Source organism: Rhinichthys klamathensis, unplaced genomic scaffold, assembly GCF_029890125.1.
Source record: "Rhinichthys klamathensis goyatoka isolate OS25496 unplaced genomic scaffold, OSU_Roscu_1.1 h1tg000298l_1, whole genome shotgun sequence".
Taxonomy (NCBI): Eukaryota; Metazoa; Chordata; class Actinopteri; order Cypriniformes; family Leuciscidae; genus Rhinichthys; species Rhinichthys klamathensis.
Genome location: NW_026606817.1, coordinates 1,049,811 through 1,114,741, shown reverse-complemented (window position 1 = coordinate 1,114,741; position 64,931 = coordinate 1,049,811). Strand labels below are relative to the sequence as shown.

The following is a 64,931-nucleotide window of genomic DNA, read 5'->3' as shown; positions in this document are numbered from 1 at the left end:
GGCGACGAGGAACTAAACGTCCATCATCGTCACTGTGACTCATTCAGCGCTGAAGGCTTCTTTCACAGGACGCCATTACTGACACCAATTAAAGTCCAAACACGAGGTCAGGGAGGGACACGTGTACGAACAGATGTTGTTGTACAGATATTGTTCATAATGTAGAGTGTGTGTCCGCTATACACACCCAGGGAAAACTTCCTCATCATGAGAACTGAACTCTGTGACTGAACCGAGATGTGATGTTGAATAGTCATTGGTTATTGGGGTTTCTATTGAAGTGACCTTTTCAGTCTGAGTCTCTGAATAGACTCTCGGGTGTGAACATCAGTGTGTGTTCGGCTGAAGCACTGTGGCCTCGTGCTGGAACGACAATTGTCTAGCAGGTTAGAAATTCATTCAGGTCTGTGTCTAGGTAGTTGACCTCATTTTACTGTCTTCAAATGGGAAAAAAAGCCATTGTTTTTCATTTCTTCTTTAAATTTTCATTATTTGTCTGGACAGCCAAAAAATACAGGTTAAAAGTACCTGTTCAAATGTGTTTTATCTATTAAGCAATGTGAAATAAAATGTGGAAATTATCCTAAAAATTATGTAGGTGTCACAATATCACCCTGTTTGGTGTTAAGCACTATTTCCCACTATTGGTTTTGTTGTCATTGTTCTAATTTGATTCATCATCACTGTCAGCAATTTTATCGTTAATCACTTCGTTTGTCTATGTGTCTGGATTACTTGTGGATTATGATTAAACACTGCTGTGAACTTTCATCTTGTCGTGTGTATGATATATTATTACCGAGTTGTGACAGAAAGCAACGTATCAAAATGGTCATGATTTAGCATTTTACCTTAAAATGTAAAAACAATTCTTGGCAATTAGTGACATAATAGGGCATTTTTCTCACCAATTACTGAGTTTGATGGAGTGACTCACAAACCTCTTTCTAAAGGGACTCTCTTGGGATCCATGAAACTGTTGCTAATCAGGAACCCAACAGAAATTAAATAAGACATTCTCAATCATTAGGAATGGGGAGAGTTTTACCTCCTGCTATTGATTCAATTTGCAATACTTATTTGGAGGTTTTCATGGACGCAGATTTATTGAAACACTATGGATTTTTTTTAAAGTGACAAAAAGTGGGGTAGAAACATCAAATTGCACTCTTCCTTTTACAAATATATCAGTTTTATCTAGGGAAGCACCGATATTAACATTTTGACCGATACCGATAACCGAAATATTGGTCCACCACCATCACCATCCACCATCTTCTTCCGCTGTCTAAGCAGAGACGCCCAAACTTCCCTCTCCCTAGACACTTCCGGGGGGATACCGAGGCGTTCCCAGGCCAGCCGGGAGACATAATCCCTCCAGCGTGTCCTAGGTCTTCCCCGGGGTCTCCTCCCCGTAAAGGCGTCCAGGAGGCATCCGGAACAGATGCCCGAGCTACCTCAGCTGGCCCCTCTCGATGTGGAGGAGCAGCGGATCTACTCTGAGCACCTCCCGAGTGACCGAGCTTCTCACCCTATCTCTAAGGGAGTGCCCAGCCACCCTGCAGAGGAAGCTCATTTCAGCCGCCTGTATCCGGGATCTTGTCCTTTCGGTCATGACCCACAGCTCATGACCATAGGCAGCGGCGGCGCCAGGGGGGGTCTTGGGGGGTCTCAAGACCCTCCCAAAAAATGCTTTGACCCCCCATTTGACCCCCCACCCCCTTCCTGATTAAAATATATATATATATCCGGGATAAATATTTAAAAATGTTTATCTTCAAACTACGCAGAACAATAATAATTAATAATTTATTCGACATACAAAATATATAAACATAAGAATCACGTTCCCTCTAAGCTGCGCGCGTGCGCGGTCGTGCACTTCTGATGCCGCGGCCGCGCAGAAAAGAATAATATGCCATGCAGAGGACTGACGCGAAATGTGTGGGGAAATCCATTTGATTGTATGTGAGAAATAATTGCAGTGCTCAAACTGGTGAGTGCAGTTAACAGGTTTCAAAGAAAGAGAATGATGTGAGCGCGTGTGATTGGCAGTGAGTCGTGTTTGCGGACGAAATAGCCTATCTCAATACGAGAGGCGACGAGAAACGCAAAGACATGTGAAATAAAATCACAATATCATGTTTTAAAGAAGAGGGGTTTGATTAAAGTGGTGGAAATAACGGTTGATGGACACAGAACGGTAACAATACAGACACCCACCCGCGTGCAAACTCAAAATACATCATTAGTTTACATAGATTTAAATAGTTTCAGGCATGGTTAGATTAGGCTACTATAAAAGAGTTCACATATTCACTTTTCTTGAAAATATTTAGCTATAAGATCTAGCTATTTACAGTAAATGTAACAGTAAATTCAGTTTGTTTTCATATTATAATAATATAATATGAAAACAAATTGAAGCATTTAAACTGATTTATTATATCACTTCAAATACTTCAATTAATTTTTTTATATTATATTAGGCCTATATTTTATTATATTATAAGCCTAAATAAAGAATCTCACAAGGGTATTGTTTAGGGCTCATTGCCATTAAAAAGTTTGAAACCCCCTGCTAAAGAAAATATAGGCTAGGAAATTCATAAGCAATAAACAATCATTTAACTTTGATGGTTTAATGCTGCCTGTACAATTAATTGACTGTACAAAAACACTTTATGGTTTTCCTAAACCACCTCAGTGTAACAGCTTAATTTTCTTTCATTATATATTATATTATTGTAAAGAATTTAACTGTCCTGCAGAAAATTTTGTAAATAATTTTTCATAGGATTTCTTAGTAAAGACTGGAAACAGAGGACACCGAGGAATTGGAGGATGAGGAGGATACTATTTTGTAAATATGTTTTCTGTCATGGGTGTGGCTATGGCAATTAAAGTTCGAGCATATTGTTTGCAAACTGCAATTGATTAATTAATTAAAAACAAAGTAGTTGATATGCTGTGTTGTTTTTGTTGTTAAGTAGCAGCAATATGTAGTTATTAGCCGTGTTCACTGTATTTTTTGTTGGTTTTCATGAGACCCCCCTTGAAATGACCAGGACCCCCCATTGCCCCCCCAATCAAAATTGTCTGGAGCCGCCACTGACCATAGGTGAGAGTAGGAATGTAGATTGACCGGAAAATCGAGAGCTTCGCCTTGCAGCTCCTTCTTCACCACAACAGACCGGTACATCGACCGCGTTACTGCAGAAGCTGCACCGATCCGTCTGTCAATCTCCCGTTCCATCCTCCCCTCACTCGTGAACAAGACCCCAAGATACTTGAACTCCTCCACTCAAGATACCAGGGACTCTCCACCAATCTGAAGCGGGCAAGCCACCCTTTTCCAACTGAGAACCATGGCCTCGGACGTGCTGATTCTCATCCCAGCCACTTCACACTCGGCTGCAAACCTTGCCAGTGCATGCTGAAGGTGCTGGTCTGATGGGGCCAACATGACAACATCATCCGCAAAAAGCAGAGACGAAATCGTGTGGTCCCCAAACCGGACACCCTCCGGCCCCTGGCTGAGCCTAGAAATTCTGTCCATAAAAATTATGAACAGAACCGGTGACAAAGGGCAGTCCAAAATGCACCGGGAACAAGTCTGACTTACTGCCGGCAATGTGAACCAAGCTCCTGCTTTGGTCGTACAGGGACCGGACAGCCCTTAGCAAAGGGCCCCGGACCCCATACTCCTAGTGCACCCTCCACAGGACCCTGCGAGGAACACAGTCGAATGCCTTCCCCAAATCCACAAAGCAGTTGATTAGTTGGGCAAACTCCCATGAACCCTCCAGCACCCTGGAAAGGGTATAAAGCTGGTCCAGTATTCCACGACCGGGACGAAAACCGCACTGTTCCTCCTGAATCCGAGGTTCTACTATCGGCCGAATTCTCCTCTCCAGTACCCTGGCATAGACTTTCCCGGGGAGGCTAAGAAGTGTGATCCCCCTGTAGTTGGAACACACCCTCTGGTCCCCTTCTTAAAAAGAGGGACCACCACCCCGGTGTGCAAGTCCAGAGGTACTGTCCCCGAACACCAGACGATGTTGCAAAGGCGTGTCAGCCAAGACAGCCCCACAACATTCAGAGACTTGAGGTACTCAGGGCCCCCGGTGCCTTGCCACCGAGGAGCTTCTTGACTACCTCTTTGACTTCAGCTTGAGGAGATCTTCGAAGTATTCCTTTCACAGTCCGTTGAGGTTGAGGTCAACAGCTGCCCACCCCCACTGTAAACAGTGTTGGTAGGGCACTGCTTCCCCCTCCTGAGGCGCCGGACAGTTTGCCAGAATGTCTTTGAGGCCAACCGATAGTGCTTCTCCATGGCCTCACCGAACTCCTCCCAGGCCCGATTTTTTGCCTCCACAACCACCAGGGCTGCAGTCCGCTTGGCCTACCGGTACCTGTCAGCTGCCTCAGGAGTCCCACAACCCAGATAGGCCTGATGGGACTCCTTCTTTAGCTTGACGGCGTCCCTTACTTCCGGTGTCCACCACCGTGTTGGGGGATTGCCGCCTCGACAGGCACCGGAAACCTTACGGCCACAGCTCCGAGCGGCCGCGTTGACAATGGAGGTGGAGAGCATGGTCCACTCGGACTCAATATCTCCAGACTCCCTCGGGGTCCAGTCGAAGCTCCGCCGGAGGTGGGAATTGAAGATCTCTCTGACAGGGGACTCGGCCAAACATTCTCAACAGACCCTCACAGTACATTTGGGTCTGCCGAGTCTGTCCAGCTTCCTCCCCCGCCATCGGATCCAACTCACCACAAGGTGGTGATCAGTTGACAGCTCCGCTCCTCTTTTCAACCGAGTGTCCAAGACATACGGCCGTAGGTCAGATGAAACGACCACAAAGTCGATCATCGACCTACGGCCTAGGTGCCACGTGCACTGATGGACACCCTTATGCTTGAACATGGTGTTCGTTATGGACAAACTGTAACTAGCACAGAAGTCCAATAACTGAACACGGCTCGGGTTCAGGTCAGGGGTGCCGTAACTCCCAATCACGCCCCTCCAGGTGTCACTGTCATTGCCCACGTGGGCGTTGAAGTCCCTCAGTAGAACGGTGGAGTCCCCAGTCGGAGCACTTTCCAGCACCCCTCCCAGACACCACAAGAAGGCCGGGTACTCTGCACTGCCGTTTGGCCCGTAGGCACACACGACAGTGAGAGACCTATCACCGACCTGTAGGCGCAGGGAAATGACCCTCTCGTTCACCGGGGTAAACTCCAACACATGGCGGCTGAGCTGGGGGGTTATAACCAAACCCACACCAGCCCGCCGCCTCTCACCATGGGCAACTCCAGAGTGGTGAAGAGTCCATCCTCTCTCAAGGAGTGTGGTTCCGGAGCCCAAGCCGTGCGTAGAGGTGATCCCGACTATCTCTAGTCGGAACCTCTCAACCTCACACACAATCTCAGGCTCCTTCCCCGCCAACGAGGTGACGTTCCACGTCCCTAGAGCTAGTTTCCGTGTCCAGGGATCGGGTTGTCGAGGCCCCCGCCTTCGACTGCCGCCCGATCCTCTCAGCACTGGCCCCTTACGGTTCCTCCTGTAGGTGGTGAGCCAACGGGAAGGCGTCCCCATGCCGCTCCTTCGGGCTGAGCCCCAACCCCGGCCTGGTTCAGGGTGGGGCCCCGGCTCCGCCATACCGGGCGACGTCACGGTCCTCGATTTAATTTTACTCATAAAGGGTTTTTTGAACAGCTCTTAGTCTGACCCGTCGCCTAGGACCTGTTTGCCTTGGGAGACCCTACCAGGGGCATATAGCCCCGGACAACATGGCTCCTAGGGTCATTCAGGTACTCAAACCCCTCCACCACGTTAGGTGGCAGTTCAAGGAGAGGCTATGGTGACTGATATATCACGCATCCCTAGTTTTAACCAAAAGGTTGGATGTTGTCCGTGTCAATCTATTTATGTCACGATTTGGTCCAAGAAGACGATGCAGAGTTTAGAAAGTAAAGTAACTTTATTAAACAAAACAATATAATCCAACAATCCAAATAAGCATAAACAACGTAACAAAGACAAATAATTGAGGAAACTGAAGGGCTTAAAAACACATGCTAATGAACTGAAACGCCAACAGGTGTGATCTAATTACTAGCAAAAACAAAAGATGAGCGGGAACACAGGACAAAAAGAAGCAGGAAAACAAAGAGAAGCAAACAAAGAGTCCTTGAAAACGAAACCAAAAATCAAGATAATGAAAACATGACAATTGACTGTTTTTGGCAACACAGAACTTAGACAAATCATATAAGATAAATATTTTTCTAAATGTCTAAACCTTTGGATTTAAAAGCCTTAATTGAGTTGTTTAGTCTATTCCTGTCATAATATAATGATATAGTAAATGGAAGCTGGTATGTGTTCTCTTTTTATGTGAAATAATGATCAAGTTTGGTTCAGAATTATTGATGTGCACAAAATTACCAAATGTGACCAAACGTCCACTTCTGTCATGTTCATTTTGCGATCTAGCTAGTTTATAGTCAGCTATAGTCCCATGCTGGTGAATAGTTAGTAGAATGTTATATAAGGTAGAATGACTAAAGTGGAATATTGAAATAAAGTGTAGCTATCCCTAGCTATCCCTAAAACAGCATGATGCTCGGACAAGGTTTCATTTTTCACAGAAGAATATTTTTGGTTTGCAATGTCAAATTATATCCAAGTACTTAAATGCCATGAAGACTGAAAATTGTTTTCAAGCAGTGCAGTATTTGAAAGAGTTACATCCGAAATCAGATGTCTGAAAATCCTCATATGTGATGCCACTTTTACAGTAATGCCTGTTTTTTTTTTCTACACGTTCACTGCATCAGGAGGCTTTCTGCTAATGACCCGTTTCATACACAGCCTCGCTCCATATGCACCTCCAGTTCATTACCTCACACTGCTGCTCCAGATATTACGCTGGTAAATCATGCATGTGTCCTCGCATTACAGTAACAGTAGGAACAACCAGGCAATTGTAAATCAATCTGAAAGGTGGGGTTGTAATCTTGATGAGAGTGTTTGCATGCACTTGAACAAACACTCACACACCTGCAATTAAACAGCGGAGAGATAATCATCTGTGCGGTTTGGGTTCTTCTGTCCTTGCTCATCGAGAGAGTAAATGCGCCTATTTGAAGGAATTTAGTTTAACAATCCATCAGCGTGAGAGCCCAAAAATGCCAGGAGTTAATAGCAACAATTGAATCATTATTATTTTATTAATATAGGTTATAATTGTTACTGTAAATACAACAAATGTCCATTAACAGTTTTGCATCTAGACAAATGGTCATATTATTGAGAATGTTTTTTTATTGTTTACTTCTATCTTTATTACTGAGCAAGACACATTAAAAGAGATTTGTCCTTCCAATATTTGAAATAGTTCTCTATGATTATGGGTTCTCCACCTTGATGTCCATTTTATTACCAATTTATTTAAAGGTCCCGTTCTTCGCGATTCCATTTTTCAAACTTTAGTTAGTGTGTAATGTTGCTGTTAAAGCATAAATAATACCTGTAAAATTATAAAGCTCAAAGTTCAATGCCTAGCGAGATATTTTATTTAACAGAAGTCCCCTTTCAAATCATACAGCGAACGGCCGGTTTGGACTACATCCCTCTACTTCCTTTTTTAATGACGTAACTAGAACAGTTTTTTGACTAATCTCCGCCCACAGGAATACACAAAAAAAGGGGGCGTGGTCTTGTTGTGCTCCCATGGATAAGAAGCACTTCAGCTGCGCATGCATCTCCAATTTATGGTAAGAGGCGTGACCTTTCCGGGCAACGTGCGATAAGTTGCTGTCGAATCACAACACAGGAACCGCTGGCACAATCAGAACTTGTTACGTATTTCTGAAGGAGGGACTTCATAGAACAAGGAAGTCTTCGGGCCGTTTTTCGGACAGTGAAAACAGAGGTATACAGATAAGTAAATGCTAAAAAATACTGTGTTTTTCTACACGTGAAACATGAACACATGTTATATTGCACACTGTAAACACAATCAAAGCTTAAAAAAAATGAAGAACGGGACCTTTAAGAAATATTTAAAACTTATTTAACTCTTTGGTCGTTTTTGACTGAAAAATTTTACGTTTAGTTTTGATTTAGAATTTTTTTACTTCATTAGAATGGTCCTACTTAAAGGAGAACTCCGGCGCAAAATGAACCTTTGGTCTAATTACACATTGTTACCTAGTCAACCGTTATCTGAGATTTGTTTTCATGATTATCGAATGTAAATAGTTTTATCTCTAAAAACAGTTTAGCCTATAAAGCTAGTATAACGCTAGTATATTGGGCATAGAGTAATGACAAATAAAAATCGCTAGTTAATACCACTAACAAGGCTCAAAATAGCCCCACACTAACACGGTAGCATAATGAGGGTCCCTACCTTCAAACCGAAGCATTGAGAACTTTGTCAGTGTCCAGACAGTTTAATAAGAAGATATTTTAAACATACAGTCAACTTCGCGTATACAGGCAGAAGCCATCTTTGAAATACAGCCTTTACCAGTCGATCTACGAACGCCGATCCAAGCCTGCTGTTCGCGCTCACCTTATCACAACTTATAGCTCGTTCACATCTCACCAGCGCACTTGGATCGGCGTTCGTAGATCGACTGGTAGAGACTGCTTTTCAAAGATGGCTTCTGCCTGAATACGCGAAGTTGACTGTATGTATAAAATATCTTCTTATTAAACTGTCTGGACACTTACAAAGTTCTCAATGCTTCGGTTTGAAGGTAGGGACCCTCATTATGCTACCGTGTTAGTGTGGGGCTATTTTGAGCCTTGTTATTAACAAGCGATTTTTATTTGTCATTACTCTATGCCCAATATACTAGCGTAATACTAGCTTTATAGGCTAAACTGTTTTTAGAGATAAAACTATTTACATTCGATAATCATGAAAACAAATCTCAGATAACGGTTGACTAGGTAACAATGTGTAATTAGACCAAAGGTTCATTTTGCGCCGGAGTTCTCCTTTAATGGTCCTGAATAAAATAGTCACACTTGTGCTCTTGCGGTCAAAAATGAGCACATTGGAAATTAATGGGAGAATTTCATCTAGTGAAAACTTTTGGTACTGCGGCCAAAAAAAATCTGTCTCAAAGCTCATTTTTTGAGATATCAAGCTCAAATTTGGAACACAACTTGTTTAGGTTCATGGTTTATAGGTTTATATTAAAAAAATTTAAAGTATTTTTGTGCATTTTTCATAACAATAATGTAAAATTCTGCAACTTTTAAAGTTCACTTTATAAAACCTTTTTAAGAGTTAAAGGAGACCAGACCTAAGTCTGTGCTCTAAAGCATTCAAGATTTACCAAGTTTAAGTTGGAAATTAAATTTTCAGGTATGCTCAAAAAGTGAATTAGATATAAATACAGCGTAAATATAATTTAGTACCATAAAATACCCTGCAAATGCAAAATATAAAATACAATACATTATCAAACTAAAACACAGTACATTCATTTCAAATGCCGCTTACACAGGCAAAGGGGCAATCCAGAAAACAGGCAGAGCATTAAAAAAACAAGGAACCAGGAAAATGCTCGGAAATGGAGTGTAATATATACAAGACTTTGCAAAGAATGACTGAAATCCCATGGATTCAATAGGCAAGAGTAAATGGGACAACAACACACAGGTGGAAGTAATCAGAACATGATAAGTAGGCAATGGGTTATGAAAAAAGTGTTGCATGATGGGAAAGCAGTAGGAGATGGATATATATATACTGGGTACTACAGCCTGCCGGTGTAACAGCTGGACACAAAAGAAGACATTAAAAGACAAAATCAATGAATACACATTAACAATCAGTGCTGTACGGTGTAAAGCCCACACTGAAGATATCAATGAACTGTAAACGCCTGATTAAATAGGTGAGTTTTAGGCATAGCCTGAAAAATCTAATCTATTTCAAGGATTGCCGATGATTAAAAAAAATGTCATTATATTGCAACATTATTAAACTACCAGCACGATGAAACAACAGACGTGTTGCCAAACACAATGGCACCATCTCCCAACTATAAATAAATGATATTTTAAATGATATATTCACATGGAACTCACAGTGGAAAAGCTTTGGGCAGTTCAAGCCTTGCAAGTGAAGCGGAAAAGCTATGTCATCACTGACCTTTCACTGTATCAGATCCACTCACCTGCTCACTGCGACCTTTACACACAACAACATATCGATCTGAATGTGTTCTTACTAATCTTTCCTAGACGAGGCAAAGGAATCACTGAGAACAAGCAACATTGCCAAATACAAACTTGTGAAATATAATCAACACTTTATGTTGCCTGGGAAACAAGCAAGATGTGTTTAACGTCTGGAAAGTCAGAAGCTTTTGCCGTTCTTTGGAGACGTCTGATTGTTTCTTTGTCCCTGACTGGTCATTGCCTTCACTGCTGCTTAGAGACTTAGCATCTTTCTTTGGGTCTACAGTCTCTCTCACTTTCTCCTTCCAGTGGAGATCCTATGGGTTTTTAACATTCTTAATGCATTTAAAAACACCTTTTGCATTCCTGGGTCAGCTTTGACCAGTTGGAACATGAGCTTATAAAACATGCCTAAATTCATATTGTATCTAATAAATGCATTTGTGAATTTTAAAAAATCTAAGTTTTAGATATTACAGTGTTATTACTATGTTGTTACAACATTTATCTTTTTAATAATTAAAAAAAAATCAGAAATCTTTCAAATCTCAACTTTTAAATTCCAGCAAAACCACTCTGATGCAAGATTTTTTTTCAATATTCATGTAAAAGTTTATTTTACCTTATTATTATATGGAAATTTACAAGAACATATGAGAATTATTCAATGGATTTCATTAAATTGCACTTATAACTGCTTACAAACAGTCTATTTATGAAACACACACATTGTTTTTCTAACAAAACAACATAAATATATATATTTTTAAATGTAAATGTATGTAATTTTACTTTATTATATTATTGTATGTGCATAAACTTTCTCTTTTATGGTGATGATACATTTTTCATGGGCTGTAGTTCATTAGATATATAGTTTATTTCTTGTGTCAGTCAAATATTTTGTATGTTTGTAGTGTGTTTGTTTGTTTTCTACTGTAAAAAATATTTTCATGATTTGTTATCTCAACTTTTTTTTCTTTTGTCAAATCAACTTACTTAATGTGGTTCAGATAACATAATATTTTGAGTTTCTGCTGATCTAAGCCAAGCCGATCTTTAAGCCAATCAGGTAACTTAATTTTTTAAGCCAAAGTTAAACCAAAAATATTTTTTTTACAGTGATAAAAGAACTGGTCATTCATTTACATGACAACAACGTTTTGGGTGCCTGAAAATGCAATCTTTTGAAAATGGTTTTCAAAGTGCAAGTTTTTGAAACCGATACATCATTGTCTCCATGCATGTAAACTACAAAAACGTGAATTTGTGAAAACAGTGATGTTTTTTTTATAAAAAGTAACATCGCCAACTACTGGAATGCAGTGTCAATGCGTTTTGATATACCCTATCAAATATACCCTTAATATATATTTACAAAAGTATTTTGAGACAAATCTAACCAACAGATTTAAAAAATCTACATAAAACCATCAAAATTGACCCGGAACACAATTGGTGTTACAATGTACCATTTTATTTATTTTTTAATGGATAAGCTTTAAAAAGAATTGTAAAAAAAGATGTATATTTTGACAGTTTTGACAGAGGTTTTGTTCCAGTACTAATAATTAGTATTAAAACAATATGGGAGGGTTAATGGTGGAGCTAAGGAAGGTCCAAGTAATATTAAATCCCATTATGAATTTATGTTCTTAAAAATCAATAAAATACCCAGCACAATATAACCATGCACTTGTTTTGTGATGCCCAATAGTGTATTATCCAGTGACTCCTTATGTCTTTTCTATTGCATCGCTCGTCTGCGGTCTGTTTCTAGAGCCACATCACAAGATTGCATGACCATTCAGACTGAAGAAAACACCTGTGAAACTGAGTTTGTAGAGGCTGACCGTGAGTGAAGATTCGTCATGTGACTCAACACTGGCTGAGGTAGATTAAATTAAATCCATCCGTCTCGCAGGAAACTAAATTGTCCTGCCACAGTGTCAGAGCTATTTATATGATCAGGAATGACAGATGAGTCCTGCTAACTCAGTGATTTGCTGTGTGTGTTTAGCTCCACTGAGGTATACACTTCCATCACAGGCCTCGTCGTTTTAATGTGAGGACACTGACACATTTCTCAGAATATATCTTATACTGAAATAACAGCAGTTAAAGGCACATGTGGGTAAATAACAGAACACACTTATGATCATTAGGGGATGTAGCTCAGTGGTAGAGCGCACGCTTTCCATGTATGAGGTCCTGGGTTCAATCCCCAGCATCTCCAAGCAATGTTGGTCTTTTAAGTCAAAAGCATATCTCACATATACATCGTGCATAAAGAAAATAATATTTAAAAAAGAAAAAAACAGTAGCTAAATCAGGGGATGTAGCTCAGTGGAAGACTGTATGCTTTGTATGAGCTCCTGGGTTCAATCCACAACATCTCCAAACAATGTTGGTCTATTAAGTCAAAAGCAGACCAGAACACACTTATCACCATGAGGGGATGTGTCTCAGTGGTAGAGCGCATACTTTGCATGTATGAGGTCCTGGGTTCAATCCCCAGCATCTCCAAGCAATATGGAATTTTCCATTTCTTTCTTTGCTTGTTACCTCGGAACACATATGTATGCATTCCAGTGTTGACCTTCATCACCTAAAATGTTTTACTTAAAGGCACAGGGAAATTACAAAAATTACAAACCTGCGCACATTTATTCAAACGAATATAACTATAGAATCAATTTTTAATGCGCATGTGAACGCCATCAGGTCACAGGTTCGCGTTAAAAGTTTGTTTAGAGAGAACGCCGTCGTCTTAGCGGCCCCTAATGTAATAACAAATGATCATTTTGCTGGAAGTGAATCAATCAAAACTAACTTCAGCTGGAAGTGACATTATTCAAAAATCGCTATAAAGCCAAAACAATCTCTGTTACCGTAAATTGTATGTTTATCTCTGTAAAGCTGCTTTGAAACAATCTCCATTGTTAAAAGCGGTATATAAATGAAGATGACTTGACATAGGTAAATAGCAGAACACACTTATCACCATAAGTGGATGTACACTCTAAAAAATACTGGGTTGTTTCAAACCAATTTTGGACAAACCCAGCTGTTGGGTTAAATTTATAAATTGCCTTTTTTCATCCAACAATTGGGTTTGTTCATATTTGACCCAAATTTGGGTTAAAAAACCCCAGCATTTTTTAGAGTGTAGCTTAGTTCATGTAAAAGACACTAAATTACATCACCCACTGTACTTCATGGGATAAGGTTTTCCCTGCAGAGCTCTTTTGGAATTATTTTTTTTTGCCAGATTAAGAACACCATCCTTCAGATAAGACATTAAACCGAAGTCCTGACTCAGTGGTTAAAAATCCCATGGCATTTCTCGTAAAGGTTAGGGGTGTAACCCCGGTGTCCCGGACAAATTCCCTCCATTGGCCCTTGCCAATCATGGCCTCCTTATAATCCCCATCCACTGAATTGGCTCCATCACTCTCTTCTCACCACCTATAGCTGGTGTGGTGAGTGCACTGGCGCCGCTGTACTGTGGCTGCCATTGCATCCAACTGGATGCTGCACACGTGGTGGTTGAGGAGAGATCCCCTGATATTGTGAAGTGCTTTGGGTGTATAGTACAAATGAAAAGCCAATTAATTTCCTCAGTGTTAATGAGTTTCACCCGGAAGTCTTCTGTTAAACAAATTGTAACGAACTAATGCTTCAAAAGCTTAAACACAAGCTTTCACTAGCAGTCTTTTTTTTTTTTTTTTTTTTTTTTAAGTGTTCATTTTAAATTCCCTATGGAGAAAGTTAAGTTATTCACTTCTGGAACCCAGAGCCGGCCCGAGCCTTTTGGGGGCCCTAAGCAGAATTTGATTTGGGGGCCCCCTTCCACTACACGGAGTCACATGTGCTTGACGATTATTGACACAAATATCACGCAATAATGATACATTATAAATGAATACAATGAGGTTATGTATAAATACAAAATAAATACTTAATAAAAAATAGAGAGCCTACTTAAATATTTATTTACTTTACTCTTTTACTAACTCTTTGAAACTCCTTAAAACAAACTGTCTCAAAACATATCAAATAAATTATTTGCTAAAAAAATGACAACTGAGAAATTAAAAACATAAGAGCAAGGGTTCAACAATGACAATTGTTGAAAACTGTAAAAAAAAAATATTATTTCTCAACTGTCTGAATACAGTGTAACTGTCCACAAAATCTTTTTATTATTATTATTGTAACAGACTTTGTTGGATTGTACATGACAGAATCCAACAAAGTCTGTTACTATAATACCGGTAATGATTTACTGGCGCTCATTGTATATGTGTATGCAATGTATTTTTCCCCTCTGGGCTTGCCGTAGATCGGAATGGTTCAATGCTGCTCAACATACCGTAAATAATCATGCAAACATACTTTTATCTTGCTCGTTTTTTCTCCTCTGTCAATTTCTTCGTTCTATTTTTGGCACCAGAGGGAAACTTTGTGACATGGCTTTACCGTGAGTCCGCAACTATGCGCAGTTGCGCACGAATTGTCTATGCACGAGCGAGGGGTCTAGATTATGCGCATGACTTAAACGCTGGCAGACACAGCAGCAGTTGTAGGGAGGTATATTGATCATGAAATCTGAATTCTCTTGTCTTGTGTCTTATGTCACTTGTTTAAGTCATCTAAAAAAAATATTTTTCGACTCGATTGGGGGGCCCCCTGGTGGCCAAGGGGCCCCAAGCAGCCGCTTAGTTCGCTTATGCCTCGGGCCGGCCCTGCTGGAACCCTTTGGTTGCATGTTTAATGGAATATCAGTTTCACAACATTGGCAGAATGAGGCACTTTTTCAAAGTCACAAGCAGTTGAATCAGACATGCAGCAAAATGACAAGTCAGGTACAACCAAGGATTGATTTGTCAGTTTTATTGAGAACCTCTCTTTTGCCCTTGAACCATTACAGGACCAAGTGAGGCCTTGCCTTCCCATTGAATGCCTAGAGAGAAGAAAAGCAAAGTTAGAGCACTTGAATCAAAAGCAACCTTAGAAAGAGCAAACGCTACCAACCTCCATAAGGAGAAGCAGCAGCAAATTCACCATCAGGACCACATGTTGAGTCACAACAACCACAAACTTGGTCGTTTCCATCTGCAGCAAACCACCTGCAACAAAACAAAGACATGGAGCCTTCAACATGAGAAAAGTCATCTTAAACACCCCCCAAAAAAGACAACTCTTACCCATTGGCAAAGGAACAGGATTTGCGCTGAGCATCACTGGGTGCAGAAGCAATAGTAGCCTTCAGAATACATGTTATGTAGATCTGCAAGGGATGACAGACAAGTCACAAAACCAAAGCAGATGGGAGGAGAAGTCAAATTAACTCATGATATTAATAGTACATACAGAAGGACTGTTGCCCTCCTGGAACATGAACGCCTCCAGCTGGAACTGGATCTTGTCAACCTGGGACCGAGGCATGAAGCGGGAGCTGGAAGCTGTAGTCTTGGCATCCACAAAACACCTGACGACAAAACCATCACAAAGAGCAACTCATGAAGGTCAAATGAAGAGCATCAAGCAACTAGACCTTACCCATGATTGTGACGGTTACAAAAAGCAACTTAAACACTCCTACCACGTCAAGGGCCATGACCTTACCCGTGATTCTCAATGAAGGAATATCTCGGAAGAGAGTTCACATCAGGTGCTTGAGTGGCCACACAGCGGTCCACAAACACACGCAGAGGCACATGATTGTACTGCTTTACAGATGCCTCGATGTTAATAACACCACCCAGGAAATAGGAGTATGAAGGCCTCTGATAGGACCAATCATCTACATAAAAAAAAATTAAAAAATTTAGGCACAGCCACAATAGCAAGGGTAAAGGTTACATTTTATTGAAAGAAAACCTGTACCAACCCATCATGATCTTTAGGGAGAACAGCAAGACTTCTCCACCAGCCTCTGTTGAGGCATAAGGGACCCATGTTGGCCTCAAGGCATCACTGCTTACATTTTGGAGCCTGCGGTTCATGAAAGTACTCATTAATTGTCTCCCAGTTGCACGAGAAAGTGCAGAAAGTCACAGAGATCCCCTACCTTTGATAGTGGCATTGAACACCAACAATTGCACCATCTGCTCGGGTAATCGGAGTACCTGCAAGCGCCTCAGGGGTGTAGGTAAGAGAGAAGGTGTAGACAAGCTCATCCTCATTCATCTGTAAAAAGATTGTTACCAAGAGGGTCATCCCAAAGACTTTACAAACACCAAGACCATGCACTCATATGTCTATGAATAAGAGGGTGCACTGTGCAATATGGTGGAATTTCAAAAGAGAGGAAAAAAAACAATTATTAAATTCACATCACCACAGCTGCCTTCAGAAGCTCCTGTGTTGCCAGAGATAGTCAATGGTTTGGAGACATGCACTTAGGATTGAACATGCATTCTTTGCTAGTTCCTGGGTAAAAACTAGCTTTAACACCATTAAGTGTACAAGATTTATCGTTCTGGTTTCTTAAGCTCCTTTCATACCATTTATGGGATAGTTTACATCAGATGTTGGTTTGAAGGGTTATTTAAAGGCAAGTAGATTGAAAATTCAGGATTTACCCATTCAAAGACATAGAACTTGGTCTTAGCTGGCATTGTAGAACCAAGTGAACTGACTTTCCTTGAAAGGTCCTCTGCCACATATAACCCATTAAGATTTCAGTTCTTACCATCAGCACGCTGTTGCAGTCCTGTAATTCATACTCAAAGATGAGCACTCTTGACCCAGGATCCTGACCAACAACAGGACATCCACCTAAAGACAGACCAGTTGGCTGGATCAACAGACCATTGCTGAAAAAGTCATGCTGGACCTCTACGAGAACCCGGTTCTCGCCACATTGAACCGCTACGCTGCTGGGAGTCACGGGTTGCCTCAACTGAAAGTCCACCGCCAACTCACTCTGCACCTCGGGAACGATGGGATACCTCCAATCCAAAGGCTTCACTGGACCCTGCAACAGCTGCTTCTCCTGAAGGCCAAAAGGCTCCTGTGCAAGGCTTTTGGAACCGGGACCCAAAGGACTCTGAAACTGAGAAGCCACTTGCAAAGGGTTCCAGAGCCCTAGAGGAGAAAGGGCAGGACTTCTGGAAGCAGACTCTGATTTTGGTCCCATGCTTCTTGGACTATGACTGTACCTCAAACTTCCCAAGACAACAGGCAGATCAAATGCAACAATCGCAACCACCACTAAGACAACTTTCAGGGACCCCATCCTAACAAACTTTGACACAAACACCTCAACACACACCAGCGCTTGGCTTTGCCATTTTGTACAGCTTTGAGTTAAGGTGGCCCCACCCCTTTTACCTTAATTGATCATTCTTGATTCTCCTCTGGACCTGTAGAGTGTATGCATCTTGGGGAAGCACCACTCTGCACATTTTTTATGCGCCTGTCCAAATAGCCACACTTGCCGTATTTGTACTTGACCACTTGTCCACTTACATGACCTACAGTATTTACGGTCTTTGATCCCCAGCATCTCCAAGCAATGTTGGACTTTTTTATCTTGCATAAAGAAAATAATATTTAAACAAGAAAAAAACAACAGCTAAATCAGGGGATGTAGCTCAGTGGTAGAGCGCATGCTTTGCATGTATGAGTTCCTGGGTTCAATCCCCAACATCTCCAAGCAATGTGGAACTTTTCATTACTTTCTTTGCTTGTTTCATGAACCTAGGAAACTGCATATATATGCCTTCCAGTGTTGACCTTTATCACCTATAAATTATTATTTAAAGGCAAATGTAGGTAACAGAACACGCTTATCACCATGAGGGGATGTAGCTCAGTGGTAGAGCGCATGCTTTGCATGTATAATAATAATACTAATAAGTTTAATTTATATAGCGCCTTTCCCAAGCTCAAGGACGCTTCACATTGAGAGTAGATAACAAGCAGTTTACAAATAGATAGACAGACAATGGGCATTTGCCCAGTCCAAGTAATGAGCGATTGCAGTTGCAAATCACATTACATTTACAATACAAAAATAAAACAGGGCAACGAACATTAATTACAGACAACATAGTGGGCAGTTGGAGTGAAGATGCAATAGAATTATTGGAACCTAGGTTAACATTGTGACTGTGTTATGTCAGATTAACATTTCATGACTGATAATACTGGTTAAACAAATGTGTTTTGAGTTTATACTTAAATACATGCAATGTGGTTGTTGTCCTGAGAGCCAACGGAAGAGAGTTCCAAAGCTTGGGGGCTATAACAGAGAAATACCTGCCACCCATAGATGATAGACGGGATCTCCGCTCACATAGGAGTTCACAGCCAGAGGATCGCAGAGTTCGAGGGGGAATAAGAGGAGAAAGTAAGTCAGAGAGATAGGCTGGAGCAAGACCATTGAGTGACTTAAAGGTGAGCAAAAGAATTTTGTAAGTGATACGTGATGACACGGGTAGCCAGTGCAGTTTAAACAGAATTGGTGTGATATGGGCAGTTTTTTTGGTGTAAGTTAATAGTCTTGCGGCAGAGTTTTGAATATATTGCAAGCGTGAGATAGAGTGTGCTGGTAGACCAGAAAAAATAACATTACAATAGTCGAGGCGAGAAGTGATGAACGCGTGTACTAGTGCTTCAGCGTCTTTTGGGCTGACATAGGCACTGAGTTTGGCAATACGACGTAGATGAAAAAAGGATGCTTTACAAAGTTGATTAATGTAAGTGTCGAACGTCAGTGCAGGGTCAAAAATGATACCCAAGTTTTTGACAGTGGCAGATGGAATTATTGATGTAGCTTCAAGGTCAAGTCTGGGAATATTACTTAATTTTTTTGTTAGAGATGCAGGGCCAGTGATTAATATTTCTGTTTTAGTCAAGTTCAGACTGAGAAAATTGGAGTTGAGCCAGGTCTTTAATTCGTTAATGCATGATGATAGTGATGTGGTCTGGAGAATAGGATCCGGTCGACATGAAGTATATATTTTGGATATCGTCGGCGTAGCAGGGGTATTGAAAACCGTGGCGACATAATTTGTCCGAGAGGCAAAATGTAAATAATAAATAGTAACGGGCCGAGAACTGATCCCTGTGGAACACCTTGTTTGAGAGTGACAGTTGGAGATTTGTAATTGTGCATAGCGATGTAGTATTTCCTATCTGTCAGATAGGAGGAAAACCAGGATAACGCGGCTCCTGAGATACCAATCTCTGAGAGGCGCATGAGTAGGATTTTATGGCAGACAGTATCAAAAGCTGAGCTGAGGTCGAGTAGTAAAAGTAAGGAAAGGTTTCCAGAGTCACCAATGAGTAAGAGGTCATTGATAACCCTTGCTAATGCAGTTTCAGTACTGTGGTTTTGGCGAAAACCAGACTGAAATAAATCGAAGCTATTGTTGAGAGACAGATATGACTGCAATTGAATGGCGACAACCTTTTCCATGATTTTTGAGACATACGGTAGATTGGAGATTGGGCGATAGTTAGCGTAGTCAGTTGGGTCCAGATTCGTTTTTTTAAGAATAGGAGTGACCGCAGTGAGACTGGAACAGAGGCAGAGAGAAGAGACATGTTTACAAGATGTGAGATAGGTGCAGAAATGACAGAGGTACAGAGTTTCAGAAGGGTTGTGGGTGCAGGATCAAGCCGGGAAGAAGAATTGGATTTCTGTATCATTTCACTAATCAAGATGGGGTTGGTCAACATAAAGTTATTTAGTGTTTGTATCTGAGCTTGCTCACAACTAGAGGTGGTCGGTTCAACACTGAAAGTCCCACGTAAAGCCTCCAGCTTTCCCTGAAAGTGTTGTAGAAAAGAACAGCACAGGTCGTCGGATTCTTGTAGACAGGCATTGTGCGCAGGTGTTTGAACAAGCTTGTTTACAATGCTAAATAGTGTTTTAGGACTGTTGTTTGCGTTATTGATGATTTTAGCGATATAGGAAGAGTGAGCTGAGTTTAAGGCGGTTTTGTAAAGCTTAATATGGTCCGAAAATGCTTGATAGTGTACAATTAGATTGGTTTTCCGAAAGAGATGTTCCAGCTGTCTGCCTCTAGCTTTCATAGCACGTAGCTCAGCATTATACCACGGCGAAGAGTGGGACAAGGGAACAGACCTAGTCCTAGTTGGAGCATGCTCCTCTAGAACGTCAGCAATGGCAGAATGGTACAAATCAGATATTTTGGACGGGCAGGTAAAATCAAAAACATCAGAGATAGCAGAAGAAGTGATAGATGCAGCAAACATACTAGGATTAATAGCATTGATCTTACGATAAGAGATGTTAATATTGTCAGCACATTTAGTTAGACAAGTTAATGTAAGATCAAGGGTAATAAGCTTGTGATCTGAGATAGGAGTAACCAGACCGTTGATGGAGATGTCATTCAAGCCAGATGTGCAAACTAAGTCAAGTGTGTGGCCATGAGTATGAGTTGGGAAGTTAACAATCTGATTAAGATCGAAGCAGTCCAGGACAGTCATTAATTGAGTCCTATTTGAGCAGGGAGTATCAACGTGAATGTTAAAGTCACCGAGCAAGATGACCTTGGATAATGAATCGCAGGCTAGCATTAGTAGTTCACTTAGTTCAGAGAAAAAATCGTTTTGCTGTTTGGGTGGCCTATAAATCAGGATGATTGTTAGGGGACTGTTCGAGGACATTTTCAAAACCATGTATTCAAAAGTCGTAGTAGTGTGGAAGTCCAGTTGAGTAAGTGTTATGGAGTTGCGAGAGATGACCACAAGGCCACCCCCCTTAGTGAATAAACGCGGCTTAGACAGGTGCTGGTATCCGTATGGTGCTAGAAGATTAAGATGCATGAAATCATTCGGTGTTTGCCAGGTCTCAGTAAGGAATATCATATCCAGGTTTTTGTCAGTAATAAGTTCATTTAGATAGGGGCCTTTGTCCGAGATAGAGCGACAGTTCAGCAGAGCAAGGTGGGTTTGCAGCACATCTGAGTTATCAGCTAAATTGACATTGAAATCTGACACTTTTATACAGACAAGCGATCGCGGTGGACAACAGTCTCTTAGTAGGCGTTTCGGTTTGACCAGAGTTCTGTTATTTGACCAGATGCACGGGATCACAGTTGGTTTTGATTGCTGATAGTTGATGATCCTTCGGACTGAACGGTGCACGTAGCGCGGGCGCCGGGTGATCCCGAGCGAGCGGCAGTGCTCGTACGTTTCAAAGTCAAGGCGTGGGTGCCGATTAAGCGCCCTGAATTCGCGTGACAGGTATCCGAAATCCATGTTGGAAGATAACCCAGAAAAAATAAGGGAGACCAGAGGCAGCACGAGTGCTAAAGCCTTTGCTGTGTTTGTAATTGCCATGAGAAAGTCAGCTATCAGCAAAGCCACGTTAGCCAGGACCACAACCGTCACAACATCTATAAAAGCTTACGGAGAGGAAAGCTACCCAACCTGACGGCAAGCTAATCGAACTACTGGTAAGAAGAGTGTTAACTCACCTCACAGTCAGTCCAACAGATGGAGGAGAGAGGGTGAGAGGGCTCGTAGCAGGCTGACAGCAGAGAGTTCCCGACGGTAACAGCAACAAAAGTTAAGTCCAGTTTGTAGAAGGATGCAGAGAGGGAAACACCAACTGTAAAGAGTTCCCAACGGTAACAGCAACAAAAGTTAAGTCCAGTTTGTAGAAGGATGCAGAAAGGGAAACGGCAACTGTCCAAGAGCGGGCACAGCAAACATAACGTTAAACAATAGACGACGAAGCGTGGAGCGGCAGCCAGATGCGCACAGCGTTCCCACACAGCGTTCAAGCTAGTCATGTGACAAGCCGTTATAAGCGGTCAATGATAAATGCGCCTTGAGCAAGTTTCTGAATACTGATAAGGGTTTAGCAGATCTGATAGATGGAGGCGTACATTCCGTAATCTCCGTTCCCGACATTCTCATGTATGAGGTTCTGGGTTCAATCCCCAGCATCTCCAAGCAATGTTGGTCTTTTAAGTCAAAAGCATATCTCACATATGCATCGTGTATAAAGAAAATAATATTTAAACAAGAAAAAAACAATAGCTAAATCAGGGGATGTAGCTCAGTGGAAGACTGTATGCTTTGCATGTATGAGCTCCTGGGTTCAATCCCCAACATCTCCAAACAATGTTGGTCTTTTAAGTCAAAGGCAGACCAGAACACACTTATCACCATGAGGGGATGTGTCTTAGTGAGTGGTAGAGCGCATGCTTTGCATGTATGACATCCTGGGTTGCATCTCCAAGCAATGTTGGTCAAAGTCAAAGGTATATATCACATATACATCTTGCATGAAGAAAATACTGAAACAAAAGAAAAAAATCAGCTGATGTAGCTCAGTGGTAGAGCGCATGCTTTGCATGTATGAGGTCCTGGGTTCAATCCCCAGCATTGCCAAGCAATATGTAACTTTCCATTTCTTTCTTTGCTTGTTACCTCGGAACCGCATATGTATGCAGTCCAGTGTTAACCTTTATCACCTAAATTGTTTTTATTTAAAGGCACATGTAGGTAAATAGCAGAACACACTTATCACCATAAGTGGATGTAGCTTAGTTCATGTAAAAGTCACTCAATTACATCACCCACTGTGCTTCAAGGGATAAAGTTTTCCCTGCAGAGCTCTTTTAGAATGATTTTTTCACCAGATTAAGAACACCGTCCTTCGGATGAGACATTAAACAGAGGTCCTGACTCTGTGGTTAAAAATCCCAAGTCATTACTTGTAAAGATTAGGGGTGTAATCCCTGTGTCCCAGGCAAATTCCCTCCATTGGCCCTTGTCAATCATGGCCTCCTAATAATCCCCAGCCATTGAATTGGATCCATCGCTCTTCTCACCACCTATAGCTAGTGTGGCGAGTGCACTGGCACTGCACACTAGTGGTGGTTGAGGATATCTCCCCTGATATTATTGTGAAGTGCTTTGGGTGTATAGTAGTACAAATGAAAGGCCAATTAATTTCCTCAGTGTTAATGATTTTCACACAGAAGTCTCCTGTTAAACAAATTGTAGCCAACTAATGCTTCAAAAGCTTACATTGGCAGAATGAGGCACTTTTTCAAAGTCACAAGCAGTTGAATCAGACATGCAGCAAAAATGACAAGTCAGGTACAAACAAGGATTGATTTGTCAGTTTTATTGAGAACCTCTCTTTTGCCCTTGAACCATTACAGGACCAAGTGAGGCCTTGCCTTCCCATTGAATGCCTAGAGAGAAGAAAAGCAAAGTTAGAGCACTTGAATCAAAAGCAACCTTAGAAAGAGCAAAACGCTACCAACCTCCATAAGGAGAAGCAGCAAATTCACCATCAGGACCACATGTTGAGTCACAACAACCACAAACTTGGTCGTTTCCATCTGCAGCAAGCCACCTGCAACAAAACAAAGACATGGAGCCTTCAACATGAGAAAAGTCATCTTAAACACCCCCCAAAAAAGACAACTCTTACCCATTGGCAAAGGAACAGGATTTGCGCTGAGCGTCACTGGGTGCAGAAGCAATAGTTGCCTTCAGAATACATGTTATGTAGATCTGCAAGGGATTACAGACAAGTCACAAAACCAAAGCAGATGGGAGGAGACGTCAAATTAACTCATGATATTAATAGTACATACAGAAGGACTGTTGCCCTCCTGGAACATGAACGCCTCCAGCTGGAACTGGATCTTGTCAACCTGGGACCGAGGCATGAAGCGGGAACTGGAAGCTGTAGTTTTGGCATCCACAAAGCACCTGACAACAAAACAATCACAAAGAGCAAATCATGAATGTCAACTGTAGAGCATCAAGCAACTACACCTTACCCATGACTGTGACAAAAAGCAACTTAAACAGTCCTACCACGTCAAGGGCCATGACCTTACCCGTGATTCTCAATGAAGGAATATTTCGGAAGGGAGTTCACATCAGGTTCTTGAGTGGCCACACAGCGGTCCACAAACACACGCAGAGGCACATGATTGTACTGCTTCACAGATGCCTCGATGTTAATAACACCACCCAGGAAATAGGAGTATGAAGGCCTCTGATAGGACCAATCATCTACATAAAAAAAAATAATAAAAAATAAAAATAAAAAAAATTTAGGCACAGCCACAATAGCAAGAGTAAAGGTTAAATTTTATTGAAAGATCCTGTACCAACCCATCATGATCTTCAGGGAGAACAGCAAGACTTCTCCACCAGCCTCTGTTGAGGCATAAGGGACCCATGTTGGCCTCAAGGCATCACTGCTTACATTTTGGAGCCTGCGGTTCATGAAAGTACTCATTAATTTTCTCCCAGTTGCACGAGAAAGTGCAGAAAGTAACAGATCCCCTACCTTTGATAATGGCATTGAACACCAACAACTGCACCATCGGCCCGGGTAATCGGAGTGCCTGCAAGCACCTCAGGGGTGTAGGTAAGAGAGAAGGTGTAGACAAGCTCATCCTCATTCATCTGTAAAAAGATTGTGGTTACCAAGAGGGTCATCCCACAGACTTTACATACACCAAGACCGTGCACTCATATGTCTATGAATAAGAGGGTGCACTGTGCAATATGGTGGAATTTCTAAAGAGAAAAATCACCAATTAGTAAATTCACATCACCACAGCTGCCTTCAGAAGCTCCTGTGTTGCCAGATATAGTCAATGGTTTGGTGACATACACTTAGGATTGAACATGCATTCTTTGCTGTTCCTGGGTAAAAACTGCTTTAACACCATTAAGTGTACAAGATTTCTCGTTCGGTTTCTTAACCCATTAAGATCTCAGTTCTTACCATCAGCACGCTGTTGCAGTCCTGTAATTCATACTCAAAGATGAGCACTCCTGACCCAGGATCCTGACCAACAACAGGACATCCACCTAAAGACAGACCAGTTGGCTGGATCAACTGACCATTGCTAAAAAAGTCCTGCTGGACCTCAACGAGAACCCGGTTCTCGCCACATTGAACTGCTACGCTGCTGGGAGTCACAGGTTGCCTCAACTGAAAGTCCACCGCCAACTCGCTCTGCACCTCAGGAACGATGGGATACCTCCAATCCAAAGGCTTCACTGGACCCTGCAACAGCTGCTTCTCCTGAAGGTCAAAAGGCTCCTGTGCAAGGCTTTTGGAACCGGGACTCAAAGGACTCTGAAACTGAGAAGCCACTTGCAAAGGGTTCCAGAGCCCTAGAGGAGAAAGGGCAGGACTTCTGGAAGCTGGATCTGATTTTGGCCCCATGCTTCTTGGACTATGACTGTACCTCAAACTTCCCAAGACATCAGGCAGATCAAATACAACAATCGCAACCACCACTAAAACAACTTTCAGGAACCCCATCCTAACAAACTTTGACACAAACACCTCAACACACACCAGTGCTTGGCTTTGCCATTTTGTACAGCTTTGAGTTAAGGTGGCCCCACCCCTTTTACCTTAATTGATCATTCTTGATTCTCCTCTGGACCTGTAGAGTGTATGCATCTTGGGGAAGCACCACTCTGCACATTTTTTATGCGCCTGTCCAAATAGCCACACTTGCCGTATTTGTATTTGACCACTTGTCCACTTACATGACCTACAGTATTTCCGGTCTTTAAACCCCAGCATCTCCAAGCAATGTTGGACTTTTTTTATCTTGCATAAAGAAAATAATATTTAAACAAGAAAAAAAACAACAGCTAAATCAGGGGATGTAGCTCAGTGGTAGAGCGCATGCTTTGCATGTATGAGTTCCTGGGTTCAATCCCCAGCATCTCCAAGCAATGTGGAACTTTCCATTACTTTCTTTGCTTCTTTCATAAACCTAGGAAACCGCATATATATGCCTTCCAGTGTTGACCTTTATCCCCTATAAATTATTTAAAGGCAAATGTAAGTAACAGAACACACTTATCACCATGAGGGGATGTAGCTCAGTGGTAGAGCGCATGCTTTGCATGTATGAGGTCCTGGGTTCAATCCCCAGCATCTCCAAGCAATGTTGGTCTTTTAAGTCAAAAGCATATATCACATATACATCGTGCATAAAGAAAATAATATTTAAACAAGAAAAAAACAATAGCTAAATCAGGGGATGTAGCTCAGTGGAAGACTGTATGCTTTGCATATATGAACTCCTGGGTTTAATCCCCAACATCTCCAAACAATGTTGGTCTTTTAAGTCAAAAGCAGACCAGAACACACTTATCACCATGAGGGGATGTAGCTTAGTTCATGTAAAAGACACTCAATTACACCACCCACTGTGCTTCATGGGATAAGGTTTTCCCTGCAGAGCTCTTTTGGAATGATTTTTTCACCAGATTAAGAACACCGTCCTTCGGATGAGACATTAAACCGAGGTCCTGACTCTGTGGTTAAAAGTCCCAAGGCATTTCTCGTAAAGATTAGGGGTGTAACCCCGGTGTCCCAGACAAATTCCCTTCATTGGCCCTTGCCAATCATGGCCTCCTAATAATCCCCATCCACTGAATTGGATCCATCACTCTCTTCTCACCACCTATAGCTGGTGTGGTGAGTGCACTGGCACCATTGTACTGTGGCTGTGCCATCCAAGTGGATGCTGCACACGTGGTGGTTGAGGAGATCTCCCCTGTTATTATTTTGAAGTGCTTTGGGTGTATAGTAGTACAAATGAAAGGCCAATTAATTTCCTCAGTGTTAATGATTTTCACCCGGAAGTCTTCTGTTAAACAAATTGTAATGAACTAATGCTTCAAAAGCATAAACACGGGCTTTCACTAGCAGTCTTTTTTTTTTTTTTTTTTTTAAAGTTCATTTTAAATTCCCTATGGAGAAATTTAAGTTATTCACTTCTGGAACCCTTTGGTTGCATGCTAAATGGGATATCAGTTTCATCACATTGGCAGAATGAGGCACTTTTTCAAAGTCAAAAGCAGTTGTATCAGACATGCAGCAAAATGACAAGTCAGGTACAACCAAGGATTGATTTGTCAGTTTTATTGAGAACCTCTCTTTTGGCCTTGAACCATTACAGGACCAAGTGAGGCCTTGCCTTCCCATTGAATGCCTAGAGAGAAGAAAAGCAAAGTTAGAGCACTTGAATCAAAAGCAACCTTAGAAAGAGCAAAACGCTACCAACCTCCATAAGGAGAAGCAGCAAATTCACCATCAGGACCACATGTTGAGTCACAGCAACCACAAACTTGGTCGTTTCCATCAGCAGCAAACCACCTGCAACAAAATAAAGCCATGGAGCCTTCAACATGAGAAGTCATCTTAAACACCACCCAAAAAAAAGATAACTCTTACCCATTGGCAAAGGAACAGGATTTGCGCTGAGCATCACTGGGTGCAGAAGCAATAGTTGCCTTTAGAATACATGTTATGTAGATCTGCAAGGGATGACAGACAAGTCACAAAACCAAAGCAGATGGAGGAGAAGTCAAATGAACTCATGATATTCGTAGTACATACAGAAGGACTGTTGCCCTCCTGGAACATGAACGCCTCCAGCTGGAACTGGATCTTGTCAACCTGGGACCGAGGCATGAAGCGGGAGCTGGAAGCTGTAGTTTTGGCATCCACAAAGCACCTGACAACAAAACAATCACAAAGAGCAAATCATGAATGTCAACTGTAGCGCATCAAGCAACTAGACTGTGAAGGAACCCATGACTGTGACGGTTACAAAAAGCAACTTAAACAGTCCTACCACGTCAAGGGCCATGACCTTACCCGTGATTCTCAATGAAGGAATATTTCGGAAGGGAGTTCACATCAGGTGCTTGAGTGGCCACACAGCGGTCCACAAACACACGTAGAGGCACATGATTGTACTGCTTCACAGATGCCTCTGTTAATAACACCACCCAGGAAATAGGAGTATGAAGGCCTCTGATAGGACCAATCATCTACACAAAAAAAAATCATTTTAGGCACAGCCACAATAGCAAGAGTAAAGGTTAAATTTTATTGAAAGAACCTGTACCAACCCATCATGATCTTCAGGGAGAACAGCAAGACTTCTCCACCAGCCTCTGTTGAGGCATAAGGGACCCATGTTGGCCTCAAGGCATCACTGCTTACATTTTGGAGCCTGCGGTTCATGAAAGTACTCATTAAAAATTGTCTCCCAGTTGCACGAGAAAGTGCAGAAAGTAACAGATCCCCTACCTTTGATAATGGCATTGAACACCAACAATTGCACCATCGGCCCGGGTAATCGGAGTACCTGCAAGCACCTCAGGGGTGTAGGTAAGAGAGAAGGTGTAGACAAGCTCATCCTCATTCATCTGTAAAAAGATTGTGGTTACCAAGAGGGTCATCCCACAGACTATACATACACCAAGACCGAGCACTCATATTGCTATGAATAAGAGGGTGCACTGTGCAATATGGTGGAATTTAAGAAAAAAAAAACAAAAAAAACACCAATTAGTAAATTCACATCACCACAGCTGCCTTCAGAAGCTCCTGTGTTGCCAGAGATAGTCAATGGTTTGGAGACATGCACTTAGGATTGAACATGCATTCTTTGCTAGTTCCTGGGTAAAAACTAGCTTTAACACCATTAAGTGTACAAGATTTATTGTTCTTGTTTCTTTAGCTCCTTTCATACCCTTTTATTGGAGAGTTAACATCAGATGTTGGTTTGAAGGGTTATTTAAAAGGCAAATAGCTAGAAAATTCAGGATTTACCCATTCAAATAGATAGAACTTGGTCTTAGCTGGCATTGTAAAACCAAGTGAACTGACTTTCTTTGAAAGGTCCTCTGCCACAACAAATAACCAGTTAAGATTTATTAATTCTTACCATCAGAACACTGTTGCAGTCCTGTAATTCATACTCAAAGATGAGCACTCTTGCCCCAGGATCCTGACCAACAACAGGACATCCACCTAAAGACAGACCAGTTGGCTGGATCAACTGACCATTGCTGAAAAAGTCCTGCTGGACCTCTACGAGAACTCGGTTCTCGCCACATTGAACCGCTACGCTACTGGGAGTCACGGGTTGCCTCAACTTGAAGTCCACCGCCAACTCGCTCTGCACCTCGGGAATGATGGGATACCTCCAATCCAAAGGCTTCACTGGACCCTGCAACAGCTGCTTCTCCTGAAGGCCAAAAGGCTCCTGTGCAAAGCTTTTGGAGTCAGAACCCAAAGGACTCTGAAACTGAGAATCCACTTGCAAAGGGTTCCAGAGCCCTAGAGGAGAAAGGGCAGGACTTCTAGAAGCTGAATCTGATTTTGGCCCCATGCTTCTTAGACTATGACTGTACCTCAAACTTCCTAAGACATCAGGCAGATCAAATGCAACAACCACCACTAAGACCACTTTCAGGAACCCCATCCTAACAAACTTTGACACAAACACCACAACACACACCAGCGCTTGGCTTTGCCATTTTGTACACCTTTGAGTTAATGTGGCCCCACCCCTTTTACCTTAATTGATCATTCTTGATTCTCCTCTGGACCTGTAGAGTGTATGCATCTTAGGGAAGCACCACTCTGCACATTTTTTATGCGCCTGTCCAAATAGCCACACTTGCCGTATTTGTACTTGACCACTTGTCCACTTACATGACCTACAGTATTTCCGGTCTTTGATCCCCAGCTTCTCCAAGCAATTTTGGACTTTTAAGTCAAAGGCATATCTCACATATACATCTTGCATAAAGAAAATAATATTTAAACAAGAAAAAAAACAGCAGCTAAATCAGGGGATGTAGCTCAGTGGTAGAGCTGTGTAGAGCATGCTGTGCTTTATGAGTTCCTGGGTTCAAGCCCCAGAATCTCCAAGCAATGTGGAACTTTCCATTACTTTCTTTGCTTGTTTCTTAAACCTCGGAACCGCATATGTATGCATTCCAGTGTTGACCTTTATCACCTATAAATTTTGATTTAAAGGCACATGTAGGTAAATAACAGAACACATTTATCACCATGAGTGGATGTAGCTGAGTGGTAGAGCGCATGCTTCACATGTATGAGGTCCTAGGTTCAATCCCCAGCCAAGCAATGTTTGTCTTTTAAGTCAAAGGCTTATATCCCATATGCATCGTGCATAAAGAAAATAATATTTAAACAAGAGAAAAACATCAGCTGAATCAGGGCCGGTGTGTTTTGCTGGATTTTCTTCACATAGTAGCACAATAGACTTAAATTACTCCATCATTTATGGTCATATAGAAAAAAGAAATATGAACAAAAGAATGTGAGATGTCTACTTTTGTATTGTGTCCTCTTAGAATCAAAACAAAACATTGTGCTTATGTAAAATAAAGAAAATAAACAGGGGTGTGCTTTCTGCCTCTCCGTCTCGGTGAACCTTTTTTTTCTTGAGCACGTCTATAAACTGAAACAAAAACCCAGCGAATACTTGTCACACATTTATGAGCAATATATCTTTATAAACATTTAAGTGTGTACTTTTAAATGATATGATTCCAAACGAAAACAAATATTCTCTGTTTAAGTAATTTGTATAAAACCAACAAGATGTCAAGCCCCTCCAGAAAAGGCCTGGGGTTCGAGACAGCACACTCAGCTGATGTCTTCCAAGCTGAAGGCAGTTTTGATGACTGTTATTCAGATGAGTAAGGCTTCGGCGAAGAGGTACTGACGCGATCGTTCAGCACCATCCAAGGTGCCTGGGGCTGAGACTCAATGTCAAGTGCGGGACTCAGTTACAATCTGGGCACAGTTGTCTCCTGTCTGATGTAGCGGTCATAGAAGGCCGCTACATCAGGGGTTTTTGAAATGACCATCATCTTTCATGGCACATCAATTGCCTGAAGATGTTAATATTACCACCAATGTGAATATGTAAATACATTTAATTATTCTCAGTAAAGCTTTACTTCTTACCCTTCAAGCTTTGTTGGTGGTCTGTTTGAGTCTCCTTCTGTCTAGTAAGACAGTGTTGTTCTAGTTGGTTCGGTTCTATTTTATGTTTATGTCCCTTCAATACTCCTAGACCAATAGGGACATAACAGACGGCCACAGATGCCTTTCACACGCCTTTACTATGGGGAGGCACCAATTAATTTTCTCCATTTTCTTCATGGAGCTAGGAGGATGAGGCCTGTCGTCCAAGCCTGGGTCCCCACGTGAGAGCTGGCAGTGGTTCTTGAAGGGTTTTCCTCGGCACCCTTCGAACCCATTGACGAGGTGTCAGAAAAAATTGTATCCCTGAAAGTAGACTTCCTGCTAGCCATTACGTCCCTCAAAAGAGTTGGGGACCTGCAGGCGCCATCTGTCACTCCCTCTTGCCTCGAGTCCCCTCCTGGCAGAGTGAGAGCCATTGTCAACCCTAGACTTGGCTATGTGCCCAAGGTGCCATCGAGTGTGGCGCAGTCTGTCATCTTGCAGGCTTTTCATCCTCCATCACATGTGTCAGCTGATCAAGAGAAGGTACATTTACTATGCCCTGTTCGAGCCTTGGAGGCCTATGTGCAGCCCTAGGTCCTCGGGCTAGATGAAGTCGGACCAGTTGCTTGTGTATTTTGGGTCACTAAAGAAGGGTTCCCCTGCCTCTAAACAGACTATTAGCAGGTGGATTGTAGAGGCTATTTCTTCAGCGTATGAGGCGCGCGGTTTACCTCTGCCTCTCCTGATAAGAGCCCACTCGATTAGAAGAGTGGCATCAGGGGTCTCCCTTCAAGAGGTCTGTGATGCTGCCGGCTGGGCCTGCCCACACACCTTCATAAGATATATAGCCTGGATCTGCCCTCTACACCGGGTTCACAAGTTGAGTTGTGCCAGATTTGCTTCACACAAGGACAGACACTAGTCAGTGTGGTGCAGTGGGCATTTCGTTCCCCAAAGTGTCGTCTTTCGACACAGCGCGAGTTCCCTCGAAAGGGAACGTCTTGGGTTACGACTGTATCTGGGAACGAGACGCTTCATCCCTTTGCCACACTTCCTGCATGCCTGAGAACGACCTACTTCGACCTATCAGAAGATGATGCTGTCACATCTCTTTATAGCTTCCGCTACGCCCTCACGTGCGACGTCACAGGTTGCGTCATGATGCAACACCAATCGAGATTGGACTAGTTCCATAGAGGCTTCAGACGCAATCACGCTGAAGGCGTTCCCCAAAGTGTCGTCTTTCGACGCAGCGTCTCGTTCCCTTCTCGGCTTGTGAGTCGTAACCCGAGACATTTATCCAGTCATTCTCTGAGTGTTCGATACAAAGTCTTGTATGGGACACAACTGAGCTCTCCTTTGAGTCGCTGTTTTATGATCTTCTTGACCCTGTTTTCTGGATTTGCCCTGTTTACCTGAGTTTCTGGGGTCTGTTTGGATTGTTTGCCTGTGTTTTGACCTCTTTCCTGTTTTTGTAATACAATTTTGGATTACCGTTAATAAACTGCAGCGTTTGGATCCTCAGCCTTTGCTTCTCTGAGCAGTTTGTAAAAGAAACAGAGAGCGAATTCCCAGAAAATGATGCCCCATTGTTGTTCTCTGTATGCTCTGCATGCAAATTTAAGATAATTGATGAAAAGAAAACAGGAATGCATAATCAGACTAATTTGCAGCACTCACTTCATTTCTTATTTAGCACTGAGCACTTGTGGCTCTAAAGAATGAACCGCTGATGGATGGAGAAGGAAGTGTGTGATTCAGAGTCAGCTGGAGTTTCTCAAGACACAATTCATATTTAAGACAAATCTAAGCTAATCAAAGAAAAAATAAGGCAATCAGAGTGAAGACTTTTAAGACCACCAAGATTATAACAATTGTCCTAATAAAACTAAAACAATTTTACTGCATGTACTGAATGGAATTGTGGATTATCTGTAAGATAAAACAGGAACACAGCCAATGTTTCATCTATAAAAACTAAAAAAGACAAAAAAGAAAGTAAACATCTCAAATAGTCCAGGAACGAAGCATGATAAAGTTAGGATTTGTTTAATCTCTAACCATGTATAAATGTAAGTATAAATAAAAATAATAAAAGTGATGCTTGCTTAAGTAATAAACTTCAATAATTGTAAATATTAAAACCACTGCCCAGATTTATGCATCCTTAACTATTTAAATAGTTTAACCAATGTAAAAGTTTTTTTTTTATTATTCTGTAAAGAAAATGACAGATTTTCACTGTATTCTCAGACCTTTGAACCCACTATACATCAGTTGATCACGCTGTAAATGCTTCATCACAAGCTCTCTTGCTATAATAAAATATGTTTAATGATCATCTGCTGTATTTGTAATGCAGAAAGCGAGATGAATTTAGAGCCTTTCACATATGCTGTGAATGCATTATTGTGTGCTCTCTCCTTCAGCACAGTCACTGAAGGGCGACGCTGGCCATCATAACTGAGACAGCATGACTGAGCGACTCAAAGGCGATGTGTCCTTCCAGCTCCATCTGTGTTGTACACGGATGAAAGAATACCACACATTAGGGCTGCTCTTTTAAAACACTCCTTTAAAAGTAGGTGAAATGTGAGGCTCAATCCATCAGGATCAAAATGGCATCTGAGAATATGCTCCGATAAAATAATCTCATTTTGCAACAGACAGATGAAAAAAAAAAAACTAAACCGCAATATCCTGTTAGGTGGGTGATACGATGCTTGCTAAAAATGATAGCGCCTTAAAATAAAAGGCTGCATCCACGATTCACATGTTGCAAAACCACTTCACAAGAAGTAAATCATGTTCACACTAATGCATTCACGAAGGAAGTGTCACGTTCTTGTTTTCTTTTGGTTTTAATTTTTGCTCTCTGTCTGTTACTCGTTGCTGTGCGTCTGTGATTGAGTTATTGTGAACACCTGGTCTGGACGGGCTGTGGGGTATAAGTGCCTGTTCACTAACCAGTGGGGGGTTGTTCTCTTCTCTCTTCTTGAGTCTCGCAGGAATGGGCTCGTGCCGGTGCCCTTGGATTCGAACCCCTCGACCATCACCAGTTCCTCGTTATGCTTCGGATACTTTGTGGCCATGGTTGGACTAGTCGGCGTTTGAATGTCTTCCGTTATTCTTCATTTCATTATGTTTTACCCCAGAACCTTGTAATAAATATATACAGGTGAAGAATATCGTGCAAAAGTTCATTTATTTCAGTAATTCAGACTATAGACTCATTACATGCAAAGTGAGATATTTCAAGCCTTTATTTGTTATAATTGTGATGATTATGACTTACAGCTTATGAAAACCTTTTCACAATATTCTAATTTTGAATTTGGGGTTTATCAGTGTAGACAGCGTCAGTCATTATAATGGCTTCGGTCTTCTTTTGACACTCACATCCAGTGTAGGGAAACGCCATCCGTTAAGCGACTGAACGCCAGTGGGCGGAGCCTATGATGTGATGATGTAAAATGATTCGCTGATGTCTTGCTCTGGAGGCGGGCATATGCAAATGAATTTGCCCGTGTGACGTCACAGTTCCTGAAATATCAAAACAAGCCGTTTTTAATTATGATTTAAGCTATGAAACTTGCAGGATGTTTTAATGGTACAAAGACCTCTTATATGTCAAAAGATCAAGAACAATTTGATTTCTCATGTCATGAGCCTTTTTGACACTGAATAATAAACAGCACATGCTGACTGATTTGATCATTTGCTATTACAGTTTTTTACAATCATTTTGTTACTATTTTCAGAACCTTGATGCCATTTTTCACAACTCTAGACACAAAACTCACAACCAATGATCAAAATGCACATTTTTCAAAACTCTAACCCTTTTCTCAATTGCTTGGATACAATACACATAAAACTTAGATCATTTGTTCATTCAACAAAGATCACCTGTTCAATATGACACAACTTAACATCACAGTACTACTATTTCAAAAGGCAATTCACACATTACATTTCAAATGAGTGTCTATTCATTTCCTTACAATGATCTAACTATCAATTGATACAACTGCTCAAAATGACAAGTAACTGTTGCATTACTCTTAATGCATAGTTGTATGGAAACAGACACACAATCTTCCATGTTTACAGTAAATCATGACAGTTTCAAGATAACGAGATTCATTGTCACCAATTAGCGTGGAGCATGAACCAATTAGACAATATCCATGGATAGCCTACAGTAATATTTATAATATTTTTGCTTTGATTCCAATAAACCTGTGTTGTGATTGCACTGTAGTGTTTTGCATCAATATTACACACTTTGTTCAGTGATTCCACTATGTGTGTATTCTCTCTACTACTGCAGTGCTTTTACAGAGATGTATTTACTGTACATGTAGACCATAATGAAACCTGGATCACCTATTTTGTTCTACAATATTTAATGATTGTACGAACAATGACACAGTGAAACTATCGGTTGCTTGTGTGTGGGTGATCTATAGTTATGTTTCAATGGTATTTCACAGTAAATTTGTTTTTTGAACCAATGATTGTGCAAGTGCAAGATTTCTTTAAAGATGTGAATGCACAATGCAATGTTTTGAACATTAGACAGCCTGTGTTACAAGTGATAACCGTTTTGAGTTTTGTGTCTAGAGTTTTGAAAAATGACATCAAGGTTCTGAAAATAGTAGCAAAGTGATTGTAAAAAACTGTAGTGGTGTAACGAGACCCTCACGTCACGATTCGACACACATCACGATACTGAACTCACGATACGATATTATTGCGATACTCCAAGATATATGATAAAAGGTTAACAAAAACATTACTGTTGATTAAAATGCTCAATTATATTACGTTGTGTGTGTAAACGAATATCTTGGACTTGGTGCTGAAACCCAAAGCACAGGACAATAGAGACACCAGAATAACAATATTCATGATTCTGAAGCTGAAAATACTGAATTATTTTAGACGAATATGCTTTCACTGTCACTGACTAGATATATTTATAATAATGTCGGCCACTTTTACTGGTAACATCAGACATCTGGCATTATCAGGACACACAGATATTCCCCCATTGCATTATTATACATTATATTCAACATCATATATAGTAGTTTAATGTAGTACTGACACTAAAACTTGATTTTTTTCTCACACAGTAATTTTCAGTTGGGTGAACTATACACAATACATATTGTTACATTTTTGTATTGCGATATATTGTGACACCCCTATTTGCTAGCATTACCCTTGTGCATTGTTCAAATTCACTACCCTTTCGTTATGTTAGTGGCTGAAAAAAGCCACTACTTTAAACTGCTGTAAAAATGTATCAGATAAATATTTTTTTCAAATTTTTTTGCATACATCTATTAATCCACCTCAGTCCTAATCAAAACTACTAATTTAAAAAAAAAAAATCTGGATTTTAACTCTTTAATTGCCAAATTCATAAATGATGTCACTGATTTGGGGGTGAAAAAAACACAAAACGATTGATTTTCAATATAAAATATGATTGTGGACTGGATTTTTTTTTACTTCTTATCACAGTCTTGCACATGTCAAAGATTAGAAACAACATTGGTTTTGAGGCATTGTTAGTTTTTGTGCAGCAACAGATTTTAACTTTTTCTCCCTCATTTACTGTTCGTGGCTGTTTTTGCCCCATTGACTTCCATTATAACCACATTTTTTGATTGCAAAGCCATGACAACATATAATCATGCATTTTTGATTGTTGGTGGTTTTCCCTGTTGGGAAGAGGTCAAATTTGTAATTTTTACTGTTAATAACCAGGTGGCACCATTAACCCTTTATAGGCCTGTGCAAAAATAAAGCTTAGTTTCTGGCTTTTACATGGAGTGTAAAGCATGGCTTTTGCATGATTATGAAGTATAATAGCATATTAAAGTGTGCGTGTGTGTGTGAGTGTCAGTGAGTGTCAGTGTGAGAGAGAGTGTGAGAACTCACCTTGATGCGTCTGAGAAAATCAAAACATGCACCTCAACTCTCAGAACTACATAGAGTAAACAAAAACAAAGTAAGTCTAAGTGGCATTTGCTGCCTTTTGATGGTGAGAAATGCAGACTAAACAAAAACAAAGCAAGTGGATTTAAACACTTGCATTCAAGCCTGCTGGTCATTTGTCAGTTGATGGTGAGAGGAGCAGCATCATGAGTAAGCGCTTGACTTGTAGTGAAGTTTTAGACATTATTATGCAGCCTGACCCCTCCAGCGAGCTGCAGGATGAGATATTGTCTTCTGCCTCTGACACCACAGACTCAGGAGAGTCAGATCCTGATTTGGATGTGGCGCCCTCATCATCCTCTCTAGATTCCACTGAAGGTGAGGAGGATTCTGTGGATCCTGGATCTGGGTGGATTGGGAAAAACGGCGAGGTGTGGTATTCCACCAACATGGAGACAACACCCTTTCTACAGCCTGCCAGAGGCGTGACTCCAGGGCCGACGCGCTATGCCATCGCAAGGGTCCAGAGTGTGGATTCTGTGTTCAATCTGTTTTTTACGGAGGAAATGATTGACCTCATTGTCAGCATGACCAACCTCCATGGACGCCGCACTATGAGAAACTGGACCGTTGTGGACTCCACAGATCTCCATGCCTATATGGGGCTACTGATTTTGGCCGGCGTGTACAAGTCCAGAGGGAAGTCCACACGTTGCCTGTGGGATGATCGCAGTGGTCGTGCGATTTTTAGAGCCACCATGTCCCTCTCAAGATTCCATGAAATAAGCAGAGCTCTCCGTTTTGACGACAAGCTGCAGAGACCAGCTCGCCGTAGAGACGACAAGCTTGCCCCGATCAGATCCCTGTGGGAAATGTGGACGCATCGCCTTCCCCTCCTATTCAACCCTGGCAAAGATGTCACAGTGGATGAGCAGCTTGTGCCATTCAAAGGGAGATGCAGCTTTCGGCAGTACATGCCAAAAAAAACAGCCAAATATGGACTCAAAATTTGGGTGACTGCTGATGTTGCCACATCCTATGCCTGGAGGTGTGACATTTACCTGGGTAAGATAGGTAATGCTGCAGAGGTGGGTCAGGGAAAGCGTGTTGCCATGGAGATGACAGAGGGACTCCAGGGCGTCACTGTCACTTGTGACAACTTTTTTACCACCTACTCACTTGCTCAGGAGCTTCTGCGGAAAAAAATAGCCTTGGTCGGGACGATCAGGAAGAATAAACCTGAGCTGCCACCCAACCTGGTGCAGGCTAAAGGACGGCCTGCCCTCTCCAGCGTTTTCGCCTTCACAAAGAACACCACGGCTGTGAGCTATGTTCCGAAACGGGGGAGGAATGTGCTCCTCATCAGCACAAGGCACCGCGAAGCAGTGGTGATGGAGGGACCAAAGAAGAAACCTGAGATTATTGCAGATTACAACCGCTGCAAGGGAGGTGTCGACAATCTAGACAAGGTATGTGCCATTACACATTTGTTACTACATGCATCCTATTCCTATTAACTTTTACTTGAATACATTTGCTTGTTAGAGATAATTTTAGGAGATACTGTTTGTGTTTTGACAATGTCTGCATGATTATTCTCATTGTCATGTGCAGCTTCAAAAATACTTATTATGAAATCTGTACTTATTATTTTCTTGTTTTATATTTTTTATTTTTGTAGGTTGTCGGCACCTACAGCTGCAGAAGGTGGACCAATCGGTGGCCACAGGCGTTATTTTTCAATATGGTGGACGTCTCGGCATATAATGCTTTTGTCATCTTCACTGCTGTGGATCCCACCTGGAACCAGGCAAAGCTCTTTCGGAGGAGGCTTTTCCTTGAAGAGCTGGGAAATTCTCTGGTCTCTGCCGCCATATTGAGGAGAGAGCGCCTCCCTCGCGCACCAGTTGCTGCTGCACTGGTGAGAGAAATTCAGTCTCCTGCAGCTGTCCCGCAAGACGTAAATCCACAGACCCCAGCAGACACCAGCAGCTCAGAAGTGAAGAGGGGGACATGCAAGTGCTGCACAGTACAAAAAAAAAGAACATTCAGCACTTGCATCCGTTGTGGTGGACACATATGCAAAGAGCACCAAGTGGTATGCTGCAAGTCCTGTTGGAATGACTGAAAATACACACACACAGAGTTTGTGGTTTGTTCAATTGTTTATTTCTTCATCCATCCTCAACTGTTGAACCATTGTTAAGTTTATTTGAAGTTGTTGTTGCATTTTGGTTCATAATAAAGTGTTCATAAATTTGATCAGATGCTGAGTGTTTTTTGTTTTTTTTTGCACAGGCCTATAAAGGGTTAATGGTGCCACCTGGTTATCAACAGTAAAAATTACAAATTTGACCTCTTCCCAACAGGGAAAACCACCAACAATCAAAAATGCATGATTATATGTTGTCATGGCTTTGCAATCAAAAAATGTGGTTATAATGGAAGTCAATGGGGCAAAAACAGCCACGAACAGTAAATGAGGGAGAAAAAGTTAAAATCTGTTGCTGCACAAAAACTAACAATGCCTCAAAACCAATGTTGTTTCTAATCTTTGACATGTCCAAGACTGTGATAAAAGGTAAAAAAAAATCCAGTCTACAATTACATTTTATATTGAAAATAAGTCATTTTGTGTTGTTTTTTTCCCAAATCAGTGACATCATTTCTGAATTTGGCAATTAAAGAGTTAAAATCCTGTTTTAAAAAAAAAAAAATAGTAGTTTTGAAAAGGACTGAGGTTGATTAATAGATTTATGCAAAAAAAAGAAGAAAAAAAAATGATCTGATACATTTTTACAGCAGTTTAAAGTAGTGGCTTTTTTCAGCCACTAACATAACGAAAGGGTAGTGAATTTGCCCACAGTGTACTGTTGAGTTTTTGAAAAATTTCAAAGCATTTTCCCAAAATATGTGTTAAAATAAGATTTGTCACCAAAAATCATTCCATTTGCTGAAACACAGAAAAAGTTATGGACAAATTAAGACTCAAAAATACCCCATAGTGGCTGAAAAAAGCCACAACAGCACATAAGGGTTAAGATGCTTGGGTTAATAATGAGAGAAATCATTTGCACAGTCAGACATCTGACCTGTGGTTTGGGTCAAAGCGAACGAAGTGCTGAAGCTCACCAGAGCCGTGTGTGTGTGTGTGTGTGTGTGTGTGTGTGTGTGTGTGCGTGTGTGTTTGTGTGGGTGATGTTCTTTTCCACCTTCAAATTACATTAGCAGAAACGGTAATGATCCCTCCCTGTACTCATCCTATCACAGAGGACACACACCTGACCCAGCACGAGAACACACTCCATTAGAAAAGCAAACAGGGGTTTTTACACACAACCTTAAGTAGGTTTCCACTTTTCCCCAGCGCGGTACACAGACACCGGTGTTTGCTCAGCCGGCACTGATAAGCCTGTGCAGGAAACAATGGACAAGAAGAACCGAGCAATGGAAAGTGTGTTAAATTCGCACATTTGCAACATGGATGATTCTCACGTCACTGTGAATAACATGATCAAACCTGCAGTGGAGCTCTGCTGGGGTTAAAGGTCAGAGGTCACGCCTGCAGGTGTGTGTGAAGCAGCAACAGTGACACTGAGGCCTTCTGACAGCAGAGCTCTTAGCAGAGAGGTGTGAGGCGTAAACCGAGCTCGTCGGATTAAAACCTCTCCGTCTGTCCCTGTACGACCTCTTTCATGTGCTAGTGCAGATTTGGCAACTGTAGCTGGACATCCGGAAGTACAGTTGCAAGGTATGCATACTATATATTGAAGAAACACGTACTGTATAGTGGGAAATATGGTTTCCAAGAATGCAGTGTGCTCTTATTAACCTAACATTTACAGTGTATGAATGAACGGGAGGTTCGTACAGTTCAAAGTGAAGTTGCTCTAGTCTTTCTTCTCTATTGTGTCGTATATCGAGTGAAACGCTTCTGGAACAAGAACAGATGTGGGCGGGGCTTGATTGTGTCTGCGGGGAGTTGATTGGATGGTTGTGGTTTGCTATTGGCTGATCTCATGTGAGTGACAGGTTATAGCCCCGCCCACATCATCAGAGAAGAGAAGAGATGCTGCAAGAGGAACTTATTCGGATTCAAGATTACCAGGAACATTAATTTAAACAAATGACTCATTATTATTTGGTCTGACTATACCACAAGTTAAGACATCACTACACAAAATTGGATTAAAACTGCAATAGAAATATTTTGATTTCTAAGGCTACGTCTACATTAATCTGGATAGATTCTCTGTCCACATATAGAGGGGTTTCATGACGCGTCATCAATCCGGAAGTCGGCCATTTTGGAGGAACAGAACATAAATAATGCAACTGAATGGACTCGCAAATTTGGCTGATTATTGCTGCTGAAAAATGGTCGAGTTTTTGTCTGTACCAATCGGTCACATCGGGAAAAAACATGTCGAGTGCTATAGACTGTCAAAAGTTAAAGAGAAGAGTGCAAAAAACTGATGAAAGAAGGCGTTTGTGGTTGAGAGAGGTACAGCATCAGACATGTGTCAATGAAGCGTTGACTATGGCTAAAATGTCGACGTAGTTAACTATGGCTCATTCACACTGTCAGTCCAAATCCGATTATCTTTGTATCAAATTGGAATCTGATCTAAAATGATGTCCACACTGTGTATCGCAACTGTTCAGATCCGACGTGTGTGTCCATGCATGTTAGTTGGTAATTTGGCAATAAGGGTTGCATTTGCAATATAATGTTAGATGTTGTCTTATTTAAATGTTACAACATGGAAATGTGTAGCCGCCGCGCTGGACTACTGCGGCAGAACTGTAGGAGGCTGGTATGTACTGCTTTTTTCCCACGCTCGTCTGCGCCGGTTTCAGAAATAATACTTTTCTGCTCGTCCGGCACTTTGCAACAACACAGCATTGTTTCGGCAGTGACTTTCAGCATGTTTCTTATAAATGACGTTTGCATTTTAAGACATACCACGCGAAATCCGAGCGTTCAGACTGAGGCTGATGTCCTGATATGTGATTTGAATAGGATTTCAAACCACATATGGATGTAATTTGAAACGGATTTCATGTGCTTTTTTGGACTGACAATCTGAACGTATCCTATGTCGGGATAATAAATAGATGGAAGAATTGCAGTAATGTTACGTGCTAGAGAAGCTAACTCGGTCGGATCTTTACCACATATTAACTTTAGTTTGTCAAAATGTTGCGCTCTCTCCTGGTTCCCAAGTCCTCCTCTATATGATTTCGCACCTACCACGTGTTTTTTCCGTGGTTTATTAGTGTAACAATGTGTTCAGTAGTACATAAACAGTGCAATCCATGCTATTGTTTACATCCGAGTGCCTCCATAATGGCCGCGCATCCGGGTTACCGCCCAGAACGTGACGTTGGTGAAACCCCTCTTTAGCGTTTTCAAGCGTTTTTCCAAAAGTTTCTCATCCACACTGAAACGTCGGCAAACTAAACCCTCACAGAAGCTCACTGAGACGATACACACAGGACAAGACAATACAGTTCTCATGCAATTCTTCTGGCAGGATAATTTTATTTAGCAAAATATCTCATGATTCACTGATCGTCCAGGTCGCACACACACACACACACACATTCGCCATTATATGTTTGGTCTGAAACTGCTCGTGTTTCGCCGCAGGACAGCAGATGTGAGTGAATCTTCTGTCATCTTTGCAGGACTGTGATATGAAGAGTGTGTGAAGTTACATATTTTAGCAACCGTGTGAAAGTGAACAGCACATAACTGGCACAATACCAGTATAAACATGAATATCTATCATTTCAATACGCGTCACATGACTAAACTTACATCATCGTTTCGAAATACCTCAGTTTTGACAGTCCATATATAACGCGAAACCGGTTTTATAATAAAAATGTGAAAAAGATGTGTATTAGTGTGGACAAGGCGAAGACAACTGCATGCCACTACCTGAAAAAATGTGCAAGGTAATAATTTTTGACATTATAATATGCAGTATATAGTTTTCCATACGGAGTTGTCATACACACTCAAAACGTTATTCATAAAACATGAGCAGAACAAACAATGGCTATATAGGCTTATTATATTGATATTTTCAACCTACAGGGGAAGAAAAACAACAACAGCATAAATAAGTATAAATTACATTTTTAATACTGCATAGCCATCAATAATTCATACAAACACACACACACTTCTCTGGTTGTGTAAGAGCCTGACTCATATGCCAGCATGTGCCCTGTCGCTGCTCGCTGTAGGTCAGCAGATCCTCATTAGCCAGTGTGAAGTGTTAAGGAAATACAAATGTGTGGGATGTTACTAATACTAATACGACACGCCGAGCACAAGGAACGACGGTGTGATTATTGAGCTGAATGTTGGCACGCTCCGCGACTCTGATGAAACACTCGCTGTCCAATACCCTCTTCAGGATCCACGCTTAATCAGACATCTGCCGAATGAATGACGCGCTCATAAAGGACATTTGGCAGCACTCAAAACAAACCGTGCATTAAACACAACCCGGCTGTAAAACCACCGAGCAAAAGGTGCCTAGATGTCCTCATTTAAAGGAATATCGCTCGCTCTCGTCCAGGAACACAAGCAGCTCGATCAATGAAAAGCCCATTAAACTTAACAAACCTGCAGGATCTATAAACTCTATTGACTCTTGAAAATAAATAAAAGCTCAACGGGTAACGGATCGAGGCGTTTGCTCATGCATGTGTGTGTGTGAGCGTCTGAGGTACGTGTTCATGTGTGTATATTGAAGATAACCCAGGAGTGTGTCAGGGTTGTGTACATCGACGTAACGCACTATCGTTGTAGAAACTAACCAACGAGTCACGACTGTTTCCCGTAATGTAAGTTTTTTTATCTTTTAGTATGAATATGTTAGCCTCAAGGTTATGAATAAGCTTCCAAAACAATGACAAAATTCGCATTTAGGAGATATAAGCATTCATAACTTAGGCCTTGTCCACACGGACACGGGTATTTTTATAACCGGAGTTTTTCCTCCAGCGTTTAAAAAAAAATCCTAGTCTTCGTCTACATGAAAACGCAAAAACACGCTATGAAGCGTGGTCAAGAGCATGCCACGCCAGCAGGCGGCGATATAACCCTTAACCGTAAAGCCACGTTGGCCAATCAGAAGCCTAACAGAAAGTTATTACCGGTTCCGGTAGGCGCAAATCTGACGTCAAACACAGCGGATAACGGCGCACACTCTGACGTCGCAAGGCAAAACCCCCGGTTTCACTGTCTAAAATCCTCACCCAGGCAGGGGTTTTCCAAAATGTTGGGTTTCAGTGCGTTTCCGTGTGGACGAACGGCCGAACCGCGTAAAAAAAATCACGGTTATAAAAATACCCGTGTCCGTGTGGACAGGTCTTTAGTCTCTCACTTCTGCTAAAATGGATCAGGGATTTTTATGACATCATCGCGGACTTCAGCTTCTCATCACATCTTCTGTCCAATCAAATGCTCTCTAGGATCTAAAGCTCCGCCCCCTCTGCTATAAACACCACCTGGCCAAAGCCACCGTTGAGCAACATGTGTTGGAGTGTGTGTTCGGTTGCTCAAACACTCGTGTTTTATTCTGTTTTCCAACTGTACATTGGTTTTAAGAATGAAATGGCTAGAATTTATTCACATTTCTACTATTGAATCCAGCGTATCATCAGCGCTCTGATTGGCTTCCATGCTGCTGTCAGTCTGTGAGGAAAACTAAACGCTATTGGCTGTTTGAAAAGGGGGAGGGGCCATTCAATAAGTCCCGCCTTCGCTTCCTGTTTCAGTGGAAATAACGTCAACGCATCAAACAAAGCTGCGCGATCCAAGGCACTTCAGTGAGACTTTAAAGAAAACACTTCTCAGTTTTAAACCTATCGTTGTCGTGTAAACGTACCCTTAATCCACAGCTTTCTCCATATAACGTCATCTTTCTGACATGCCACTGTAATGAACAGAGCACACCTTCACTGCTTTTGTTTTCCGTTATCTGATGTTTGATTCCCCTTCTACACACACTCCGGGATCCCTTACGCACTTATGCACATCATCACTCTTCAAAAGCGGCGCTGCTACAATATAGGCTAAAATGCATATATATTTAAATGGGATGAAAGATACAGAAAGCTGGTTTGCTTATTGTGCCCACGAGCACTATATGTATTTGAGTCCACGTGTCATTTGAACAAGAAACTGTTTCTAAACGCCGCCTAAAAGAGCTGTAGTTTCACTAATCATTCCACTGTCGAAGATATAATGCCTTTGGGAAACACTCGTCTGGATGGTTTATTGAGATGTAGATGTAATACTTCATAAACCACCTGTAATGCTTCTATGTTTGACTAAATAAGAAAATAGAAGCCTTTAAACATAAATGATGGCATGCTTTTAAAAAACTATTCGTTTTTTGTGAACAAGATTTAATTTAGGCGATTGCATGGAATTTAATATGGCAATGCAATTTGAGGAGGAGGATATTTGCTTTATTTCCTCCATAAATCTCTCCTGTGAAAGTAAACATCTGTATACTAAATGCAAATGGGCTTCTGCATCTGTTGATTTCATCTTTTGCGTGGATTATTTGGTTTTATGTGAAAAACAGCAGAATGCTGAATGCACTCCAGTGTCAATATCCGGTTTCAACATCTCTGTGCTCTCATACGCAATGCATCTAACTTTATTTTAAAGATGCTGTCCGTAGCTTTTTTGGGGTTAAAAATGATCCAAAATACATATTTGAGAAAATACACAACCAGCCAGTGTTCAAAACTCTCTGCTTGCCGTAGCTCGATTCAAAGCGCTTTTAATTCCAGTGGTACTGGTGGATTTCCGCGGGAGATTCGAGCATGTCTTTGCGTCATTACATCTGTACACACACATCTGCACACACACATCTGCACAAACACATCTGTACACACACATCTGCACACACACATCTGTACACATACATCTGCACACACACATCTCTACACACACATCTGTACACACACATCTGTACACATAACGAAGGAGTCTCGGCTAGTCGGCTGTGCGTGTGAGGATGTTGGAGGTGGAGATTTATAGCCTTTTCTCACAGCACTTGATATAATTAAACTTATCAATTTGATGGCGGATCCAGAAAGGTTCAAACGACGATCATCAGTGACAACTAGAGACTCACCCGCTGTAAAATGCATGCGAAAACAAGGATACGTATCGGAAGGACATTACATGTAGTCACGCTATGCTGACGTTGAACATTAACAAATTTGAGAATAAAGTATAATTTGCACGGTTTTGCGTGATATGATAACTTATAAGCGATTGTTAGATTTAATCAGCGCGATTAACTGCAATGTCAGAACCAGAACAAAAGTGGATGTTTCTTACTAGTTCAGATGACATTTCCCGGTGAAAATTATTATGTTGGTCATACTTCCAAAAAGAATAATCTGTGATTCTGAATGCCAGTATCCACACTGGAGCGGTGACTGACAGACACACACTCTCCTCAAACACTGTGTTCATCCGCGCTGTGCGGTGTCGAGGGTGTTGAACTACAACTCACGTAAAGTTGATAATTCCGGGAATAACTGCAATTGCAGATTTCGAACAGAGATGGCGACAAAGAGGAAAAGCTGCGGACTGCAGCTTTAAGAGAAAACATAAAAAAACATTATTTACCCCGTTTGCATCTGCAAACTGTCCGTTACACATTTTTTCTGTGTTAATGTCAATGTTTATGACATGTTGATACTTTTCTCATGTAATTTTACCATTATATTTAGTGTTACAATAACTTGTACTTTCTGATTTTTGCATGATGATAAACTGCATTTTAGGTAATTTGTCATTTTGACATTTCGACATAAAAAGCAGTGGGCGTAGTTAAAGTCGGCATGAACGTGACGACTTTTCTCCTCTATTGTGTCGTATATCGAGTGAAACGCTTCTGGAACAAGAACAGATGTGGGCGGGGCTTGATTGTGTCTGTGGGGAGTTGATTGGATGGTTGTGGTTTGCTATTGGCTGATCTCATGTGAGTGACAGGTTATAGCCCCACCCACATCTTCAGAGAAGAGAAGAGATGCTGCAAGAGGAAGATATTATGATTCAAGATTACCAGCAACATCAATTTAACACAATAATGATATGCATCACACATAAACACTGCAATATTCCATAAAAACAAAACAAGAATTGTCCATTTTAGATTCATGGTTCAGTAACCGCTGTCATGAGGTCAGCTGAATAGCTGTTGTATGTTGTTATTCTTCAGTGGAGCACAAAATGAGATATTCTGATGACTTTTCATGCCATTTTTATCCATCAAACCTCAGGTCATAGTGACCAGGGCGGCAGCATTGAAATACTCTGTACGGCACATGCATGCCACGTCTTCTGAAGGCTTTCACATACAAATCCTGTTCCTCAGCATGTTGGAAGGACATGAGTGGCTGAGTAAATAATGGGAACTTTCATTTTTGGGTGAAATATCACTTAAAACATTTTTAACAAGAGTGATTCCTACTTGCATATCATCTCTATGATTTAGAAAACGTCCACAACACAACATTGTTTCTACCGTGCATGCGTATAAAGGGCTCGTGTGTGGGTCATGTTTGTCTGACTACACACTCCAGATCTTTCCACTGGATTCTTTTCCTCTAATTACTGTTCTCCAAGAAAGCAGAGAAATGAAATATCAGTCCCAGCCCTGAGCACAGTTCAGCAGCAGCACTTAATTGCTTTACTTAGGCTTGTTATTCTTGCTATGTTTAATTGGTTGTCATGACAGAGAAGCCACCGTGACAGAAGAAGATTAGAAGAGCCAAGAGAAGTGAAGCTCCACGTCAGCCGGCCTGTGCTGGATTACACGTGTTACTGGACTCGTGTGTTCTGGTCCTGCTGGATTACACGTGTTACTGGACTCGTGTGTTCTGGTCCTGCTGGATTACACGTGTTACTGGACTCATGTGTTCTGGTCCTGCTGGATTACACGTGTTACTGGACTCGTGTGTTCTGGTCCTGCTGGATTACACGTGTTACTGGACTCGTGTGTTCTGGTCCTGCTGGTTGTTGGACTCGTGTGTTCTGGTCCTGCTGGATTACACGTGTTACTGGACTCGTGTGTTCTGGTCCTGCTGGATTACACGTGTTACTGGACTCGTGTGTTCTGGTCCTGCTGGGTTACACGTGTTACTGGACTCGTGTGTTCTGGTCCTGCTGGATTACACGTGTTACTGGACTCGTGTGTTCTGGTCCTGCTGGTTTAAACTGGTTGTTGGACTCGTGTGTTCTGGTCCTGCTGGGTTACACGTGTTACTGGACTCGTGTGTTCTGGTCCTGCTGGTTTAAACTGGTTGTTGGACTCGTGTGTTCTGGTCCTGCTGGATTAAACTGGTTGTTGGACTCGTGTGTTCTGGTCCTGCTGGATTAAACTGGTTGTTGGACTCGTGTGTTCTGGTCCTGCTGGATTAAACTGGTTGTTGGACTCGTGTGTTCTGGTCCTGCTGGATTAAACTGGTTGTTGGACTCGTGTGTTCTGGTCCTGCTGGTTTAAACTGGTTGTTGGACTCGTGTGTTCTGGTCCTGCTGGATTAAACTGGTTGTTGGACTCGTGTGTTCTGGTCCTGCTGTTTGTTGGACTCGTGTGTTCTGGTCCTGCTGGATTAAACTGGTTGTTGGACTCGTGTGTTCTGGTCCTGCTGGATTACACGTGTTACTGGACTCGTGTGTTCTGGTCCTGCTGGTTGTTGGACTCGTGTGTTCTGGTCCTGCTGGATTAAACTGGTTGTTGGACTCGTGTGTTCTGGTCCTGCTGGATTACACGTGTTACTGGACTCGTGTGTTCTGGTCCTGCTGTTTGTTGGACTCGTGTGTTCTGGTCCTGCTGGATTACACGTGTTACTGGACTCGTGTGTTCTGGTCCTGCTGTTTGTTGGACTCGTGTGTTCTGGTCCTGCTGGATTAAACTGGTTGTTGGACTCGTGTGTTCTGGTCCTGCTGGTTGTTGGACTCGTGTGTTCTGGTCCTGCTGGATTACACGTGTTACTGGACTCGTGTGTTCTGGTCCTGCTGTTTGTTGGACTCGTGTGTTCTGGTCCTGCTGGATTAAACTGGTTGTTGGACTCGTGTGTTCTGGTCCTGCTGGTTGTTGGACTCGTGTGTTCTGGTCCTGCTGGATTACACGTGTTACTGGACTCGTGTGTTCTGGTCCTGCTGTTTGTTGGACTCGTGTGTTCTGGTCCTGCTGGATTAAACTGGTTGTTGGACTCGTGTGTTCTGGTCCTGCTGGTTGTTGGACTCGTGTGTTCTGGTCCTGCTGGGTTACACGTGTTACTGGACTCGTGTGTTCTGGTCCTGCTGTTTGTTGGACTCGTGTGTTCTGGTCCTGCTGGATTAAACTGGTTGTTGGACTCGTGTGTTCTGGTCCTGCTGGTTGTTGGACTCGTGTGTTCTGGTCCTGCTGGGTTACACGTGTTACTGGACTCGTGTGTTCTGGTCCTGCTGGTTGTTGGACTCGTGTGTTCTGGTCCTGCTGGATTCAAGGCTAACGCAGCTGTGGACCTTTGACACTCGTCACCGGTGAAGAAGTGCTGTCAGTGTGACTGACGAGACACACACACACACACACACACACACACACCTGATGTTTCTGCAGTTTGTTCAAGGTTGATCTTGAAGGTTTATTTAGGGTCACAATATGAACATTTCAGTAAACTTTCAAAAACCTAACATAGCCTGCCCTGCTTTATAACATAATAAATAATATTACTTTTTTTTAATAATATATCAATAAATGAATATAAAACCATTATATTAAATATTAATTTAAATCGGAATGCATTGGAATCCTTTATTTAATTGTTCATTAAATATGCAATAAGAGAAGCAAGGGATTTTGTGTATGTGTAGTCATATAGATTCAAATACTCTTATGTATTGTTATTCATATGTGTTATTGTTATTCTGTATTGCTGGTTAACATTTATTAAGTATAGCCATCTGTTATCATCACTTAAACCTGTGTATACCGGCGGGTGACACTAGGGGACAGTGAGGAGCCGCGGGGTGGTTTCACTTGTTCACATAAAGAAGTCACACTGCCAACTATTTCAACACTGTGATACAGAAACTAATTTACTGTTGTCTTTGTTGAATTTGCAGGTAAGAAAAGTGATGTGACATCATAACTGGTGTATAAGTAAATTCAATGTTTTAGTTTGATGCACTTGTTTCATGGAATTGATAAGAATGACCGCATCGACGCAACCGCGGCTGATGTGCGGCCTGCTCGACCGCGTTGGCGGATGTGTTCGCCCGCGCTGCTTAGGCGGATGTCCGCGGCCGCGCTGTCGGATGTCGGGCGGGAGATCGCGGCTTTACAATGTTTAAATGAGATTAATTCTGTTTCAGTGCACTCCATGTTTTAGTAAAGAGAGTTTACAGTTATCACGTTAAAAACTGCTTGTATGCTTCTTAAAATGCTTGAATAGGTATATTGAGCTTTATAAGCTTAGTACTGAAATGTCAATGTCAGTAGGCTATATTTTCTGTGACCATACTGTATAACAGATAAATGTGTATTGAGTTTATGGAAAGAGAGTGGTTTCACTTGTTCACATAAAGAAGTCACACTGCCAACTATTTCAACACTGTGATACAGAAACTAATTTACTGTTGTCTTTGTTGAATTTGCAGATCTTACAGTGTGTGACAGCAATAAAAATTATATGTGCCACCAGAAAACAGCCTCTTCTGTGTGTGCAACATATGTGTGTTAGCGTGTGTGTGCGTGCGTACGTGCGTGTGCGTGCGTGCGTGTGTGCATGCGTGTGTGTGTGTGTGCGTGTGTGTGTGTGTGTGTGCATGTGCATGTGTGTGTGCATGCGTGTGTGTGTGCATGTGCATGTGTATGTGCGTGCATGTGTATGTGCGTGCGTGTGTGCCTGCGTGTGTGTGTGTGCGCGTGTGTGTGCATGCGTGTGTGTGTGTGCATGCGTGTGTGTGTGCATGTCGGCTGCAACTACAGTGTGGTCTCCCTAGTGGACCAGCACGACAACCGTCTGGATTGAGCCTTAAAAATTAAGTGGTTTACCCACTTCCACTGGATAAACCTGGACTCTCCATCCTCGCTGTTCTGCTTCAGTGGCCAGATGAGCATACCGCAGTTTCTTTCTCTCATATGCCTCATCTACCGCATCCTCCCATGGCACTGTTAACTCTATCAGTTGAACAATGCGTGCTGATCCAGACCACAAAACAATATCTGGTCGTAGGTTAGTGGTGGCAATCTCAGGTGGAAAAATAAGCCGTTGGTCAAGATCAGCCAGCATCTTCCAGTCCCTAGCAGCTTCCAGTTGTCCTGGGCGAGAATTGGTGTTAACACCTTTTCTTGGTGGTTGCTCGCCTGGGCGGAGGAATATTGTCTTCTGCGTGTAATGTTTTGCTAGAACAGGTGGCAACTTATTGGACATACTACGCTTGCCTTCCAATGCTAAAGCCAAACATCGCAGTACTTGGTCATGGCGCCAAGTAAACCGACCTTGGCTAAGAGCCACCTTACATCCTGTCAAAATGTGCCTTAATGTGGCAGGTGATGAACACAAAGGACAAGAGGGATCCTCTCCTACCCAGAGGTTTAGGTTCTGCGGTGATGGGAGAACTTCATATGTTGACCTAATAAGGAAACTGATCCTAGTCTCTTCCATTGACCAAAGGTCTTGCCAGCCCATCTTGCGTTGTTCCACACTCTCCCATCTCATCCACTCTCCCTGCTTGGCCTGGGAAATGGCCTTTATACACCTCATCCTCTCCTCCTGCTGTCGCACCTCGTTGACTACCAGCTTCCTCCTTTGAGCTGGGCCTGCCTTGTGCCATTTAGGAGGAGCTAAACTGAGCCCAAAACCCCCTCTTCCATGCTGTACCTGTCCCACGATATCAACAATTTGAAGGGCAGCCTTTGCCTCTACTACAGATTTCTTTGCTGACCACTTTCTACCAGTTTTTAACACAGGGGCTGCCTCCCTTACACATTTGTCGCGTGACTCTACTAAGGTAATTTCCAGTCTGACCTTGGCACACTTAAACTCCTCGGTTAAAGCAGAGACTGGCAGCTGCAATATTCCTTTACTATAAAGTCCCACTCTGCTGAGGCAATGAACTTTTGCACGATATTCAAATTTTTCGAGTTTCACGTGTAAGTTTGGATAATGCATTTTCACATCTATTTTCATCATATAAAGTATCATATGCAACCAAAATGGAGCATTGTGACACATGTGAGCATATTTGAATAGTGATGCAAGATATTAGTCTTATTTGTCTCAGTTGTTGTTTTGTCACTGTGGAACTGTGTGCTCTGTTCGCAACACAAATCTCTGGCAAAACCCACTCATCGAGACTAATGCGGATCTGATGTGAGAGAGTGTGTTTCTCAGTCCATCCAGATTTCGCAGATATACTTGCTCTCTTTCTTCACTCCTGCAATGAAACAGTGGCCACACGCTTTATTTTGGCAAATGCTAGCGAATGACTTAATGAAACGGAAGAAACGCTTGGACTGGTGAAACTGCCTGTGTTGAGTGTAGCTGCTACCCTTACGACCGCGGTGTGTGATGAGTGTACCCTGACGACCGCGGTGTGTGATGAGTGTACCCTGACGACCGCGGTGTGTGATGAGTGTACCCTGACGACCGCGGTGTGTGATGAGTGTACCCTGACGACCACTATGTGTGATGAGTGTACCCTGACGACCACGGTGTGTGATGAGTGTACCCTGACGACCACGGTGTGTGATGAGTGTACCCTGATGAGTGTACCCTGACGACCGCGGTGTGTGATGAGTGTACCCTGACGACCACGATGTGTGATGAGTGTACCCTGACGACCACGGTGTGTGATGAGTGTACCCTGACGACCACGGTGTGTGATGAGTGTACCCTGACGACCACGGTGTGTTACGAGTGTACCCTGACAACCGCGGTGTGTGACGAGTGTACCCTGACGACCGCGGTGTGTGACGAGTGTACTCTGACGAACACGGTGTGTGATGTGTACCCTGACGACCGCGGTGTGTGATGAGTGTACCCTGACGACCACGGTGTGTGATGAGTGTACCCTGACGACCACGGTGTGTGATGAGTGTACCCTGATGAGTGTACCCTGACGACCGCGGTGTGTGATGAGTGTACCCTGACGACCACGATGTGTGATGAGTGTACCCTGACGACCACGATGTGTGATGAGTGTACCCTGACGACCACGGTGTGTGATGAGTGTACCCTGACGACCACGGTGTGTGATGAGTGTACCCTGACGACCACGGTGTGTGATGAGTGTACCCTGACGACCACGGTGTGTGACGAGTGTACCCTGACAACCGCGGTGTGTGACGAGTGTACCCTGACGACCGCGGTGTGTGACGAGTGTACTCTGACGAACACGGTGTGTGATGTGTACCCTGACGACCGCGGTGTGTGATGAGTGTACCCTGACGACCACGGTGTGTGACGAGTGTACCCTGACAACCGAGGTGTGTGATGAGTGTACCCTGACGACCGCGGTGTGTGATGAGTGTACCCTGACGACCACGGTGTGTGCGGTGTGTGATGAGTGTACCCTGACGACCGCGGTGTGTGATGAGTGTACCCTGACGACCGCGGTGTGTGACGAGTGTACCCTGACGACCGCGGTGTGTGATGAGTGTACCCTGACGACCGCGGTGTGTGATGAGTGTACCCTGACGACCACGGTGTGTGCGGTGTGTGATGAGTGTACCCTGACGACCGCCGTGTGTGATGAGTGTACCCTGACGACCGCGGTGTGTGATGAGTGTACCCTGACGACCGCGGTGTTTGATGTGTACCCTGACGACCGCGGTGTGTGATGAGTGTACCCTGATGACCGCGGTGTGTGATGAGTGTACCCTGACGACCACGATGTGTGATGAGTGTACCCTGACGACCACGGTGTGTGATGAGTGTACCCTGACGACCACGGTGTGTGATGAGTGTACCCTGACGACCACGGTGTGTGATGAGTGTACCCTGACGACCACGGTGTGTGACGAGTGTACCCTGACAACCGCGGTGTGTGACGAGTGTACCCTGACGACCGCGGTGTGTGACGAGTGTACTCTGACGAACACGGTGTGTGATGTGTACCCTGACGACCGCGGTGTGTGATGTGTACCCTGACGACCGCGGTGTGTGATGAGTGTACCCTGACGACCGCGGTGTGTGATGAGTGTACCCTGACGACCGCGGTGTGTGCGGTGTGTGATGAGTGTACCCTGACGACCGCCGTGTGTGACGAGTGTACCCTGACGACCGCGGTGTGTGATGAGTGTACCCTGACGACCGCGGTGTGTGATGAGTGTACCCTGACGACATCGGTGTGTGACGAGTGTACCCTGATGACCGCGGTGTGTGACGAGTGTACCCTGACGACTGCGGTGTGTGATGAGTGTACCCTGACGGCCGCGGTGTGTGCGGTGTGTGATGAGTGTACCCTGACGACCGCGGTGTGTGATGAGTGTACCCTGACGACCGCGGTGTGTGATGAGTGTACCCTGACGACCGCGGTGTGTAATGAGTGTACCCTGACGACCGCGGTGTGTGACGAGTGTACCCTGACGACCGCGGTGTCTGACGAGTGTACCCTGACGACCGCGGTGTGTGATGAGTGTACCCTGACGACCGCGGTGTGTGATGAGTGTACCCTGACGACCGCGGTGTGTGATGAGTGTACCCTGACGACCGCGGTGTGTGACGAGTGTACCCTGACGACCGCGGTGTGTGATGAGTGTACTCTGACGACTGTGGTGTGTGACGAGTGTACCCTGACGACCGCGGTGTGTGATGTGTACCCTGACGACCGTGGTGTGTGATGAGTGTACCCTGACGACCGCCGTGTGTGATGAGTGTACCCTGACGACCGTGGTGTTTGATGAGTGTACCCTGACGACCGCCGTGTGTGACGAGTGTACCCTGACGACCGCGGTGTGTGATGAGTGTACCCTGACGAGAGCGGTGTGTGATGAGTGTACCCTGACGACCGCGGTGTGTGATGAGTGTACCCTGACGACCGCGGTGTGTGATGAGTGTATCCTGACGACCGCGGTGTGTGATGAGTGTACCCTGACGACCGCGGTGTGTGGTGAGTGTACCCTGACGACCACGGTGTGTGATGAGTGTACCCTGACGACCGCGGTGTGTGATGAGTTTACCCTGACGACCGCGGTGTGTGATGGGTGTACCCTGACGACCGCGGTGTGTGACGAGTGTACCCTGACGACCGCGGTGTGTAATGAGTGTACCCTGACGACCGCGGTGTGTGATGAGTGTACCCTGACGACCGCGGTGTGTGATGAGTGTACCCTGACGACCGCGGTGTGTGATGAGTGTACCCTGACGACCGCGGTGTGTGATGAGTGTACCCTGACGACCGCGGTGTGTGACGAGTGTACCCTGACGACCGCGGTGTGTGACGAGTGTACCCTGACGACCGCGGTGTGTGATGAGTGTACCCTGACGACTGTGGTGTGTGACGAGTGTACCCTGACGACCGCGGTGTGTGATGAGTGTACCCTGACGACCGTGATGTGTGATGAGTGTACCCTGACGACCGCGGTGTGTGATGAGTGTACCCTGACGACCGCGGTGTGTGATGAGTGTACCCTGACGACCGCGGTGTGTGACGAGTGTACCCTGACGACCGCCGTGTGTGACGAGTGTACCCTGACGACCGCGGTGTGTGATGAGTGTACCCTGACGACCGCGGTGTGTGATGAGTGTACCCTGACGACCGCGGTGTGTGACGAGTGTACCCTGACGACCGCGGTGTGTGACGAGTGTACCCTGACGACCGCGGTGTGTGATGAGTGTACCCTGACGACCGCGGTGTGTGATGAGTGTACCCTGACGACCGCGGTGTGTGACGAGTGTACCCTGCCTGACGAGTGTACCCTGATGACCGCGGTGTGTGACGAGTGTACCCTGACAACCGCCGTGTGTAATGAGTGTACCCTGACGACCGCGGTGTGTGACGAGTGTACCCTGACGACCGCGGTGTGTGACGAGTGTACCCTGACGACCGCGGTGTGTGACGAGTGTACCCTGACGACCGCGGTGTGTGATGAGTGTACCCTGACGACCGCCGTGTGTGCGGTGTGTGATGAGTGTACCCTGACGACCGCGTTGTGTGATGAGTTTACCCTGACGACCGCGGTGTGTGACGAGTGTACCCTGACGACCGCGGTGTGTGATGAGTGTACCCTGACGACCGCGGTGTGTGCGGTGTGTGATGAGTGTACCCTGACAACCGCCGTGTGTGATGAGTGTACCCTGACGACCGCGGTGTGTGATGAGTGTACCCTGACGACCGCGGTGTGTGCGGTGTGTGATGAGTGTACCCTGACAACCGCCGTGTGTGATGAGTGTACCCTGACGACCGCGGTGTGTGATGAGTGTACCCTGACGACCGCAGTGTGTGATGAGTGTACCCTGACGACCGCAGTGTGTGACGAGTGTACCCTGACGACCGCGGTGTGTGATGAGTGTACCCTGACGACCGCGGTGTGTGATGAGTGTACCCTGACGACCACGGTGTGTGCGGTGTGTGATGAGTGTACCCTGACGACCGCCGTGTGTGATGAGTGTACCCTGACGACCACGGTGTGTGCGGTGTGTGATGAGTGTACCCTGACGACCGCCGTGTGTGATGAGTGTACCCTGACGACCGCGGTGTGTGATGAGTGTACCCTGATGACCGCGGTGTGTGATGAGTGTACCCTGACGACCGCGGTGTGTGCGGTGTGTGATGAGTGTACCCTGACGACCGCGGTGTGTGATGAGTGTACCCTGACGACCGCGTTGTGTGATGAGTGTACCCTGACGACCGCGGTGTGTGATGAGTGTACCCTGACGACCGCGGTGTGTGATGAGTGTACCCTGACGGCCGCGGTGTGTGCGGTGTGATGAGTGTACCCTGACAACCGTGGTGTGTGATGAGTGTACCCTGACGACCGTGGTGTGTGACGAGTGTACCCTGACGACCGCGGTGTGTGATGAGCAGTGTTGTGCTAGTTACTAAGAAATAGTAACTAGTTACAGTTACTAGTTACTTCATTCAAAAAGTAACTCAATTACTTTGTTGATTACTTGCACCAAAAAGTAATGCGTTACTGTGAAAAGTAACTTTTTAGTTACTTTTTTAAAGAAAGTTCTTTAATGTTCCCATTAATGCCCTTTTATGCGTTATGGTCTATACAAACACAAAACTGACTTAAACAGAAAGTAATTTTTAAACACTATTTTATTTAAGTCAGACCAGCACAAACTGAATATATCACAAGGATTTCTGAAATAAATAACAAAACAAGCATGTGTAAAGCTAGTGATGTGTTTGCTTTCTCAACATTGATATGTTCATGCAGCTGACAGTAATACGTTTTTACTGCATGAATGAATATTTGAGCAATACAATTGTACCTTGATCATTCTTGTTAGTTCATAGTAGGCTAATTAACTAAGGTAATAACAGATACAATAACAATTTAAACTCAATTTAAAATGTATTAAGTAAATGTTGAAATTAAAAAACTAACAATGAATGATACTTCTACAACATTTATTAACCATATTTAATGCTAAAATTGTAATCTCATTCATTGTAAAGTGTTACCATTTTATATGATTCAAGCTTATAGAAGATGGCCATATTTAAATATCTGCAAAGGCCAGAGCATTAAAATTACATAAATGTAGACCTATATATTACATGTATAGTCTTTCACTTTATTTGCTTAAATTTTAGAACACTTGATTAGGAAACTTGATGTCGCTGCATGAACATCAATGTAAGCAATCACGTCAGCTTTAAAAATACAACTTCGCCGGCTAATGAATGCATAACAGTGACCAGCTGGATATAAACTAATGCAAATAGATGGTAACAATTGTGACATAAAACATCTGGGTCAGGTCTGCGTGTGTTTTGGTCACATTGCTTTAATCGCTTGAGGTAAGTTAGCCGTTACTAATGTTATTCCTCTCAGACTCGACGGCAAGCTTCTGTTCTTTCTCTGTTGATGCAGCATCTAGACAAAATATTACTTTATAATGATATGGCAATGTGTACTTTAGTGTTCTGTATTCATACCGTTTCGCTGTCTGTGTTTTAAATGCGCATCTGAAGTGCTCAGCGCTCTCCGTGCAGCTTGTAATCTCCGTGCTCGCGCTGCCTCACGTGTTAACGTAAACAACTCAGCCAGTGAGTTTATGTGTCCTCTCGCTCTGTATAATGCTAGCAGTCTCTTCAGTGATCTCGTACTGTGTAACAGCGCACACTTCTCAGCCGCTCCAGCAACTAATTAATTTAAAAAAGTAACGGACAACGCACCATATGGTAACGATAACGGAGTTACTTTATTTAAAAAGTAATGCGTTACAGTATTAGTTACTGTCAAAAGTAACTGCGTTACAGTAACGCGTTACTAGTAACGCGTTACTGCCCAACACTGGTGATGAGTGTACCCTGACGACCGCGGTGTGTGCGGTGTGTGATGAGTGTACCCTGACAACCGCCGTGTGTGATGATTGTACCCTGACGACCGCGGTGTGTGATGAGTGTACCCTGACGACAGCGGTGTGTGATGTGTACCCTGACGACCGCAGTGTGTGACGAGTGTACCCTGACGACCGCGGTGTGTGATGAGTGTACCCTGACGACCGGGGTGTGTGATGAGTGTACCCTTATGACCACGGTGTGTGATGAGTGTACCCTGACGACCGCGGTGTATGCGGTGTGTGATGAGTGTACTCTGACGACCGCCGTGTGTGATGAGTGTATCCTGACGACCGCGGTGTGTGATGAGTGTACCCTGACGACCGCCGTGTGTGACGAGTGTACCCTGACGACCGCCGTGTGTGACGAGTGTACCCTGACGACCGCGGTGTGTGATGAGTGTACCCTGACGACCGCGGTGTGTGATGTGTACCCTGACGACCGCGGTGTGTGCGGTGTGTGATGAGTGTACCCTGACGACCGCGGTGTGTGATGAGTGTACCCTGACGACCGCGGTGTGTGATGAGTGTACCCTGACGACCGCGGTGTGTGATGAGTGTACCCTGACGACCGCGGTGTTTGATGAGTGTACCCTGACGACCGCGGTGTGTGATGAGTGTACCCTGACGACCGCGGTGTGTGACGAGTGTACCCTGACGACCGCGGTGTGTGATGAGTGTACCCTGACGACCGCGGTGTGTGATGAGTGTACCCTGACGACCACGGTGTGTGCGGTGTGTGATGAGTGTACCCTGACGACCGCCGTGTGTGATGAGTGTACCCTGACGACCGCGGTGTGTGATGAGTGTACCCTGACGACCGCGGTGTTTGATGTGTACCCTGACGACCGCGGTGTGTGATGAGTGTACCCTGATGACCGCGGTGTGTGCTGAGGGTACCCTGACGACCGCGGTGTGTGATGAGTGTACCCTGACGACCGCCGTGTGTGACGAGTGTACCCTGACGACAGCGGTGTGTGACGAGTGTACCCTGACGACCGCGGTGTGTGATGAGTGTACCCTGACGGCCGCGGTGTGTGCGGTGTGTGATGAGTGTACCCTGACGACCGCGGTGTGTGATGAGTGTACCCTGACGACCGCGGTGTGTGATGAGTGTACCCTGACGACCGGGGTGTGTAATGAGTGTACCCTGACGACCGCGGTGTGTGACGAGTGTACCCTGACGACCGCGGTGTCTGACGAGTGTACCCTGACGACCGCGGTGTGTGATGAGTGTACCCTGACGACCGCGGTGTGTGATGAGTGTACCCTGACGACCGCGGTGTGTGATGAGTGTACCCTGACGACCGCGGTGTGTGATGAGTGTACCCTGACGACCGCGGTGTGTGACGAGTGTACCCTGACGACCGCGGTGTGTGACGAGTGTACCCTGACGACCGCGGTGTGTGATGAGTGTACTCTGACGACTGTTGTGTGTGACGAGTGTACCCTGACGACCGCGGTGTGTGATGAGTGTACCCTGACGACCGTGGTGTGTGATGAGTGTACCCTGACGACCGCCGTGTTTGATGAGTGTACCCTGACGACCGTGGTGTTTGATGAGTGTACCCTGACGACCGCCGTGTGTGACGAGTGTACCCTGACGACCGCGGTGTGTGATGAGTGTACCCTGACGACCGCGGTGTGTGATGAGTGTACCCTGACGACCGCGGTGTGTGATGAGTGTACCCTGACGACCGCGGTGTGTGATGAGTGTACCCTGACGACCGCGGTGTGTGACGAGTGTACCCTGACGACCGCGGTGTGTGATGAGTGTACCCTGACGACTGTGGTGTGTGACGAGTGTACCCTGACGACCGCGGTGTGTGATGAGTGTACCCTGACGACCGTGATGTGTGATGAGTGTACCCAGACGACCGTATTGTGTGATGAGTGTACCCTGACGACCGCGGTGTGTGATGAGTGTACCCTGACGACCGCGGTGTGTGACGAGTGTACCCTGACGACCGCCGTGTGTGACGAGTGTACCCTGACGACCGCGGTGTGTGATGAGTGTACCCTGACGACCGCGGTGTGTGATGAGTGTACCCTGACGACCGCGGTGTGTGATGAGTGTACCCTGACGACCGCCGTGTGTGACGAGTGTACCCTGACGACCGCCGTGTGTGACGAGTGTACCCTGACGACCGCGGTGTGTGATGAGTGTACCCTGACGACCGCGGTGTGTGACGAGTGTACCCTGCCTGACGAGTGTACCCTGATGACCGCGGTGTGTGACGAGTGTACCCTGACAACCGCCGTGTGTAATGAGTGTACCCTGACGACCGCGGTGTGTGACGAGTGTACCCTGACGACCGCGGTGTGTGACGAGTGTACCCTGACGACCGCGGTGTGTGACGAGTGTACCCTGACGACCGCGGTGTGTGATGAGTGTACCCTGACGACCGCCGTGTGTGCGGTGTGTGATGAGTGTACCCTGACGACCGCCGTGTGTGATAAGTGTACCCTGACGACCGCGGTGTGTGATGAGTGTACCCTGACGACCACGGTGTGTGCAGTGTGTGATGAGTGTACCCTGACGACCGCGGTGTGTGATGAGTTTACCCTGACGACCGCGGTGTGTGACGAGTGTACCCTGACGACCGCGGTGTGTGATGAGTGTACCCTGACGACCGCGGTGTGTGCGGTGTGTGATGAGTGTACCCTGACAACCGCCGTGTGTGATGAGTGTACCCTGACGACCGCGGTGTGTGATGAGTGTACCCTGACGACCGCGGTGTGTGCGGTGTGTGATGAGTGTACCCTGACAACCGCCGTGTGTGATGAGTGTACCCTGACGACCGCGGTGTGTGATGAGTGTACCCTGACGACCGCAGTGTGTGATGAGTGTACCCTGACGACCGCAGTGTGTGACGAGTGTACCCTGACGACCGCGGTGTGTGATGAGTGTACCCTGACGACCACGGTGTGTGCGGTGTGTGATGAGTGTACCCTGACGACCGCCGTGTGTGATGAGTGTACCCTGACGACCGCGGTGTGTGATGAGTGTACCCTGATGACCGCGGTGTGTGATGAGTGTACCCTGACGACCGCGGTGTGTGATGAGTGTACCCTGACGACCGCGGTGTGTGATGAGTGTACCCTGACGACCGCGGTGTGTAATGAGTGTACCCTGACGACCGCGGTGTGTGACGAGTGTACCCTGACGACCGCGGTGTCTGACGAGTGTACCCTGACGACCGCGGTGTGTGATGAGTGTACCCTGACGACCGCGGTGTGTGATGAGTGTACCCTGACGACCGCGGTGTGTGATGAGTGTACCCTGACGACCGCGGTGTGTGACGAGTGTACCCTGACGACCGCGGTGTGTGATGAGTGTACTCTGACGACTGTGGTGTGTGACGAGTGTACCCTGACGACCGCGGTGTGTGATGTGTACCCTGACGACCGTGGTGTGTGATGAGTGTACCCTGACGACCGCCGTGTGTGATGAGTGTACCCTGACGACCGTGGTGTTTGATGAGTGTACCCTGACGACCGCCGTGTGTGACGAGTGTACCCTGACGACCGCGGTGTGTGATGAGTGTACCCTGACGAGAGCGGTGTGTGATGAGTGTACCCTGACGACCGCGGTGTGTGATGAGTGTACCCTGACGACCGCGGTGTGTGATGAGTGTATCCTGACGACCGCGGTGTGTGATGAGTGTACCCTGACGACCGCGGTGTGTGATGAGTGTACCCTGACGACCACGGTGTGTGATGAGTGTACCCTGACGACCGCGGTGTGTGATGAGTTTACCCTGACGACCGCGGTGTGTGATGGGTGTACCCTGACGACCGCGGTGTGTGACGAGTGTACCCTGACGACCGCGGTGTGTAATGAGTGTACCCTGACGACCGCGGTGTGTGATGAGTGTACCCTGACGACCGCGGTGTGTGATGAGTGTACCCTGACGACCGCGGTGTGTGATGAGTGTACCCTGACGACCGCGGTGTGTGATGAGTGTACCCTGACGACCGCGGTGTGCGACGAGTGTACCCTGACGACCGCGGTGTGTGATGAGTGTACCCTGACGACCGCGGTGTGTGATGAGTGTATCCTGACGACCGCGGTGTGTGATGAGTGTACCCTGACGACCGTGATGTGTGATGAGTGTACCCAGACGACCGTATTGTGTGATGAGTGTACCCTGACGACCGCGGTGTGTGATGAGTGTACCCTGACGACCGCGGTGTGTGATGAGTGTACCCTGACGACCGCGGTGTGTGACGAGTGTACCCTGACGACCGCCGTGTGTGACGAGTGTACCCTGACGACCGCGGTGTGTGATGAGTGTACCCTGACGACCGCGGTGTGTGATGAGTGTACCCTGACGACCGCGGTGTGTGACGAGTGTACCCTGACGACCGCCGTGTGTGACGAGTGTACCCTGACGACCGCGGTGTGTGATGAGTGTACCCTGACGACCGCGGTGTGTGATGAGTGTACCCTGACGACCGCGGTGTGTGACGAGTGTACCCTGCCTGACGAGTGTACCCTGATGACCGCGGTGTGTGACGAGTGTACCCTGACAACCGCCGTGTGTAATGAGTGTACCCTGACGACCGCGGTGTGTGACGAGTGTACCCTGACGACCGCGGTGTGTGACGAGTGTACCCTGACGACCGCGGTGTGTGACGAGTGTACCCTGACGACCGCGGTGTGTGATGAGTGTACCCTGACGACCGCCGTGTGTGCGGTGTGTGATGAGTGTACCCTGACGACCGCGGTGTGTGATGAGTTTACCCTGACGACCGCGGTGTGTGACGAGTGTACCCTGACGACCGCGGTGTGTGATGAGTGTACCCTGACGACCGCGGTGTGTGCGGTGTGTGATGAGTGTACCCTGACAACCGCCGTGTGTGATGAGTGTACCCTGACGACCGCGGTGTGTGATGAGTGTACCCTGACGACCGCGGTGTGTGCGGTGTGTGATGAGTGTACCCTGACAACCGCCGTGTGTGATGAGTGTACCCTGACGACCGCGGTGTGTGATGAGTGTACCCTGACGACCGCAGTGTGTGATGAGTGTACCCTGACGACCGCAGTGTGTGACGAGTGTACCCTGACGACCGCGGTGTGTGATGAGTGTACCCTGACGACCGCGGTGTGTGATGAGTGTACCCTGACGACCACGGTGTGTGCGGTGTGTGATGAGTGTACCCTGACGACCGCCGTGTGTGATGAGTGTACCCTGACGACCACGGTGTGTGCGGTGTGTGATGAGTGTACCCTGACGACCGCCGTGTGTGATGAGTGTACCCTGACGACCGCGGTGTGTGATGAGTGTACCCTGATGACCGCGGTGTGTGATGAGTGTACCCTGACGACCGCGGTGTGTGCGGTGTGTGATGAGTGTACCCTGACGACCGCGGTGTGTGATGAGTGTACCCTGACGACCGCGTTGTGTGATGAGTGTACCCTGACGACCGCGGTTTGTGATGAGTGTACCCTGACGACCGCGGTGTGTGATGAGTGTACCCTGACGGCCGCGGTGTGTGCGGTGTGATGAGTGTACCCTGACAACCGTGGTGTGTGATGAGTGTACCCTGACGACCGTGGTGTGTGACGAGTGTACCCTGACGACCGCGGTGTGTGATGAGTGTACCCTGACGACCGCGGTGTGTGCGGTGTGTGATGAGTGTACCCTGACAACCGCCGTGTGTGATGATTGTACCCTGACGACCGCGGTGTGTGATGAGTGTACCCTGACGACAGCGGTGTGTGATGTGTACCCTGACGACCGCAGTGTGTGACGAGTGTACCCTGACGACCGCGGTGTGTGATGAGTGTACCCTGACGACCGGGGTGTGTGATGAGTGTACCCTGACGACCGCGGTGTGTGACGAGTGTACCCTTATGACCACGGTGTGTGATGAGTGTACCCTGACGACCGCGGTGTATGCGGTGTGTGATGAGTGTACTCTGACGACCGCCGTGTGTGATGAGTGTATCCTGACGACCGCGGTGTGTGATGAGTGTACCCTGACGACCGCCGTGTGTGACGAGTGTACCCTGACGACCGCCGTGTGTGACGAGTGTACCCTGACGACCGCGGTGTGTGATGAGTGTACCCTGACGACCGCGGTGTGTGATGTGTACCCTGACGACCGCGGTGTGTGCGGTGTGTGATGAGTGTACCCTGACGACCGCTGTGTGTGATGAGTGTACCCTGACGACCGCGGTGTGTGATGAGTGTACCCTGACGACCGCGGTGTGTGATGAGTGTACCCTGACGACCGCGGTGTTTGATGAGTGTACCCTGACGACCGCGGTGTGTGATGAGTGTACCCTGACGACCGCGGTGTGTGACGAGTGTACCCTGACGACCGCGGCGTGTGATGAGTGTACCCTGACGACCGCGGTGTGTGATGAGTGTACCCTGACGACCACGGTGT

At 44.7% G+C, this 64,931-nt stretch overlaps 3 protein-coding genes, 2 non-coding genes and 1 pseudogene across 5 annotated transcripts; 3 read left to right on the top strand and 3 right to left on the bottom strand.

The window, feature by feature from the left end:
* Nucleotides 1-15,082: 15,082 nt before the first annotated feature.
* Nucleotides 15,083-17,894, bottom strand: LOC130103847 (zona pellucida sperm-binding protein 3-like). Its single transcript, XM_056270172.1, has 8 exons — nucleotides 16,914-17,894; nucleotides 16,290-16,408; nucleotides 16,110-16,213; nucleotides 15,845-16,022; nucleotides 15,590-15,707; nucleotides 15,424-15,506; nucleotides 15,251-15,345; nucleotides 15,083-15,179 (listed from the first exon to the last, which is right to left on the bottom strand). Exons 1-8 carry the CDS (start codon nucleotides 17,457-17,459, stop codon nucleotides 15,109-15,111), a joined length of 1,314 nt encoding a protein of 437 aa, XP_056126147.1. The 5' UTR covers nucleotides 17,460-17,894; the 3' UTR covers nucleotides 15,083-15,108.
* A 5,433-nt stretch (nucleotides 17,895-23,327) lies between these two features.
* LOC130103819 (zona pellucida sperm-binding protein 3-like) lies at nucleotides 23,328-25,789 on the bottom strand. Its single transcript, XM_056270148.1, has 8 exons — nucleotides 24,950-25,789; nucleotides 24,528-24,711; nucleotides 24,350-24,453; nucleotides 24,070-24,247; nucleotides 23,821-23,938; nucleotides 23,655-23,737; nucleotides 23,485-23,576; nucleotides 23,328-23,412 (listed from the first exon to the last, which is right to left on the bottom strand). The coding sequence occupies exons 1-8, from the start codon at nucleotides 25,515-25,517 to the stop codon at nucleotides 23,342-23,344; spliced, it is 1,398 nt and encodes a 465-aa protein (XP_056126123.1). The 5' UTR covers nucleotides 25,518-25,789; the 3' UTR covers nucleotides 23,328-23,341.
* Nucleotides 25,790-25,866: 77 nt separating this feature from the next.
* On the top strand, nucleotides 25,867-25,938 carry trnaa-ugc (transfer RNA alanine (anticodon UGC)). The gene has a single exon. It is a non-coding gene; the product is annotated as a tRNA-Ala (tRNA).
* Nucleotides 25,939-26,081: 143 nt separating this feature from the next.
* Nucleotides 26,082-26,153, top strand: trnaa-ugc (transfer RNA alanine (anticodon UGC)). Its single transcript has one exon. It is a non-coding gene; the product is annotated as a tRNA-Ala (tRNA).
* A 960-nt stretch (nucleotides 26,154-27,113) lies between these two features.
* Nucleotides 27,114-29,536, bottom strand: LOC130103848 (zona pellucida sperm-binding protein 3-like; annotated as a pseudogene).
* A 7,641-nt stretch (nucleotides 29,537-37,177) lies between these two features.
* Nucleotides 37,178-38,544, top strand: LOC130103818 (piggyBac transposable element-derived protein 4-like). The gene has a single exon (XM_056270147.1). The coding sequence runs from the start codon at nucleotides 37,178-37,180 to the stop codon at nucleotides 38,486-38,488; it is 1,311 nt and encodes a 436-aa protein (XP_056126122.1). The 3' UTR covers nucleotides 38,489-38,544.
* The last annotated feature ends 26,387 nt before the right edge of the window (nucleotides 38,545-64,931 follow it).

Excerpts from the sequence above, each read along its gene's own strand:
- LOC130103818 (XM_056270147.1), top strand. The coding sequence starts at position 37,178 with ATGAGTAAGCGCTTGACTTGTAGTGAAGTTTTAGACATTATTATGCAG.
- LOC130103847 (XM_056270172.1), bottom strand. The coding sequence starts at position 17,459 with ATGGGGTCCCTGAAAGTTGTCTTAGTGGTGGTTGCGATTGTTGCATTT. Across the intron at positions 15,708-15,844 it reads TCCTTCATTGAGAATCACGG|GTGTTTTGTGGATGCCAAGA; the intron begins GTAAGGTCATGG and ends TTTTGTCGTCAG. Across the intron at positions 15,507-15,589 it reads AGGAGGGCAACAGTCCTTCT|ATCTACATAACATGTATTCT; the intron begins GTATGTACTATT and ends CATCCCTTGCAG.
- LOC130103819 (XM_056270148.1), bottom strand. The coding sequence starts at position 25,517 with ATGGGGTTCCTGAAAGTTGTTTTAGTGGTGGTTGCGATTGTTGTATTT. Across the intron at positions 23,939-24,069 it reads TCCTTCATTGAGAATCACGG|GTGCTTTGTGGATGCCAAAA; the intron begins GTAAGGTCATGG and ends TTTTGTTGTCAG. Across the intron at positions 23,577-23,654 it reads TCCTGTTCCTTTGCCAATGG|GTGGCTTGCTGCAGATGGAA; the intron begins GTAAGAGTTGTC and ends GTTTTGTTGCAG.